Genomic DNA, 72,089 nt, shown 5'->3' with positions numbered 1-72,089 from the left:
AATATCTCCAATTGCCGTCACAAACGCCGGGTTTTGGAGAAAAGCGTTAACATCCACATCCTACAAAGTAAGAATATAAGTTAAAATATATCATACTATAAAAACAAATTATTATTACTTAACAATTAAGTCACAAACACATTAAGTCCTTAACAATTTAACAAACTAACAAACTACCAAACTATCAAACAACAAAATTTACAACAAATTAATAAGTACCTGTGTTGGTTGCGGTGTCTGTGACTGTGACTGCCACTGAGTGGGAGCACTTGTACCCGCTATGGAAGGCTTAGGCCCGATGCCTCTCACATGTCCCCTTCAAGCACCTAACACCTTCTCAAATAAGGCTATCCAATCAATGGAGTTCGGATCACCACCGGAGTCGGCTATGTGCTGAGTTTGTAAAGCAACCTCAGCAACTAAAGCATTCTGCATTTCACGAAGATTGTTAATATACTTCAAAACAAACACAAAAAAACAACATTCTACTTCATTTTTAAGTAATAATAACTTACATATTGTTCTTCAACTAACGGGTCAACGAATTCCCCTTGTTTATTGACATGTGCACGGTGAAATACTTCAAGTTTATTCAAATTCTATTTAACATTAAAAAATATGTTATACTTAAATAAACATTACAAAATATGTTATAACTGAATAAACATTAATGTAACTTACATTTTTGAAAGAAGCACTACCGTAGCTGCACGTCCCTCCACGATTCTTAACTACTTGCTTCTTCCGGCATTCTTTGTTTACACTGGATCGTTTACAATGTGTATCAGTTAAGAAGTGGTCAATAGTAGCACTCCAACGCGCTGAATCCATACCCACGGGGGGTCGAGCCCTTGCTGCCTCCGCACCCTCTAGCATATCTATAAATTTACTTTTTGCAATATTTTTGCGGCCTCTATACCGCTGACATATCCGATGGTTCAATGATGCCCATAAAATTCTAGCATCGGGATCATTTGAAATGGCTTGAAAATCAAAATATGTCTACAAAAAATAAGAAGTTAAAAATAAATCAAAATTAAAATGTTAAATATAACTTTATAAATAATAAATAATTTACCGAAAGATATGTAAACATGCCATTCCGATCGGCTTCAGGAACTTCTTTCCAGGTGTTCTTATCTGAAGCTATGTCACGCCAGATATAACTTCCAACCTCCCGAATAAAACATTCATATACATCCCCAATCGGTACAAAAGTATTTCTGTCAAATATTATTTTTAGAGGTTGTCTGCCGTTTGCTTCATATAGCCGATGCATTTTCTTGTTTACTGCCATACCTCTTCGTCTGGGAGGTATAGCTGCAAAAAAATATTAGTAAAGATAGTTTTTTATATACATACAATATGAAATACAATGAATTAGAATAAATATTAATTACCATCAATCTGGTGAACACCAAAATCTCCACCGAACGGATGTGGTGGCTCGTCACCACCATCACCTCCATGACCCATCACAACAGCCATGAAATGAACGTATGCAACCCAAAAAAATAACATCCTGAAAAATTATAACACTATATATATATATATATATATATATATATATATATATATATATATATATATATATATATATATAACATAATATGAAAAATTATAACACTAGGTGTACAATTTCATATTTTTCTAATTTTTTTTTCCAATTATACAATCATATACATTTCACATTATAACGTCAAAAAAACATAAACATTTTTACAAACATATACATACATTTTTACATACATATACAAACATATACATACATTTTTACATACATATACAAACAAATGCATACATTTTTACATACATATCCACGCATATACATACATATACATTTTTACATACATATACAAAAATATACATACATTTTTTCATACATATACATGTACATTTCACATACAAATACATACATTTCATATACATACATACATTTTATCATAGATTTTTTCATATATTCACACCCATATACATAGATTTTTCACATATACATACATTTCACATACAAATACTCTTATACACATATTTTTTCATACATACACATAAATTTCATAAACAAATGCACATATACATTTATATTTCACATGCAAATACTCTTATACACACAATTTTTCATACATAGTCATACATTTCATATACAAATACATATATACATATATATTTTACATACAAATACCAACATTTCTTATACCTACATTAAAAACAGAAAAAAAAACCTGGAAATCGTTTAGGTGGTGGTGCTGTGGTCGAGGTCGCCGGAGTAAATGTGGTATCACCGAAGAAGAGGTGGTGTCACCGGAGATGTTGCTGTGAAACCACGAAAATCCAAAATTAACACACAAATTCGTTCTAGAAAAGAAATTGTAAGAGAAATGAAGGAAGGGAACACCTACCCTTGCTGCAGATGCCGAAAAATTGGAGTTTGTCGCCGGAAAATGTATCACAGCGCCGGCCAAATGAGGGGGGAGATGAGGAGTGAAGAGGAAAGGAGAAATGATAGGGTTTGTGGTGATGGTCGCCGATCAAATCGAGAGGATCGGGGTGTTTTTGGCCGGAAAATCGCCGGAAATCGTGTAAGAGATTTTTGGAGTGAAGCTGTAACCTGTTCTGAGAGACGATGGGGAGGTAAAGTGGTCGTACCCTTTAGCGGCGACGCTATTTGTGGCGACAAGGCACTAATTGGGGCGACACGTTGGAGGGAAGATATCCCGCGTCTTTTTTGGTCACTAGTAGCGACGACAACATCGTCTCTATTACCGTCGCCGCTATTGCCCTGGTACGGAGAAATCCAGCCCGTTGGATCATATAAAAAACGAACGGCTACGATTCACTCTGGGCGAAGTCACACGGATCGCCGACGTGGACTATCAGAGGCGACCCTTTAGCGACGACGTCAAGCTTTTAGCGACGACAAACCGCGTCTTGTCACATGTCGTCCCTAATACTACCTGTCGTCTCTAATGACGTCGCCCCTAATAACTATATTTCTTGTTGTGTTTAAATAGCACTAGCTGTAGCCCTTTTTTTTATACATATGAAATAAGAGTGAAACATTCTCTATCTCTCCATCTATATAGCTTAACTATGACAGGGCATGTTCTTGAACTGATCTGAACAGGTTGTTCCAACACTTGGTATCAAAGCTACTTCTAGTTCATGCCAAAATATATCCGTTACAAAGACATGTTAGGTTCCAGCCAGCAAAACACAAAAGACGGTGGAATATCGTTCCAGTGCCCGGTGCTAACTTCAACCAATTACATCACATAGGCTATAAAGATGGAGGCGATCATGGATGCTCAGGGCGTATGGGAATCCATTGAATCTGCAGTTGGAGTGACTGTAGATAAAAAGAAGAACAAGATGGCACGTGCATACATCTTCCAGGCGATACCAGAAGATGTTCTCTTACAGGTTGTACAAAAGAAAATAGCAAAAGATGTTTGGGAGTCTCTCAAAACACGGTATCTTGGTGCTGATCGAGTCCAGAAAGCAAGGTTGCATACACTCAAGAGTGAATTCGATGCCCTTCGGATGAAAGACGGAGAGTCCATAGATGAGTTTGCGGGGAAGCTAAGTGGAATGCACTCAAAATACAGCAGCATCGGGGCCACACTTGAAGACAGAACGCTCGTAAGGAAACTACTCGATTCAGTCCCGGAGAAGTATCTTTAACTGGTGGTATCAATCGAACAGTATTCAGACCTGGATACAATGCCATTTGAAGAGGCAATTAGAAGACTCAAAACTTACGAGGATCGACTAAGATTTCGAAGTGAGAACTCAAGCGGTGATGCAAGTCTATTACTCACTCGATCTGAAGGGCAAAACAGTCAAAAGTCGTTAGGGTCAAACTCCACTGTAGCTGGAAGAGGACGGGGATCGTCTCACCATGAGAGAGGAGGTCAAAGTAGTAGTCGTGGAAGGGCAAGCACTCGAGGAAGAGGTGGTCGTGGAACCAATCAACCTTCTCGTGATAATAACAACAACAAATGGAAGAGTAGAGATAAAAAACACATAAAGTGCTTTAACCGTGAAACATTTGGGAACTATGCTTCTGAGTGACCACATCCAAAACGTAAGGAGGCTGACGTGAATCTCACTGACGCCTAGAAAGAAGAGTCGACTCTACTCTTAACTGTATATAGAGAGAAAACAGAGGAGGTGATATTGCTGAATGAAGACAAGGTATTCCCAGCTACTCAAGGGAATGAAGAAGATACTTGGTACCTAGACAATGGGGCCAGCAATCACATGACAGGGGTAAGAAGCTACTTTGCTGAATTAGATGAACGTGTAACGGGTCAAGTACGGTTTGGAGACAGATCCAAAGTTCAGATCAAAGGTAAAGGGACTATTTTGCTAATGCAAAAACAAAGAGCAGCTTGTCATTGCAGAAGTATACTACATTCCAGCCTTACGAAGCAACATTCTCAGCCTAGGGCAGATGACTGAGGAAGGATACAAGATTGAAATGCTACATGAGTTTTTACGAGTGCATGATAACATCAATAGGCTGATTATGAAGGTACAATGTTCAAAGAATCGTTTGTATAAAATTGTTTTGCACACCACACAACCTGTATGTCTAAATACTAGTCTAGATGATGTTGCTTGGCTGTGGCATGCGAGATTGGGGCATGTGAATTTTCGAGCCATTGAATCCATGGTTGGAAAAGGGATGGTTCGAGGTGTTCCACTGATACAACATCCCACACAAGTGTGCGAAGGTTGTTTAGTAGCTAAGCAAATTAGACATCCATTCCCAAAAGAAGCTCAGTGGCGGGCAAACTACTCGTTAGAACTGGTACATGTAGATCTTTGTGGTCCTATAACACCACACACCATCACATGTAATCGCTATTTCCTCCAAATAGTTGACGACTACAGCAGGTACATGTGGCTATTCATTATCAAGACAAAAGATGAGGCATTCTCAGCCTTCAAGAAATTCAAGACCCAAGTTGAAAGTGAAAGTAACTTCAAACTAAAGACCTTACGTACAGATCGGGGAGGCGAATTCACTTCTAACGAGTTCAACTATTACTGTAGTAAGGAAGGTATCAAGAGACAATTGACAACACCCTATTCCCCTTAGCAAAACGGGGTTGTAGAGCGTCGCAACCAGACTATTCTTGAAGTCACGAGATCACTATTGAAGACCATGAACGTGCTAGAGGTGTTGTGGGGTGAGGCGGTACGCCATGCAGTGTATATTCTTAACCGGGTTCCAACAAAAGGCGTGAAGAACATGACTCCATATGAAGGTTTAAAAGGAACAAAACCTACACTGGAACACGTTATGGTGTTTGGGTGTGTTGCACACGCTAAAAGACAAGTAAACCATCTTACAAAGCTAAGTGATCGAAGTGTGGCATTGGTATATCTTGGGTCAGAACTTATAAGTAAAGCCTTTCGCTTGTTTAACCCTAAACAAAAGAAGATAGTTGTGGCCCGTGATGTGATTTTTGATGAAAAAACGAAGTGGAATTGGGCTGGGCTCCAAGATGAAGAGTCCACCCACAAGACGGCTTGGATTAAGTTCCAAGATGAGCTGATCATTGAGGAAGAACCAATATAAACCGATGGAACAGAAGATTGGAACCCTACGCCCCACATCGATGAAAATATTCCTTCATCACCCCTGGTAAGTCCGATGCCAACCGGGGATGATACAGGTGACTTACCTTCTTCTACCCAATTTCAAACAGGAAGCTCATCAACGGGATCAGATGGAAACAACAATGACCATTCAACATATGATCACACTCCAGTTCGTGGTTTTTTCTCACTACAAGACATATACGATGAAACATAACCATTAGAAGAAGATCAAGATGAATTAATGTATGCAGGAGAGGAACCTACAACCTATCTTGAAGCTTCAAGTGATCATGAATGGAGAATTGCCATGAAGAAGGAACTAGAATCAATTGAGAAGAATAATACGTGGAAATTGACTTGTTTACCCAAAGGCCATAAACCCATTGGGTTAAAATGGGTGTTCAAGTTGAAAAAGGATGCAGAATGAAATGTTACAAAACACAAAGCCAAAATCGTCGTGAAGGGTTATGTGCAAAGAAAGGGAGTTGATTTTGATGAAGTGTTCGCTCCGGTGGCACGTTTGGAAACCGTTCGCATGTTGTTGGCATTTGCAGCCAAGGAGGGATGGAAAGTTCACCACCTGGATGTAAAATCTACATTCTTGAATGGGGTCTTACAGGAAGAGGTGTATGTTAGACAACCTGATGGTTTTGTGGTTGCAGGTAAAGAACACATGGTGTATCGTCTAAACAAAGCCTTGTATGGATTGCGACAGGCTCCAAGAGCCTGGAACATGAGTCTTGACAAAAATCTTAAGGGACTAGGTTTTCAGAGAAGTCCTCAAGAGTACGCAGTCTACAAACTACAAAGACCAAACAAGGATTTAATAGTCGGAGTTTATGTGGATGACCTGATCGTGACAAGCACAAGTGAGCATCAAGTTGATGTTTTTAAGAAGCAGATGCTGAAGGAATTTGATATGCGCGATTTGGGTAAGCTATCCTATTATCTTGGGATAGAAGTTCAGCAAAACAGAAACAACATAACGATAAGTCAAGACGGATATGCAAAGAAGGTCTTACAAGAAGCTGGGATGGGGGAATGCAACTCCTCAAAGTACCCGATGGAACCAAGACTAGCTTTGACTAAAGATGAAGGTGGTGTGCCTGTGAATGCTACAAATTATAGGCGACTCATTGGCAGCCTTCGCTGTTTGATCCATACTAGACCTGATCTGGGGTATTATGTTGGAGTAGTTAGAAGGTATATGGAGTCGCCTAAAGAAAGTCATCTCAAAGCTGTCAAACACATCCTGAGATACATAAAGGGTACAACCAACTATGGGTTGGTGTACTGGAAGGGAGGAGATGGAGAGCTGATTGGGTTTAGTGATAGCAGTCATGGAATGGAGCTTGATGATCGGAAAGGAACAACCGGGACTGTGTTTTATCTATCAGGTAACCCAATCACATGGTCATCTCAAAAGCAACAAACTGTTGCATTGTCTTCCTGTGAAGCGGAGTTTATGGCAGCAACATCGGCGGCGTGCCAAGCACTATGGTTAAGAAGTCTGTTAAGAGACTTAACTGGATGGAAAATCAAAGCTGTCAAGTTGTACGTGGACAACAAGTCAGCTATAGCTCTCATGCAAAACCCGATATTTCACGGAAGAAGCAAACATATTGATACAAAGTTCCACTTCATCCGTGGCTGCATCGAGAAAAAGCAAATTGAAGTGGAACATATTTGTGGTGAAGAACAAAGAGCTGATCCTTTAACTAAAGCTCTACCCCGAATCAAGTTCATTGAAATAAGGAAACTGTTGGGAGTTAAAATAATTGAAGACACAATTCAGAATTAAGGGGGAAGAGCATTGGAAGCTAATTCTGACTTGGTCAGTAGTTTGTAGGTGAATAACGTGGCTTAGTTGCCACATAGATAGGAGCACATGGTGTAGCTGATTTCTAGCTTTATTTTGTTATTTCTTTAGCTTTAAATAGCACCAGCTGTAGCCGTTTTTTTATACATATGAAATAAGAGTGAAACATTCTCTATCTCTCCATCTATATAGCTTAACTATGACATGGTATCTTCTTGAATTGATCTGAATAGGTTGTTCCAACAGACTCCACTGCTCTTGCTTACTGCACCCGCATCAAAACTATTGTAGATTTGCTTGAAAATCTTGAAAACCCGGTTCCAGAGAAGAATCTCGTGATGTACACCATCAATCGATTATCCTCCAAATATGATTCTATTGCTTCTCTTATCCGCCACACCTCTCCAACTCCATCTTTTTTCAGATGTTCGATCCATGCTTGCGGTGGAAGAGCAACGAATCAATCTCCACCGTCCGGTTCAACCCTCACATTCAGAGCACTCTTCCTTCCCGACGTTGCTCCTCTCTGAAGCGTCTCGCGGTTGCTCCGGTCAACACAGCGGTGGCTTTAGCCGCCGTGGTAATGGTCGTGGTGATGGAGGAAATCGGCAGCAGCATCGTCGCTCTTCTGATCAGCATCATCAACAATCATCGGCGCCATGGCCTCCCCTCCAGGTTTTACATGGGCTTTAGTTCCTGCTGGATCCTTTTCTCAGCAAAATGGACTTCTCCCTATGCCGATTCCAACCCAGCGCCCTCAACAAACCTACTGGCACTCGAACAATCAGCTCACACACAACCAGGAGGACCATTTCGCTGCTACCTGACCAGATCAGTATGCCCCTAAGTGGTCCGAGACAGCCTTGAGCGCAACTTTTGATCAACCCACTCAACTATCTCAATTTTTTAGTGCTATGAGTCTTAATGACACGGCGAATGGTGGTTGGTTTATGGATTCCAGTGCCACACCTCACATCCATTCCAACGAAGGTATACTTAATTCATCTTATTCTATTTGCAATACTAGTTCTGTTATGGTTGGTGATGGCTCGACTATTAATGTAACTAAGGCCAATTCTTCTACTCTTTCATCCATTAATATGTATCGTACCCTCCACCTTCATAACATTTTAATTACTCCTAAAATCATCAAAATTTTAGTGTCTGTTCGAAAATTTACTAAGGATAATTGTTCTACTGAGTTTGATGCCTTTTGTTTTTCTGTGAAGGACTTCATGACCAAGCAGATTCTTCTCCGTTGTGATAGCTCTAGCAATCTGTATCCCATTACTATTCCATCTCATCAAGCTCTTGCTGTCATTGATCCTTCTATTTGTCATCAACGTCTTGGTCATTCCGGAGATAATGACTTTCAGTAGTTAATTTCTAGTAAATTTATTAAATGTAATAAAACTAACTCCAAACTTCTTTGCCTTGCCTGTCAAGCAGGCAAACATGTTCGACTTCCTTTCAGTCTTTCTGATTCTAGTGTTTCTTTTCTGTTTGACTTAATTCATTTTGATGTTTGGACTTCACCTTTGGTGAGTCATAGTGGTTTGAAATATTATGTTATCTTCTTAAATCATTTTTTTCATTATGTTTGGGTGTATCCTCTTCAACGTAAATCTAATGTGTTTGCTAAGTTTGTTCACTTTCGTGCTTATGTTCGCAACTAATTTAATCTAGACATTAAAGCTTTTCAATGTGATAATGGGGGGGGGGGGGAGTATGATAATCATGCCTTTCATGATCTTTGTGACTCTAACGACATATTTATGCATTTTTTGTGTCCTTACACCCCTCAACAAAATGGACGGTCCGAACGCATATTAAGAACTATCAACAACACCATCCGTACCCTGTTATTTCACTCTCATCTTCCTCCCACGTTTTAGGTGGAAGTGCTCCATATGGCATATCACTTGTTAAACATTATTCCCTCCACATCCATAAAAAATGATACACCTACTTTCAAGCTATTTCAAAAACACCCAACATACTCTTACCTTAAAGTTTTTGGTTGCTTATGCTACCCTCATCATAATCTCACCCACAAGCTTGCCCCTTACACTTTTCCTTGCATCTTCTTAGGCTACCCATCTCATCACCATGGTTATTGATGCTATGATCTCGATTCCAAAAAGATATTCATTTCTCATCATGTCACATTCAACGAGACTGTCTTCTCTTATGGCTCATTTACTCCTAATGATCCGCCCTCCTATGACTTTCTTGATGACCTTGAGTCTTCTTCTTCGATGGCTCAGCAATTTCACACCTCTCCTTCTAACTCCACTACTGACGTTGCCTCTCCCTCGATCCCGGCTACCCCAGTCACCACCGAAACCATATCCAACCCCACTCCAACTTACCCCATGACTACAAGAGCCAAACATGGTATTCACAAACCTATTACTCGTCTCAATCTTCTTACCCAAAATGAATCGTCCCTTCCCCGGTCTTATTTACATGCTCTAGATGATCCTCACTAAATATCATCCATGCAAGAGGAATATGATGCTTTAATGAAAAACAACATGTGGACTCTTGTTCCACGACCACATGGGGAAAATATTGTTCGATCCATTTGGCTATTTAAGAAAAACAAAATGCAGATGGCTCTTTAAATAGGTACAAGGATTGGTTGGTTGCTAATGGCAAAAGTCAACGTCCGTGCATCGATTGTGACGAGACTTTTAGTTTGGTGGTTAAACCGGCTTCTATCCATAACGTTATTAGTTTAGCTGTTTCTTAACATTGGCCCGTTCACCAACTTGATGTGAATAATGCCTTTCTTCACGGTCATCTTCAAGAGACCGTCTACATGTCTACATGCACCAGCTCCCTAGTTTTCGTGATCAGGTTCACCTTGATTATGTTTGTCTTCTTTAGAAGTCGCTATATGGTCTCAAACAGGTGCCTCGTGCATGGTACCACCGATGGTCATTCTATGGAATTCCTACTTCTTTATGTGGATGATATCGTTCTTACGGCTTCATCTAAGGATCTTCTTCAGCGACTTATTTCTTCTCTCAGTCAAGAGTTCTCTATGAATGATCTTGGGAATCTTAATTATGTCTTGGGTATTTCGATTCAACGCAGCACCACATGCTTGTTCCTCAGCTAGAAGAAATATACTTTGGATATTCTTGATCGTGTACAGACGCAGTAATGCAACCCATGTTGTACTCCTGCTGACACTCATACTAAGTTGGACTCGTCTGGCACTCCGGTTGCTGATCCCACTATGTTTAGAAGTCTTGCTGGGGCTCTTCAGTATCTCACGCTCACTCGTCCCGACATGATCCCAGGGACACACATCTCCATGCTCTTAAACGTATCTTGCGTTACCTACGGGGCACTATTGATCATGGTATTCCGCTTCATGTTTCCCCGTCTCGCGATCTCATTGCATATTCGTATGCGGATGGGGGGGGGGGGTTGTCCTATTAAACGTAGGTCCACATCTGGTTACTGCGTCTACCTTGGTAGCAACATTATATCATGGTCATCCAAGCGCCAGGCTACCATCTCTCACTCTAGTGCCGAAGCTGAATACAGGGGTGTCGCCAATGCTGTTGTGGAAACATCGTGGCTTCGTAATTTACTCATAGAACTTCATTTTTCACATACCAAAGCCACGATTGTCTATTGAGATAATGTCAATGCAGTTTACATGTCTACTAATCCGATTCAACACCAACAGACCAAACACATAGAGATTGATATTCACTTTGTCCGTGACAAAGTTTCCATTGGAGATATTTGAGTTTTACACGTTCCTACCACATCTCAGTATGCCGACATATTTACCAAAGGCCTTCCTTCCACTCTATTTTTTGACTTCGGATCTAGTCTGAACGTCCGCTCTTCTCCTGCCTTTACGGCTGAAGGGGGGATGTTAGTTTATACTTTGTATTGTATTCTTGTATTTAGAATAACCCATTGTTGGCCCAATGCCTTTATCTACTTTCCTTATGTTGTATGTGTATTTATTTGGTATGTTAATGAGAAATCTAATTCATGGGAAATATCCATTGTGATAAAAGCTAAAGGTTAATTTGTTTAGATAGAAATAGTATGTATCATGATACATAAACAATAACATAGCCATTAGAAGCAAATTATAGTGAACTACATTATTACATGGATATATTTTAGGTTATATTAATATATATGTTTGAAACCGTACATATGTTTGCAATAGCAAAAAAAGCATAAATATAAACACAAACTTGTTCATCAACATTTATGATCTCCAATACCATTACATCTTTGCCATGTTAGTTCGACTCTCTCCCTAATTTTAGGTATACAACCTCAATTCAACAAATAATCATCTTTCTATCTATTAAGTCATTAAGTTCACATATCAGAGCATATGTCATCCTAACAATGCAACCATCTGTATAAATGAAGTCAAGATATCCGAATATGTTTTATATTTGTGGGAATTACATGAGACTAATCAATGCCTCCACTAAAACTAACATCACATCTAAACTAATCAAGTATGTTACATTAATTAAAAGTCCTCTTAAGTTGTAGTAACATGGAAAACACTAGCATTACTGTAACACCCCTGGCTAGACATTTTGTTTCAATGTATTGTCGTTTGTGATTTTTATAATACTATAATTTCACTTATTTGAGCCTAGGAGCTTAGGAATTCTAGTTTAATTGTAGGATGTTGGTAATTTTAATGTTATTAACATATTTTAGTGTAGTTATTATTAATATTGAGATAGGCTGAGTTCTATTTGCTCATTGAGATTAGTGGTGCAAGGTGCACACTCAGAGTGATAATTATGAACTCAGGAATACAAGGGTTCGGGGGCAACGCCCCGAAATCTAAATGGATTTCTATACCAGGAAGAAGTCTGATCATGCAAATTCCCACCAAAAATAGGTTATGACATCATGATGATTTCAGATTCGGTTATGTCTAAATAACTATATTTCTAACCAACATTTTCGCACCAAAACTGCATGTAACTACCATTAACTTCCTTTCCCTCCGGTATAAGAACATATTGCATGTTCCAAAATAAGGGTTACATTCTCTATATATGGAAATCACTCACCTGATTCTATTTATCTCTTCAAGAACACAAAACAACAAGGTATGTTTCTGTGTTCGGGTTTGGAAGTGGCCTGATTTCCAAATTATATATCTTAGATTATCCCAAATCAGATTTTGTGATACCCCATACATAAGGGTCGAAATCACAGATTTTGGAAGATGATTGCAATCATGATCCTAGAAATTATCCAAGTAAATATTGATATTCCAAAGACCCCAAAATCTAACATATGATTGGTATCTAAATTAATTAATTTAATTATTTAGATTTTGATTGATGTTCATTGTAACCTACAAGCTACTAAGAGGGTTTTGTAGCTATTCACACATACCTATAAAGTTATACTAATTTTACTTGTTTGTCATGGATCCCTATATGTAATTTTTTTTATCTATTATCATATACTATATGTTATTGTGGTAGTACTATACTACTTTTGTGGGTTATATTGTCTAGTTGCCAAACTAGGATGATGCTTATTGTTGTTGTTTTTGGTGTTATGTTGTCTAGTTTCCCTGACTAGTGTTATTGTTTAATGTTGATGTTTGATGCTATTGTAACGTCCTTAATTTCAAACTAAAATTTTCATTTTTTAAAATATAAATAAAACATTCTGAAACCATGTTTCATAAAAATCTCAAGTACCAAAAGGTTCGAATCATGATAAAACCAGTAAAATCCATCAGAAATTGCGGAAGTCAAATAACATGATAAATTGGAGATGCGCATGCGTCACGGTCAAACTAGAGCTTTCCCGCTGTCAACACCACAATCTGAAAAACATTAGTGAGTTCCTCAAATTATTACAAACATCACAGTAATAACTAGACATACAAGTATCATGCATCTTTAGCTGTGGTTTTTGAGGCGTTACAGATAGGAGGGGCCAAGGTTTCAAGTTGGAGAGTTTCCTTCCAGTAGGAACAGGTCTACGGCCACAATGCCGACCCGCTTAGATAACAGTAGTTCCGGACTGCGGTCCGATGCCGGGGTGGTCCCGAGAAGTAGTTCAGTATGCTTGATGTCTTTGTGATTCAGGCATGTCTATGTGTTATGTGTTCCGGACTGCGGTCCGATGTAGTATGCAGTATATGTGTTATTGTTATATGTTATGATTATGTTATGCTATGTTCAGTCAGTTCCGGACTTCGGTCCGATGTAGAGGGCGAGGCCCTAGTCAGTTCCGGACTTCGGTCCGATGCAGAGGGCAAGGCACTAGTCAGTTCCGGGCTTCGGTCCGATGCAGAGGGCAAGGCCCTAGTTAGTTCCGGACTTCGGTCCGATGCAGAGGGCGAGGCCCTAGTCAGTTCCGGGCTTCGGTCCGACGCAGTGGGCAAGGCCCAGTATGTGCTTTATATGTTATTGTATGGTATGTGGTAGTTTGGGGGAGCTCACTAAGCTTCGTGCTTACAGTTTCAGTTTTGGTTTCAGGTACTTCAGCTAGCAAGGGGAAGGGCTCGGGATGATGGCATGACACCCACCACAGTTTTAGCCTGGGAGTTAGACTCTGATATTTGACATGATTTGACATCTGATGTGATATGAGACATATTTTATAATATCTTGAGATACACGACTTATGGTTTTTCTATATGATGTTGAATATTATGGTTTTAGTAATGTTTTCAAACGAAATTTTTGGCTTGTATTTTTGGGATGTTTCAAGTTGGTATCAGAGCCTTGGTTTGAGGGATTCGGACACACTTTCGGGTGTGTCTGAACTCAAACTAAGGAAATGGTATAAGGTTTTCAAAAGAAAAACATTTTCGAAAGAAATTCTTGAAAAGGTAACTTAAAAAGAAAAGAGTTTTAAAAAGGAGAAAAGGGGTGTGGTGCATGCGATCAGCCGAGCTCAAGTAAGTACTCCCAATTTATCCATACAAGTTCATGTTATGATATGAGTATCAGCTTTATGAGAACTGCATGCTAGATTAGGACTAAGGATCTAGGAAGGATGCCTTATGTGCCTATTGTATGTGTATCAGCTTTATGAGAACTGCATGCTAGATTAGGACTAAGGATCTAGGAAGGATGCCTTATGTGCCTATTGTATGTGTATCAGCTTTATGAGAACTGCATGCTAGTTTAGGGCTAAGGATCTAGGAAGGATGCCTTATGTGCCTGTTATATGTGTACCAGCTTATTGAGAACTGCATGCTAGTACAGATTAGTTAGTATGATAGTTAGAGTAGTATATGCTTGATTATGTGTACTCAATGCCCGAATGCTGCTTGCTTTGTGCTTTTAGGAGTTCTAGTTGTCTTTCACTAACTAGTAAACGAATATGATAAGTTACATATTGCAAGGACTAAATAAATTCAGAAGGTTAGGTCTAGCTCTATTTCGTAGCTCTCGTTTGAGTCCAACCGTTGTAGGGTAGGATCTCTCATTCGAAGAATTATCTAGTCTGAGTAATATGTAATAGTATTCAAGAGCTAGTTAGGGGAATAAAGTAGGGACTTCTTATGCAGCTGATGGAGGAGTGTGGGTTGGTGATTACCCTAGGGCAAGCCTAGGATGAGATTAGCAAGAGATCAACAGTAGTAGTAGAAGGGACTTGGTGGAGTCGAGGCAGTTCTTGAGGAAAGTACGGATAGATGTGGAAGGTAGTAGGGGCCCATACTACTGAAAGCAGAGGATCCATACTCAAATCAGGGAAGGCTGAGACGAGACCAAGGAACTTGTAGTAGATGTGATCTCTCTAGTTATATCAGTGTTTCTGACATTGTTACATTGTGTTTCAGAATGGTGGTTTTACGCCCTAGACCAGCAGTCGGCAGTTCAGGTGCCGGAGAGGGATCAGGTTCAGGCTCGGGGGCCGAGCAGTTGGATGAGCAGACTAGGGAGTTCATCTCCTCAGAGATCACACGCAACATACTAGACCAGACTCCTGGGATCTTTGGTACGGTCAAGGAGGGCATTCTAGAGATTCTTGATGAGAGGCTGAGCGCCTTCCGTACTGAGATGGCGGCCTTGATGGGGGCACGTACTTTGACCTTCAGGGAGTTCAGAGCTTGTGGAGCTCCAGACTATCAGGGGGCCCGAGACCCCATTGCGAGTACCAGATGGTTGGCTGATGTGGCCAACGCTTTCCTCTCTAGCAGATGTCCCGAGGGGGACAAGGTCCGACTTGCATCCTGATTGGTGGGAGGAGGTCGGATACGGCATCGGGGATGACGCAGCCCTTGATGCGATGACCTGGGCTGATTTCACGACCAGGTTCAGAGCGGAGTTTGCACCGACCATTGAGGTGCAGCAGATTGCTAGGGAGTTCCAGGATCTCCAGCAGACGACGGAGACAGTGGCGGAGATTACCGCCAAGTTCAGCGAGAGGGCTCTTCTCGTTCCTCAGTATGCAGCAGACGAGGAAATGAAGAAGGCCCGATACCATGAGATGTTGAGGAGTGATATCAGATAGTTTGTGAGCCGGTCCAACTGTAAGACGCTGGACGACATGATTGCGAGGGCTCGTGAGAGGGAGATTGATTTAGAGATGAAGAGGAAGCGGAAGCCAGAGGTGGTATCTGGCACAGGGAGTTCGGGAAAAAAGCCCAAGGTATCGGATCACAGATCTAGGGGATAGCAGAACCATAGTCGGTGTGGCAAGTGTGGGAGGTTGCACGATGGAGTGTGCAAGGCAGGGAGTTCCGGCTGCTACAAGTGCGGTCGGACTGGGCACATGAGCAAGGATTGTACAGCTACTACTACTATGACTCCCACCTCAGTATCTGATCTGATTTGCTTTCAGTGCAATCAGAGGGGCCATAAGAGGTCCCAGTGTCCTAGCTTAGCAGCAACAGGGAAGGTGGCGACACCTGCCCCTGCAACATTGAGGATTACAGACGGCCGTCAAGGTCGAGCTGAGGCGCCAGTAGCGAAGAGTAGAGCATTTCAGATGACAGCAGAGGAGGCGCGAGCGACTCCTGACGTGGTGACAGGTATGAATTTTCCTCTTATCTCTGTTTTAGTATTGATTGTTTCTTATGGTTACGTGTTTGTGTATAGGGTCGTTCTTAGTGAACGACATTTCAGCTACAATATTTTTTGACTCGGGGGCTACCCGATTATTTGTCTCGCTTGCTCTTAGCAAGCGGTTTAGCAGAGCTCTAGGGGAGCTGGATTGCACACTTGAGGTTGAGATAGCTGATGACAGGACCGTCAGGGTCGCGAGAGTATATAGGGGGTGTTCGCTGCGGTTATTTGACGAGCAGTTCTTAGTGGATTTGGTTCCTATTCCCCTGCGAGGGAATAAAGTTATAGTGGGTATGGATTGGCTGAGCCCCAATGTGGCAGTGATTGATTGTGAGCTGCAGTTGGTAAGGGTCCGCACTCCTAGTGGGGGAGAGTTAGTGATTCAGGGCGAGAGGCCACAACGCGGACCAATTCTTTGTTCAGCAGCGAGAGCGAGGCGCTACTTCCAGCAGGGACGTGCGGGGTACGTCGCCTATGTTATTGATGCCCGGGAGAAGGGTAAGGCGACAGTTGATGATGTACCAGTAGTGCGAGAGTACCCAGATGTATTTCCAGAGGATTTTCCTGGTATACCTCCTGAGAGACAGGTTGAGTTCAGGATTGTCCTGGTTCCTGGTGTGGCTCCGATAGCCAAGGCACCGTATCGGCTGGCTCCTCCCGAGATGCAGGAGTTGTCTATGCAGCTACAGGAGCTGCTAGACAAAGGATTTATCAGGCCGAGCAGTTCACCATGGGGAGCCCCGATCCTATTCGTGAGGAAGAAGGACGGGTCGCACCGTATGTGTATAGATTACCGGGAGTTGAACAAGGTAACGGTGAAGAACCGTTACCCCCTTCCGAGGATAGATGATCTGTTTGACCAGCTTCAGGGAGCATCTTGGTTTTCCAAGATTGATTTACGCTCCGGATATCACCATATGCGGGTCAGGGTTGAGGATGTACAGAAGACCGCTTTTAGGACCCGCTATGGTCATTATGAGTTCGTGGTGATGCTGTTTGGGCTCACCAACGCTCCAGCCGCGTTCATGGACCTCATGAACCGCGTGTGCAGGCCGATGCTGGATCGGTCCGTGATAGTGTTCATTGATGATATCTTGGTGTATTCCAAGACTCAGGAGCAGCATGAAGAGCACTTGAGGGAGGTGCTTGAGACCTTGAGGAGGGAGAGACTTTTCACAAAGTTCTCCAAGTGCGAGTTCTGGTTGCGCGAGGTGCAGTTCCTAGGGAACCTTGTCAACCAGAAGGGTATATTGGTAGATCCGGCCAAGATTGAGGCCGTGATGCAGTGGGAGGTCCCGAGGTCTCCATCCGAGATTCGGAGCTTCCTGGGTTTGGCAGGGTATTACAGGAGATTTATCCAGGATTTCTCGAAGATAGCAGTTCCACTCACCCGACTGACCAAGAAGTCGGTGGTGTTTCGCTGGGGTACTGAGCAACAGGCAGCCTTTGAGACGCTCAGGCAGCGACTGTGCGAGGCGCCGATTCTTACCCTGCCAGAGGGGGTGGATGATTTTGTAGTCTACTGTGACGCTTCGATAACAGGTTTGGGAGCAGTGTTGATGCAGCGAGGGCATGTGATAGCTTATGCCTCGAGACAGTTGAAGCCTCACGATGCTAACTATCCGACACACGATTTAGAGCTGGGGGCAGTGGTGTTCGCCCTCAAGATTTGGCGGCATTACCTCTATGGGGTCCGTTGTACCATCTACACGGATCACAAGAGTTTGAGGTACCTCATGGATCAGCCAAATCTGAACATGAGGCAGCGTCGGTGGTTAGACGTGGTAAAGGATTATGACTGTGAGATCCTTTACCATCCGGGCAAGGCCAACATAGTGGCCGATGCTCTGAGCTGTAAGGTGGTAGCGGCCCCGATTAGGGATATATGCCTGAGGATGACAGTGATTACTCCATTGCTAGAGCAAATTAGAGAGGCACAGGTTGAGGGCCTGAAGGAGGAGAGGCAGAAGTGTGAGAGGATCGCGGGCCGAGTAGCTTCCTTCGATTATGACAGTCGAGGATTATTGACCCTGCATGGGAGGGTCTGGGTACATGTACTGGGGTGGAGTACGACAAGTGTTGATGGATGAGGCCCACAAGTCTCGGTTCTCCATCCACCCAGGGGCGACGAAGATGTACAGAGATCTTCGACCCTATTACTGGTGGCCCTGCATGAAGCGAGACGTAGCTTGGTACGTGGAGAGGTGCCTGACCTGCAGGAAGGTCAAGGCAGAGCACCAGAGACCCCACGGCAAGATGCAGCCGTTAGATATTCCCGTGTGGAAATGGGAAGATATCACCATGGATTTCATTACTAAGCTTCCCAGGACCGCACGAGGGGTTGATTCGATTTGGGTCATCGTGGATCGGTTGATCAAGAGTGCGCATTTTATACCGATCCAAGAGAGCATCTCGGCCGAGAAGCTGGCCGAGATTTATGTGCGAGAGGTAGTGGCACATCATGGAGTGCCTGTTTCGGTGGTGTCAGACCGAGACGTTCGGTTTACTTCCATGTTTTGGAAGCGGTTTCACGACGAGATAGGTACTCGTCTTCATTTCAGCACCGCTTTCCACCCTCAGACGGACGGACAGAGCGAAAGGACGATTCAGACTCTCGAGGACATGCTTTGGGCATGTGTCCTAGATTTCGGTGGCAGTTGGGATACGTATCTTCCATTAGCGGAATTTTCGTATAACAACAGTTACCACGCCAGTATTGACCAACCTACCTTTGAGATGCTTTATGGGAGGAAGTGTAGGCCCCCAATCTGTTGGGGTGAGGTCGATCAGAGAGTCATGGGAAGTACGGAGGTAGTGCTCAAGACCACAGAGTTGAAACAACAGGTCCGTAGCAGGCTCCAGACTACTCAGAGTTGGCAGAAGAGTTACGCCGACCGGAGGCGTTCGGGCTTGGAGTTCCAGGTGGGTGATATGGTCCTCATGAAGGTGTCACCCTAGAAGGGTGTCATCAGATTCCGGAAGCAGGGCAAGCTGGGCCCCAGATTCATAGGTCCGTTCAGGGTTTTGGCCCGGGTGGGTCGCGTTGCTTATCGTTTGGACCTTCCAGCAGAGCTCAGTCAGATCCACAACACGTTCCATGTATCTCAGTTACGGAAGTGTTTGGTGGACGAGTCAGTAGTTGTACCATTGGAGGATATTCAGGTTGATAGCCGCCTGAATTACATCGAGAGACCCATTGCGATCTTGGATCGGAAGACGAAGACTTTGAGGAACAAGGTAGTTCAGCTAGTAAAGGTGCAGTGGCAGCACCAGAAGGGTTCAGAGTGGACGTGGGAGTCCGAGGAGGAGATGAGAGAACATTATCCGAAGTTGTTTTCAGATTCAGTAGCAGCAGACTTCGAGGACGAAGTCTGATTCAAGTGGGGGTGATTTGTAACGATTGACTTTCGAGGTATTAATTATTTAATTTTCTTAAATTATAATTGGGCCAAGTATGGATAATAGGAGTGTTGGATTGGACTTATGCACTTGGACCAAAGACTTGGGCCGCCCAAAAGACTTACGCTGGGCGTAGCCTGGGCGTACGCGGGGCGTAATGGGCCGCGTTTAGAATCGGGGCGCGCACACGTACGCGTAGCGTACCAAAATGTACGCGCAGCATACGTGAACATATAAGGAAAACCCTAATTTAAGGGTTTAAGAGCTATATAAACCCCATTATAGCCTCCCCCTGGTTTCTTATCAGCCTCCTCACCCACAAGAAAACCCTAACTCGTTCTTACCCCTTTTCATTGTGTCAAGTTGCTTTTGTGAGTGTTTTTAGTGAAAGAAAGTTGTGAAGAAGGAAAGGAAAGGTTGGAGAAGAAGCTTGAGCTCAAGGATCTGGACTAAGCTCACCCTTTTGTCACAAAAGAAGGTATAAAGCACTTAACTTTCTTCCTCATATTCTAGATCTAGGGTTATGGGAGTTTTGGACCTCTTTAGGTCCAAAGGTTGGACCTTGATCTTGTGAATCCGTTTTTGAGCTTGGGGTTGCCATCCTTGAGGCTCAAAACACTTTCTTAGCAATAAAGTTTCAATCTTTGAGGCTTTCATGAAGCCATGCATGAGATCTAGCCATTTCCATGGAAATAGATTATTGTTTTTAGAGTTTGAGCTTATGTGAGTCATGTAAGCCATCAAGTAAGCAACTTTATGGTTTAAGGCATGGAATAAGACTTGGATCTAAGTTTGTAGCTTCTGACTCAGAATATTAAGCACTTAATAGAGAAAGGACTTAACAGGGTATTACGCTGAGCGTAAATGGGAGTACGCCCAGCGTACTCGCCATCGAACAGTTACGCTAAGCGTACTTCGGAGTACGCCCTGCGTAACTCAGTCAGTTTGGACCTTGGGTATTTGGGCCTCGGTGTGGGCTGTATTTGAACTTTGGGCCTTAGTGGGCCAGCAGGAGTCAGAGTATGTGCCAAAGGTATTTTTGGGCTTAAGTAGGGCCATATGAGGAGTTAGGCCCAATTTGGAAAAATTGGGCCATTAGTGGGCCTTTGGTGGGCCATTAGTGGACTTAGAAAGAAGTAAAGGGTTTGGGCCTTGTTTATGACCCACACCATAGCAGGGGTAAAATAGTCATTTCACCCATGGAAGGATCCTCGTTTTGATTAAGCATTTTATTGGTCATGATAGCCGGAGAGTAGCCGGGACAGCAGTCAGGGATCCTTCACTTGGATTTTCAGCGGTCAGTTCTTCGAGGTGAGTTTCCTTCCAGTAGGAACGGGTCTACGGCCACAATGCCGGCCCGCTTAGATAGCAGTAGTTCCGGACTACGGTTCGATGCCGGGGTGGTCCCGAGAAGTAGTTCAGTATGCTTGATGTCTTTGTGATTCAGGCATGTCTATGTGTTATGTGTTCCGGACTACGGTCCGATGCAATATGCAGTATATGTGTTATTGTTATATGTTATGATTATGTTATGCTATGTTCAGTAGGTTCGATGCAGAGGGCGAGGCCCTAGTCAGTTCCGGACTTCGGTCCGATGCAGAGGGCAAGACCCTAGTCAGTTCCGAGCTTCGGTCCGATGCAGAGGGCAAGGCCCTAGTCAGTTCCGGACTTCGGTCCGATGCTGAGGGCAAGGCCCTAGTTAGTTCCGGACTTCGGTCCGATGCAGAGGGCGAGGCCCTAGTCAGTTCCGGGCTTCGGTCCGATGCAGTGGGCAAGGCCCAGTATGTGCTTTATATGCTATTGTATGGTATGTGGTAGTTTGGGGGAGCTCACTAAGCTTCGTGCTTACAGTTTCAGTTTTGGTTTCAGGTACTTCAGCTAGCAAGGGGAAGGGCTCGGGATGATGGCATGGCACCCACCACAGTTTTAGCCTGGGAGTTAGACTCTGATATTTGACATCTGATGTGATATGAGACATATTTTATAATATCTTGAGATACACGACTTATGGTTTTTCTATATGATATTGAATATTATGGTTTTAGTAATGTTTTCAAACGAAATTTTTGGCTTGTATTTTTGGGATGTTTCAGCTGTAAACCAACAAACCCGGTATGATTGGGTTGTGGTCAAGGACCAACAAACCCTGTATGCGTGTTTGTATTGTATATGTATTTGTTTGTGTTGTGGGGTACTTTGGGAATCTTAGTAAGCTTTGACTTACAGTTTGGATCTCAATGTTTCAGGTACTTCTAATGAGCAGGGAAAAGCGAATGCGTGATTATACACATCATCCCGCAGTTTATGGCATTAATACCCTGATTCGATATTTTGACTTATTATGATTTGCAAACAATGTTTTGGTAACTTGTGGATTTATGGATTTGTGTTTTAAAATGAAAAATTTTACTCTAATTTTTAGGACGTTACATCAAGATTCTTCTACATGCTATTTCTTTCACATTTTCATGTCAATAAATGTGACAACCCGAAATTTCTATTATGTACAACCATTCACGTCAATAGAAGTCAGAACTGTTTCTGCTAACTTTTAAGCTTTCTGGAGTCAGTTTAAGTGTTTTAAAGCTTAGTACTTCAGGAGATAACTGGAGAGAGGATACCCTAGGGTTTATTGTGCATCAATAAAGTCTCAAAACTCCAAGAGTTTGGAGTTTACGGCCCAAACATGGTGTTTACGGCCGTAAACCCCAAGGAGTATAAATATGACACTTAGTCATATTTATCACTTTTTCACACTTTCAAGAACTAGAACTTGAAATCCTCTCAAGTATCATCCGATTTTCCTTCTTGATCTTCAACTTTGTAAGTGTTTCTTGCCCTAATTAGTTGATATCTTACTTAATCTAGTGATCTTACATGATTTCATCCATGAAATCATTCCATTTGTGTAGATCTTCAAGTGTTCTTCATTTCACCAAGAACACCAAGAACACACACTAGTGTTCTTGGACTTTTAACACCCTTACAAGCTTCTATATAGTAAGTACTCTTACCTTAGCTTGTTATAGGCTTGATACACTTGTTAAACAACTAGAAAACACAAAGAAACACAAGATCAAAGGTGTTTACGGTCCAGACATGTTCTTGGACCGTAAACCCTAATGAAAGGGCCATTGTGAGCCCTAGTCCCTTACCAAGCCTTGGATACTAGTCTGGATCACATCCTTGAAGTGCTTAGGACCTTAAACATCAAAAAGACCAAGAACCATTAGAGTTTACGGTCGTAAACTCATGGAGAAATGGTCCATGGGCCGTAAACTCTATAAAGGGGTGAAATGGTGCCACAATCACTTCCTAAGGCTTAGACTTGAAGTTAGGATGCTTCTTTATGACCTATAAGACCTCAAAACACGAAATGGTAGAGTTACCATGGGTTTACGGCCGTAAACTCATGGGTTTACGACCGTAAACTCCATGGGAGTTGGTCCCAAAACCGTAAACTCCAAAAAAGTCTACCCTTGGACCTTAAACTCATAATCAAGGCCCTACAACCCTTAGATGCAATCCTTAGTACTTATAGCACTTAAATCAAGTGTTTTTCATGTCCTAGGGTGTCTTAACTTGGTTAATTAGTTGTTTAATGACTAATTGGATACATATATGTGTTATTATATGTTAACTAGGATCCTTGTGTGTGCTCAAGTCTTCACTTGACACTTAGCATCCTATAACATCCGTTCATCCAAACCTCTCACTACAGGTGAGTTCATACCCCCTTAATTAACCTTTTAAATGTTTTTAAATGCTTTTATGGGGGGGGGGATACAAGTTGATCTATTATAGTTATTATATCAATCACATGTGATTAATAACTACCAAACAAGTGGATTTCTTACTTTTCAAATTGTTTTTTTGTTACAAACCCTGTTACATGTCAAATACTTTTACTAAACTCTTTTTCATGTCAAATACTTTTATTAAACTCTTTTAAACTTATATTCTGTTAATTGTGTATCTATGTAGATATAGTTATATAAGTAGGATTGAAAGGACTTAGGAATGATAGCTCACCCTACCTCCTGTTCCTCGTTTGGTTGTGGACTTAGGGTATCGGTTGTTTGTCCGAAGGTCGTTTGAATCCTAGTTATATATTATGTATATGTATATAGATATAAAAGTTCCTTCTTTCTATTCAATACCTTTGGGTAGCAAAGGTATACAAACATGTTCATATATACAAACATCATTACTAGTAAACTATAATAGGTATAGTTTAGGAAGTTACTAATACTATTACTAGTACAATGAAACATACAATGAGTCAGTTCATACATGAGTCAGAACATACTAGACAGAGAGAGAACATACAATACAGCTAGTACATACTATACATTATACAAGAGAACATACTATTATGAGAAACAGAGAGAACATACATACATACTAGACAGAGAGAGAACACACAATACAGCTAGTACATACAATACATATACAAGTACATTACACAGTTATGTGAGCCACGTAACGGGGCATGACATCACCTGTCATGGCTCGTTTTGTATCCAGAATCTTCTTAAGTGGAGAGCGTTGAGTATGTGTATAGATCTATACTGGATTGACTATCCTACACCTTGCTGCTCGCTACAGTGGGACTTGCAAGTCTACGGGTGCCAAACGTCATTCCTTCCGACGTCTTACATCGTCGTGTTTCTAGTCGGTAGTATGGTACATGCCGATCACATAATACTTTAAATAATAAATGGTTTAAGGTAGTTATTACAACAGTAGTTACTTAGTACAACACTACAGTACTATTTTATTTTCCCATTGCATTCACTTTGTGATCTTCACACAATGAACAGTAATGTAAAAACTATATTTTTGGTTAATGATAGTCAGATTTGGGAAAATACATACTCTTACAAGAGACACACACACAGATACTTGATGCCTTGGTAGAAGGCTACTATTAGTAGTAAAACATAGGGTTTTCTAGGAGAGTTCAAACACTTACAAACATCTTACAAACATTTTACAAACATTCACAAACTTTTACAAACTTACACATCACATACTTACAAACACTTTCATACAAACACAGACACTAAAATACTTATGATCTCACCAGCTTTAAAGCTGATACTCCCTTTCAAAATAACTTGTATTCTCAGGTCTCCAGTAGACAGGTACCGACACCAGGTTTTGAGAAGATGGAGCTCGTGCAAGACTCATCTTTTATTTTGATTCATATTTTTGGTGTCTATTAACTTGACAGAACACACTTGTATTAAATTATATTATTAATGCAATGGATGATGTTGTTGCTTGTTTACTACTATTCATTGTTGTGATACTGAACATGACGTCCTCCACCCCCCGAACGATTCCGCCGTTCCGGTTTTGGGTTGTGACAGATTGGTATCAGAGCATTGTTTATAGTGAATTGAGTATATCAACCCATAAAAGATATACAGACTATAAATACAATGGGATTAAAATACTCTGACCAAGAGTTTATACTTTTAAATAATAAAATATTTAACTAAGTATACATGCCTGCATTCATACAAAAATCAGTGTCACTAGGACAGAACAAAAGTATTACGATTGTTGGGCAGCAGAAGTAGACTTAGAGACATATAGTCAAAGCTCGGAAGATATAGCCTGATCAACTATATTATCCGAGGATTGACTAGCATGTGCCTAAGTGTGGTTGTGAGGTTGCAACAAGTCTAAAAACTTACCAACACTACTACAATGAAAACATTAGAACATAACATAAACCTAAAATACTATAAGAGTATTTTGTGTTACTATAAATTACTTATGTGCTTAGTTCTTATACCCATTTTCTCGCGTAGATATCATGGCTGGATTCCATATCCCCGGAGACCCGTACTATCCCAACCACGACAATGTTGGATGGCTGGGAGAAGAGCCAGAAGATGATCACCCGATCCCCTTGGATGATCACCAAGCTGAAGGTTTTTCTGATGGTTCTGACTCAGAACCTGAAGTCAACAACCTACCCCCAGCTGCTCAAGACCCAAACCCAAACCCTCGTCCAGCATTTCAAGGACCCACACCTCCGTGGGCCACAAACTTGAATAGATGGAGTCAGGAACAGGGTCAACCCATTCCCTACAATGGAGACAGAAGCTTTTACAACCTCACCGAGGGAGGTTCAACTGATCGTGTCCTGCCCATCATGGTCCGTAGGATTTCTCGGAACACCGAGCAAGGTCGAGCAACTATCGACCGAGTGTTGGAGATTGACGCCAACTCTGGCGTTAACACAGTTCGCATTCGTCAGCTAGAGTCTGCTCATGAAAGGACTCAAATCCACAATGCAGCTCTGCAGAGAGAACTTACTGAAACCCGGGCTGAAGTCAGGGAACTTCGAGCTCAGGAAGTAAGATCCGAAAGGCGCATTAGGGACATAGAACGCCTTCTGTCGGAGTCAAGGACTCACTCTAGTAGTTCTCGTCACCGATAGAGTCTCCTCGACTTCTCTTTTGGATATAACTTAGTTTATGTAAAAACTCTAGTCTAATTTCCTACCTTTATTAGAACTTGGACCTGTTAGGTCTTGATTAGGTCGTAGATCTGTCAAAATTTTCCCATCTTGGTTTGATGTAAGACCTACTTCAAGGTCATTTTCCCGAACTTATTACATTTGTAATTCCAATATTATTGACAGATATCTAATCTCATGGAAATTATTATCCAAATGCTATCATCTGTTAGTACTAGATCTACATTCAATCGTGCTATTCAATTGTGCTGTTGGACTATGGAGAGTTAGTCCATGAGGCATTCTCATCAAATTCTCCCTATTAAATTCTTATCAACATCTTCATCTTTGTAAACTGATAGTTAAAAGATGCCTCCACGTCGATCAATGAGACGCGATCCTCCGATAACTGCAACACCACCTGCTCCTCAAATCGATACGGCAGCTCTAAATGCTGCAGTAGTTGCGGCTGTGGCAACAACCATGGCTCAATATCATTCTTCTGGTTCCACTGGAGGAGGAACCCCTGTTCAATCTACTCATTGTGAAATCCCTGTACGCTTGAGAGAGTGCTCCTACAAGGACTTCACCAGCTGCAAGCCACTGTCCTTTAAAGGGACTGGCGGAGTCATTGCCCTCTCGCAATGGTTCGAAAAGACAGAGTCGATCTTCGAGATCTGCTCATGCCCGGAGGGAAGCAAAGTCAAATTTGCTGCTTGCACCTTCGAGGAAAAAGCCCTGACATGGTGGAATAGCCATGTCAAGTCACTATCTCTAATAGTGGCAAATGCTATGGGCTGGGAAGCTCTGAAAGAGCTAATGATTGAAGAGTACTGCCCGAGGGGAGAAATCCAAAAGATGGAGCAGGAACTGTGGAGCCTAACCATGAAAGGCTCCGACATAGTCTCCTACACCGCCAGGTTCTGTGAACCGGTGGCCCTCTGTCCCAACATGGTTCATACAGAGGGAAAGAAGATAGAGAGATACATATGGGGGCTGGTGCCTCCATTCCAGGGAAATGTTTTGGCTTCAAACCCCACTACATTCGATAGTACCAAGCGGTTGGCACAGCGGCTTATTGACCATGGGGTTCGTACCCCTGCCGCAACAACAACCCTGGCCATCTCAGAACCCGCCAAAACCGCTGACTCCAAGCGGAAGTTCTGGGATGACAAAAAGAAGAAGAAGGCTGCCAAAAAGCAGCAGGTCATGGCAGTTCATGCTGCGATAGCACCTGCCTCTGTTGCTCCGGTTAGGCAGTATGCTGGAAGTTTGCCTAAGTGCAACCAGTGCAACTTCCACCACATTGGAGCCTGTCGTGAAATGCAGTGCTCTAACTGCAGCAGGAAGGGGCACACTGCCCGCTTCTGCAAGGCTCCAGCAAGACCAATCACCCAAGTCCCCGACGCTGGTGTGAGCCAAACTTGCTACGGTTGTGGCGAGGTGGGCCACTTCAAGAGGAACTGCTCGAAGGCAGGGAATGCCGGCGGAGTGGGAAGGGTTCTGGCCATAGGCCACGAGGAGGCGGTTGCCGACCCCACAGTGGTCACTGGTACGTTTCTCATCGATAACTCTTATGCATGCATATTGTTTGATAGTGGATCGGAGAGGAGTTTCGTGAACCAAAAATTTTCTCATTTACTTAAGCAAAAATCACGAGCACTTAAAGAACCGTTCACTGTAGAAATGGCTAATGGAAAGACGGAGAGCACTAACAGTATATTCATAGGGTGTACCCTAACTCTAGATAGTCATTCATTTTCGATCGACCTCATGCCGGACTCAATTAAAAGTTTCGACATCATTATCGGCATGGATTGGTTGAGTCTTCATCGTGCCGACATCATGTGTTACGAAAAGGCTGTTCGCCTTAATCTGCCGTCAGGCGAAACTCTAGTAGTTTACGGCGACAAACCCGGCACTAACCTTCGTATCATCTCGAGCATTCAAGCCCAGAAATTCTTGCGAAAGGAATGTCGCGCATTCCTTGCTCATGTGGTCGATGTGAGCCAAGAAACGAAAGACCTTAAGAACATTCCAGTAGTACGCGACTTTCCCGACATCTTTCCAGAAGAACTCCCAGGATTACCTCCGCAACGTCAAGTCGAGTTCAGAATCGAATTAGTTCCAGGGGCTACCCCCGTGGCCAAATCGCCCTATCGTCTAGCACCTGCAGAGATGCAAGAACTGTCCTGTCAACTTAACGAACTGCTCAGCAAGGGCTTTATAAGACCAAGCTTCTCACCCTGTGGAGCTCCAGTCTTGTTCGTCAAGAAGAAAGACGGATCGTTTCGTATGTGCATCGACTACAGGGAACTCAACAAACTGACCGTCAAGAATCGTTACCCTCTGCCTCGTATAGACGATTTATTTGATCAACTGCAAGGGGCGAACTTCTTTTCAAAAATCGATCTAAGATCCGGATATCACCAACTACGAGTGCTAGGGGAGGATGTCCCGAAGACAGCCTTCCGAACTCGTTATGGGCACTACGAATTTGTAGTGATGTCGTTCGTATTAACAAACGCGCCCGCAGTATTCATGGATTTAATGAATAGGGTGTGTCGTCCTTACTTGGATCAGTTCGTCATCGTCTTCATCGATGACATACTTATCTATTCTCGTAGTAAGGAGGAGCATGGTCGACATCTGCGACAGGTATTAGAAATACTGCGTTCGAAGAAGCTCTATGCGAAGTTCTTGAAATGCGAATTTTGGATCCGAAGAGTCGAATTCTTAGGGCACGTGGTTAGTGAGGAGGGAATACACGTGGACCCTTCCAAAATCAAAGCCATTGAGAGCTGGTCAGCACCGAAGACGCCTACTGAAATTTGTCAATTTCTAGGCCTCGCTGGCTACTATCGCAGGTTCATTCAGAACTTCTCACGAATTGCAAAACCCCTCACGACTTTGACCCAGAAGGGCGTGGCCTTTGACTGGGAAGAGAAGCAGGAAAGAGTGTTCCAAATGCTCAAGCGAGCCTTGTGCACCGCACCAATACTATCCCTCCCCGAAGGGATAGAAGACTTCGTTGTCTATTGCGATGTGTCTAATCAAGGACTCGGATGTGTTTTGATGCAGCGAGGTAAGGTCATCGCCTACGCCTCGAGACAGCTGAAGACACATGAGGTCAACTACACCACTCACGATCTTGAGCTAGGAGCAGTTGTGTTTGCTCTGAAGATCTGGAGACACTACCTGTATGGTACAAAAAGCACTATCTTACAGACCACAAAAGCCTACAACATATATTCGACCAGAAGGAGCTCAACATGAGACAACGACGGTGGGTCGAGCTACTCAGTGACTACGAATGTGAAATTCGTTATCATCCGGGTAAAGCCAATGTAGTAGCTGACGCCCTAAGTCGGAAAGAATACTCTGGTCGTAGGGTCAAATCATTGACTATGACTATCCATTCACACTTGTCCACGCAAATTAAGGAGGCTCAGCTCGACGCTTTGAAACTTGAAAATGTGGCGGGTGAATCCCTGCGAGGGATGGATAAGAACTTGGAAGTCAAGGGTGGCGGAGCTTATTATCTCATGGATCGGATCTGGACACCGAAACACGGTGGTTTCCGAGACTTGGTCATGACCGAGGCGCACAACACTCGTTATTCCGTCCACCCAGGTTCAGATAAGATGTATCTGGATCTTAAAAAGCTATACTGGTGGCCTAACATGAAAGCAGAGATTGCTACCTTCGTAAGTAAATGCCTTACTTACGCCAAGATCAAGATCGAATACCAGAAACCATCAGGTCTACTACAGCAGCCGGAGATACCGAAATGGAAGTGGGAGCGGATCACTATGGACTTCATAACCAAGTTGCCCAAGACAACGGGTGGACTTGATACCATATGGGTCATCGTCGACAGATTGACCAAGTCCGCACATTTCCTACCTATCAAAGAAACATACAAGATGGAGAAGCTTACAAGAACCTACATTCGGGAAATTGTACGACTGCACGGTGTTCCCATATCCATTATCTCGGACAGAGATAGTAGATTCACTTCGAGGTTCTGGCAGTCGTTACAAAGTTCCCTAGGAACTAGGCTGGACATGAGTACCGCCTACCATCCACAGACCGACGGACAAAGTGAGAGGACTATCCAAACCTTGGAAGATATGTTGCGAGCCTGTGTGATCGACTTTGGGAAAGCATGGGATACTCATTTACCCCTTGTCGAATTTTCCTACAACAACAGTTATCACACGAGCATAAAGGCTGCTCCATTCGAGGCCCTCTATGGCCGAAAGTGCAGATCCCCTCTGTGCTGGGCTGAGGTGGGTGATACCCAGTTAACTAAAGGACGAGTTCCTGAAAGCACTCTCACGGGTCCGAAGATCATTCGGGAAACGACAGAGAAGATCGTTCAGATTCGTGAACGATTGAAAGCCTCTAGAGACCGACAGAAAAGCTATGCTGATAAACGAAGGAAACCGTTGGAATTCCAGGTGGGCGACCGTGTTCTATTGAAGGTCTCACCCTGGAAGGGCTTAATACGCTTTGGAAAGCTTGGAAAGCTAAATCCAAGATACATAGGGCCTTTCGAGATTCTCGCAAGAATCGGCCCTGTAGCTTACAAACTTAACTTACCCCGCGAGCTCAATAATGTACATTCTACTTTCCACGTCTCGAACTTGAAAAAGTGTCTGTCCGACGAGACTCTTGTAATCCCACTCGACGAGATCGAGATCAACGAGAGTCTCAACTTCATGGAAGAACCTGTAGAGATCATGGACCGGGAGGTCAAGCAAACAAAACAAAGCCGTATCCCGATAGTGAAGGTTCGCTGGAACGCCAAGCGAGGACCTGAATTCACTTGGGAGCGAGAGGATCAGATGAAACTGAAATATCCTCGTCTTTTTACTTAGTTATTTGTAACTACTTATTTGCTTAAACTCTAATTTCGGGATGAAATTCCTTCTAACGGGGGGCTGATGTGACAACCTGAAATTTCTATTCTGTACAACCATTCACTTCAATAGAAGTCAGAACTGTTTCTGCTAACTTTGAAGCTTTCTGGAGTCAGTTTAAGTGTTTTAAAACTTAGTACTTCAGGAGATAACTGGAGAGAGGATACCCTAGGGTTTATTGTGCATCAATAAAGTCTCAAAACTCCAAGAGTTTGGAGTTTACAGCCCAAACATGGTGTTTACGGCCGTAAACCCCAAGGAGTATAAATATGACACTTAGTCATATTTATCACTTTTTCACACTTTCAAGAACTAGAACTCGAAATCCTCTCAAGTATCATCCGATTTTCCTTCTTGATCTTCAACTTTGTAAGTGTTTCTTGCCCTAATTAGTTGATATCTTACTTAATCTAGTGATCTTACATGATTTCATCCATGAAATCATTCCATTTGTGTAGATCTTCAAGTGTTCTTCATTTCACCAAGAACACCAAGAACACACAATAGTGTTCTTGGACTTTTAACACCCTTACAAGCTTCTATATAGTAAGTACTCTTACCTTAGCTTGTTATAGGCTTGATACACTTGTTAAACAACTAGAAAACACAAAGAAACACAAGATCAAAGGTGTTTACGGTCCAGACATGTTCTTGGACCGTAAACCCTAATGAAAGGGCCATTGTGAGCCCTAGTCCCTTACCAAGCCTTGGATACCAGTCTAGATCACATCCTTGAAGTGCTTAGGACCTTAAACATCAAAAAGACCAAGAACCATTAGAGTTTACGGCCGTAAACTCATAGAGAAATGGTCCATGGGCCGTAAACTCTATAAAGGGGTGAAATGGTGCCACAATCACTTCCTAAGGCTTAGACTTGAAGTTAGGATGCTTCTTTATGACCTATAAGACCTCAAAACACGAAATGGTAGAGTTACCATGGGTTTACGGCCGTAAACTCATGGGTTTACGACCGTAAACTCCATGGGAGTTGGTCCCAAAACCGTAAACTCCAAAAGAGTCTACCCTTGGACCTTAAACTCATAAGCAATGCCCTACAACCCTTAGATGCAATCCTTAGTACTTATAGCACTTAAATCAAGTGTTTTTCATGTCCTAGGGTGTCTTAACTTGGTTAATTAGTTGTTTAATGACTAATTGGATACATATATGTGTTATTATATGTTAACTAGGATCCTTGTGTGTGCTCAAGTCTTCACTTGACACTTAGCATCCTATAACATCCATTCATCCAAACCTCTCACTACAGGTGAGTTCATACCCCCTTAATTAACCTTTTAAATGTTTTTAAATGCTTTTATGGGGGGGGGGGGATACAAGTTGATCTATTATAGTTATTATATCAATCACATGTGATTAATAACTACCAAACAAGTGGATTTCTTACTTTTCAAATTGTTTTTTTGTTACAAACCCTGTTACATGTCAAATACTTTTACTAAACTCTTTTTCATGTCAAATACTTTTATTAAACTCTTTTAAACTTATATTCTGTTAATTGTGTATCTATGTAGATATAGTTATATAAGTAGGATTGAAAGGACTTAGGACTGATAGCTCACCCTACCTCCTGTTCCTCGTTTGGTTGTGGACTTAGGGTATCGGTTGTTTGTCCGAAGGTCGTTTGAATCCTAGTTATATATTATGTATATGTATATAGATATAAAAGTTCCTTCTTTCTATTCAATACCTTTGGGTAGCAAAGGTATACAAACATGTTCATACATACAAACATCATTACTAGTAAACTATAATAGGTATAGTTTAGGAAGTTACTAATACTATTACTAGTACAATGAAACATACAATGAGTGAGTTCATACATGAGTCAGAACATACTAGACAGAGAGAGAACATACAATACAGCTAGTACATACTATACATTATACAAGAGAACATACTATTATGAGAAACAGAGAGAACATACATACATACTAGACAGAGAGAGAACACACAATACAACTAGTACATACAATACATATACAAGTACATTACACAGTTATGTGAGCCACGTAACGGGGCATGACATCACCTGTCATGGCTCGTTTTGTATCCAGAATCTTCTTAAGTGGAGAGCGTTGAGTTTGTGTATAGATCTATACTGGATTGACTATCCTACACCTTGTTGCTCGCTACAGTGGGACTTGCAAGTCTACGGGTGCCAAACGTCATTCCTTCCGACGTCTTACATCGTCGTGTTTCTAGTCGGTAGTATGGTACAGGCCGATCACATAATACTTTAAATAATAAATGGTTTAAGGTAGTTAGTACAATAGTAGTTACTTAGTACAACACTACAGTACTATTTTATTTTCCCATTGCATTCACTTTGTGATCTTCACAGAATGAACAATAATGTAAAAACTATATTTTTGGTTAATGATAGTCAGATTTGGGAAAATACATATTCTTACAAGAGACACACACACAGATACTTGATGCCTTGGTAGAAGGCTACTATTAGTAGTAAAACATAGGGTTTTCTAGGAGAGTTCAAACACTTACAAACATCTTACAAACATTTTACAAACATTCACAAACTTTTACAAACTTACACATCACATACTTACAAACACTTTCATACAAACACAGACACTAAAATACTTATGATCTCACCAGCTTTAAAGCTGATACTCCCTTTCAAAATAACTTGTATTCTCAGGTCTCCAGTAGACAGGTACCGACACCAGGTTTTGAGAAGATGGAGCTCGTGCAAGACTCATCTTTTATTTTGATTCATATTTTTGGTGTCTATTAACTTGACAGAACACACTTGTATTAAATTATATTATTAATGCAATGGATGATGTTGTTGTTTGTTTACTACTATTCATTGTTGTGATACTGAACATAACGTCCTCTACCCCCGAATGATTCCGCCGTTCCGGTTTTGGGGTGTGACAATAAACAAGAGCATAATTTTGTTACCAATCTTTCTAAATTCAATAGTAAACTTATAACAAAAAGGAAGTTGAGATTTCACACACCTTTTATGTTTTCGCAAAAGACAATTCACCAGTAGTAACACTCATATATGTATAACTAAAACATCACATTCAATTTTCACAATGCTGCTGTGAAATAAAAAAGAGATTGACAAACAGGAAGATAAATCGATTTTAACAATCATTCAATTAATAGAAATTGACAGAATTCCATTCTAGTAACAACGATTTTAAGAAATCGATTTTAACAAGCATTCAAGAAACAGAAACAACGATTTTAAGAAACCATCGATTTTGACAGAATGTAGACAACAACAACGGTTTTAACAAGCATTCAACTAACAGAAATTGACAAATAGGAAGAGAAATCAGTTTTCAGGAGACGAGGTTGAGATAACTAGGAAAATATCGATAAATAGGAAGATAAATCGATTTTAAGAAACCAACGATTTTGATAGTAAATTAAGAGCGTGAGAGATAGCGAGATTGAGATCAAGGCAAAAACAATTCACTTACCTGGCAGAAGAATCGTAGTAGAGGCTGCTTTTGATGAAACGAGGTTTTACGCCTAATTTTGACGAAGAGGTTGTATATGTGAGATAGGGTCGTATACGTGGGTATAATGATAATTGTTAACTTTCGTTGTTAGTAAGGAATTCATTCCATCATTTAGTTGAAGGAAAATATTTTCCCTCATATAAAGGAATATATTCCCATTTAGGATTTATTTTTCATCTATAAAGTTGAACCAAACACACAAATTCGAGGGGAATTAGAATCTTTTTCCCTCGAATTTCATTCCATTACTGCCAACCAAACATGCCTAAGAATATATTTTTAATTTTAGCATGAATAGATAAAAAAAAAAAAAAAAACTATTCATATCTAATCATTAAATTATAGAATGATTAAAGTATATTACATTTTAACAAATCCAATTAAATATCACTAAAATGGTAAAACTATATCATATATTTACAATTTCAATTACCCAGATGATTGAGTTTTTTTAACAAATCAAAATAGCTATTGTATATAATTAATTACACAATATCATAATAGATTTTTAGAATGTATACCAAATTAAAAAATATTATCCCTAAGTATACGGTTTACACCGTTGCGCCACCCATACCACAAACCGAGAGCCTGCACGCACACTCAAACATGGGATCACGTTATGAACCTTCCGATCGTTCACGCCGCCGACTCTTGACCTCGTTTATAAACCCCACCACTCTCCCACTTTTCCAAGCACAAATTAACACACCATGGTTGTTGCTACTTCCGTCAACGGCGAAGTGACGGCATTCTTGGTGTGTTTTCTGGTGTTTATTGGGTTAAGAATCAGTGTATGTAAAGCTCAGGCAGCTGCACCGGCGGTTTACATGTTCGGGGACTCGTTGGTGGACGTCGGAAACAATAACCACCTGCCACTTTCAATCGCCAAAGCTGATTTCCCTCACAACGGCATTGATTTTGTCGATGGAAAACCCACCGGCAGATTCTCAAACGGAATGAATGCTGCTGATTTTCTTGGTACATGGGGTTTATTTGGTCACTTCTTCATTGATTATATGCAGTAAATGTATAGTAATATTGTAACTGTATCTTGATTCTTGCAGCGAAAAAGATGGGGTTACCAACATCACCACCATATCTATCATTGATCGGAGATGCTACACTTCCGATCACCGGAGTCAGCTTTGCATCTGGAGGATGTGGAATCCTGAACAGCACCGGCGAAAAATCTGTAAGAACACGTTGACAAAAAATGAAAAAAATAGTAAATGCGGTGAACGTGGATCGAACACGTGACCTTCAGATCTTCAGTCTGACGCTCTCCCAACTGAGCTATCCCCGCTTTGTGATTGATTAATTAACGTAATCTCTTTTATAAATATTATTACAGAAACAATCGATTTCATTTGCTCAACAAGTAGAATACTTCTCATTGGTCAATGACCATCTGGTCAGACGACTCGGACCATCTGGAGCCCAGGTGCACCTATCAAAATCCTTATTCGCCATTGTTATTGGAAGCAACGATCTTTTTGCCTACTTTAAGACGAGTTCCACAGTCTCTATCAAGTACACTCCACAACAATATTTCGATCTTATGGTGTCCACCTTCAAAGGTCTACTAAAGGTACCAAATTTTGGTAAAATAAGTTGAGGCTAATTGACCCTTTTGGTTTAACTGAAAGTGTATTGAATACAGATGTTGTATGAATTGGGTGCACGAAAAGTTTTGGTGACCGGAGTTGGGGCAATAGGTTGTTCTCCAATTCAAAGAAAGCAAAACAAAACTGGTGGTTGCAATGTAGGGCTAAATTACTGGTCGGTGAAGTACAATGATGGGCTGAAAACGATGTTACAAGAGATGAAATCTGAATTGGACATGAACTATGCTTACTTTGATATATATAATGTCATGGTCAACCTGTTTCAGGAGCCCGAAACTTATGGTACTATATATATAAGTTTTGAACCCATTATTTGACCTTTATTGTCAAAGTTGTAGCCGGTCCTTAGCAAAAAAGTCCGGTCGGAATATGGGCGGGTCTATTTTGCTGAGGTCAGTATTCATGTGTCAGGATTTGACCGGAACCGAACCGGGCTTTTCTTAACCGACTTTGACCATAATAGTATATTTGAGTCATGCAAGTGTACACCTCTACCTTTTTGCTACAATATAAAAAAACAATAACTTTTCAATGCACGTATGATTTTAGGGTTTACGGAGATAAAAAAGGCTTGTTGCGGGTTGGGGAAGCTAAATGCGGATGTGCCGTGCATTCCCTTATCGAGTTATTGCTTGAACAGAAGAAGCCATGTGTTTTGGGATCTTTATCATCCTACAGAAGCAGTTTCCAGCATGTTTACAGACATTCTGTATAGTGGATCGCAACAATATATGATTCCCATGAATGTGGAGCAGCTTCTTGCTGTTTGAATTAGGCTCATGGAGGAAAACAAAATAATAGGATTCAAATAACTTTTTTTTTTCTTCTAAAATTGATGTAAGGTAGGTTAATAAAAGGGCCACTAAGAGAAACGTGAGAATTTTAACCCATTTACTTATAATTGATTGATTTGGGTTATAAACTTATAATATATCATCAACGATTTATGCGAGTGTAATTGCTCAAGACATACTTGTTTTAAATATTATCGTCTAATTTTATCATGTTGGTATTGGATAACTTAATATCGAAGTTATTTTTCATCAACAATAAATCAAAACAGTATTGTAAAAATCTAAACAAAACTACTAGTCCCCAATTAATTTCCGATTAATCCTTATGCGGTACACGACCGTCTAGGAGACACCTAGAGATTAATTTTATTAATAGACAATTACTAAAATTGTCGAAGCTGATAAATATTTAACACTTTGAAGAAGTTCTATCTTAATAGTAACTATTTGAATGATTGATGTTGTATTAGTCATATTAACTTATATTTTTTTTTTCATAATACTAGTAGTATTTACTTATTGGTTATGATATTAGTCATATTTATTTTATTAAATGTTAAATGATTTACAATTTAGTGTCTCCGATTAGTTGCCAAAGTCGCCGACTAATCCACGACTAGAACGGCTAAACTCTAGTCACTAGTAGACCGACTTAATACCATCTAATGATTTTTACAACATTGAATTAAAGAATCTAATCTTATCTCACTTAAATTTCACATCATTTTTTTCTAAGCTTAACATTAATTGGTTTTTCGATATAAGTATTCCTTTCAAGTTGTAGGTGTAGTATGAACATCTACCTATTATTATCGATAACATGATGTAGTTGTGGACTATAAACATCTTTTTTTCTTTGAAAAAAAGAATAAATGGTTCTTTTCTTATTCACGATTCATCATGGTTATACGAAAGCAATTATAATGATAATATTGATAACATGTTATAAAGAAATTAAATGTGTAATATGAGGTTAAGAATTTTCTTGTTCTTGAATATGAGATTTGGGAAGTGTAGGAGCTAGTAAGCTTCTTAAATTTTAATTATAGAGTTTAAAATTAGAGAGCACCGATGATATATATTATTTTTTTCAGAATGATGTATATTATTAAAATAGAAATGAGGCTAGCAAAACACTAGCACAACAAAAGCAATTAGATATTATATGTAGAGAAAGCGGGAACACACCACAAACACCAATCCAACAAATGAAATTTTCCCTTGTTTTTTTTATCCAGGAAAAGAGAAACAATTTAATTTCAACTAAGAAAATCAACTCCCTAGTATTTACACTCCTGCAAAGAACCTCGTTCCCGTATGTTAGGAAATCAGATGATCAAGAATCAAAATAAATCTGATGCCATTTGTCAAGATCCGATGAACCTTATTAGGAAGTAATCAAGATAACTCACGAATCTAAAAGCACGCAAAGACAAAGTATTTACGTGGTTCGGTCAAGGTGAGCTACGTCCACGGGTAGGAGGGAATATTCTTATTCACAAAGTGCTCAAACAGAGATTACAAGTACAACCAACAGAGATTCGACCTACTCACTAAGGATACAAAAAGATACATTCAAATGACTAGGCGATATCCCTATTTATAGAATAAGGATCATACCTAAAACCCTAATGGACCAAACTCATGAAATGTGTCAACCAATCATATTCCGCCGTGCAGCCGTTTCTGGAACCTTCATCCTTGAGATACTCTGCATAAGCATCATCAAAACACATGATGTCGCATCATGAACAAAGATCATTCATCATAAGTATCCATGGCGCATCCTCCACCATAGTGGCGCATCATGCCATTGGCGTAAACAAATTGAGAATCTTCAACTTTCGTGTAACATCCAAAAAATCACAACAAATTTAAACTTTTTAAAACACCGCTTTTGATAATGAAAATGTTTACAAAACCATTGTTTCCAAAAATATTATTTAAAATTAGAGTCTGCCAAGATCATCAACATAAAAACCCAGGATGTGTACGGTCACGCATTCGTCTTCCCACGATCATCAAAAGTACCTGAAACAACAACTAAAAACCGTAAGCCAAAGCTTAGTGAGTTCCCCCAATGTACCACCACATACAACATATCCAACAACAACATGTATAACCGAGCCTTCAGCCTGACTGGAATGCCTTGTAGGGCCTACAACCTATCCAGAACGCTTCCGAGCCTTCGACATGAGTGGACCGCCTCGCAGGGCCTATAGCCTATCCGGACCGCTGACTGGGTCTTCAGCCTAACTGGACCGCCTTGCAGGGCCCATAGTCTATCCGAACCGCCCTGGGTATCTTGGTCTTCAACACAAAGCAGGACCGCCTCAACCCAACCAACCACAACATGTCGACCTACACATAACATATAAACATATAACCAAACATCATACAAACATGCAGATCTACAGATCACTACCGCATGCTAACATCCCATATACCAGGATACCGATCTAACAGATCACTACAAAATAACAACATCCTATATACCGGGATACAGATCTAACAAATCATTACAACATAACAACATCCTATATACCAGGATATAGATCTAACACATCACTACAACATAGCAACATACGGTAAACCAGGATGTCAATCCAAAGGGTCGGCCTTGGTGCCTTCGACCCATAAGTACAATGAGGAAAACTCACCTCCCAATCTGAACAATAGTTGATGAGGTCCCGATCCGGATCTCAGCTCTGACAGACATCTTGTAACAGCCCAGATTTCCAATAAAATTTTTTCATTTAAATAACAAATCCCATGTTCTTTAATTATAAATTCACACACAATAGTTTCTCAAAAGTCCAAAACATCAAGTAATTATTCCAAAATCAGAGTGTCCATAATAGAATGCTAGAGAGTGCGTGCAGCGCCATCATGACGGGGCCTTGCCCTTAGATCCCGAAGTACCTGAAACAACCAACAAACTTTAAGCTAATGCTTAGTGAGTTCCCTATTGCATACCACAACAACAATCATATAATTCCATATAAACCATGCATACAATCAAACATATGAGGATGCCATGGAAACCCTCCATGGTCTTACTCCGAATGCCATGGGAACCCCCACATGGTCTTCACCATAAGTGCATAACATATAGATAGCACACCCACAAATAATCATTACAACTAAGTAACATGGGTAGGCCTTGTTGCCTTCGACCCATTGGTGTGGTGAGGAAACTCACCTCAAATGCTGGTAGCTGAAAAGGTCCTGGCTCTGAGTATTAGCTCCACTCAATCCCTAAACATCAGCAATTCCTTAGATTCAACTCAATACTTCAAACCCTAAGAGTCAACCTTGGTCAAACTCAAAGTCAAAGTCAACACTCCGAGTTGACCCAACTCGTCGAGTTATCCCTCAACTCGTCGAGTTCCCCTTAAAGACAGAATCGCGATATTGTGATCCAACTCGTCGAGTTTCCCTACAACTTGTCGAGTTCCTCCCTTTTCCAACAAAATCGTGACAATCCCAAACCAACTCGCCGAGTTTCCCAGTCTGCCAACCCACTTAATGTATTAAGCCATTTTTCTTGAATCAAAGGATTCCAAACCTCAGATCCCTTCCATAATGTTGTCTAGAAGGGTAAAGTTTCCAACTTTACCCTTCAGAACCATCCATTAAGCTTAAAACCCAAACCCTCGTTTCTTTAAAGAGGGCCTTGACCCATTTAGCCCCTAAACTCCTACTGCAACGTTCCAAAATACAGATCTGATGTCCCAAGGTGGGCAAGTCACGTAAAGTTCCTAACTTTACGTCCATGCATGCTAGCAACACCCTCTAAGGTTCATTTTTGGCTTCATAATGGACATATTGCATGAATTGGACATGGATGCCTTTAAAGTTTGGAACTTTAAGCCTCAAGAGGTCATGCATAGGTCAGATCTACTCCATCAACCCCTAGAAACCTTTTCTCTTTGGACAACTCAACCAAAGTCCCAAAACTCAAGCTAAAACTTCAAGAAAAGATATCTAATAAACTACATGCCAAGGTGACGACTTTATACCTCAAAGATGCAGCCCTTGATGAAGAGTTTCTGGATCTAGAGTCACTCCTCCAAGCTAGGTGCTTCTCTTCTTTAAGACTCCTTTCAAGAACCACCAACAAACACTCTTTAAGCTCACAAAACTCAATATGCAAGACGGAAAGCGATGCTAGGGTTTTCTCTGGGCGAGGGAGGCTGGTAAGTAGGCCATCTAAGAAGGTAAGTCCTTTATATAGGGTGCAACACCCGAAAATTAGGGTTTTCTCATCCTGCGCCAACTCGTCGAGTTGGGTTATTAAAGTATGCGGCTGGAGAAATCTATACACGACGAGTTGGAGCCTTCCAACTCGCCGAGTTCCACTAAAGACTTGAAAATAAAAAGATTTATTTCATACCTGGACCAAGCGTTACACATCTATCCATCTAAATGACCAAATTCTCAAACACAATTCGAAATACCCAAAATAACCTCAAGTCAAACTGGGTCACCCTTGGTCAAAGTTAAAGTAAAACTGGCCTAAAATCAACAAGTCAACTGAGTCAACCCAACCGATTCAACCTAGGACGCGTACGTAGGGCGTACTCTAGGAGTACGCGGGGCGTACCGCAGACTGGTGAGTTGACCTTGTATGTGGTGTGTACTCAAGTTACGTAGGGCGTACGCCCAGACTTCACAAATTTCATTAAGAACCTAATGCCTTAAGCTATTACGTCCAATTTTCAGATCCAAGGCTAAATCATCCTCAAGAGTCATAAAGTTTCCAAATTTATGACTTTTCACGTCCATTAAGTGCTTATCTCAACATCTTAATACATCAAGACCTTCTAAAGCATGCATGGAGCAAGACCAACCATTACAACCCCATTTTTATGACTCAAGACCCTTCCTGAGGTCTGAAAGGACAACTTATTGGGTCAAGAACATGCCATGCTCAAGAATCACCACTTTGGGACCAAAAAGTGTCTTAAAAGAGCAAAAGTCTAGATCCACAAGATGAAGTGATCAAGTTGCTAACTTTTTACCTTCTGAAGGTTGCTATCCAGGAAGGAATCACAGATCTAAAGTGCTTCCCAATTCCAAGCTCTTCACACCACACTCTTCTCATTCAAGAACACTTCTAACCACTCAAATGGGCCTCAAAAAGGCAGTTTTCACTTTGGGTTTGCTTGGGGTCGATCTCACAAAGGGAGGCCGAGGAAGGAAGGGGACATGAGGTTATAATGACATTTATATAGGGCCAAAACCCTAAAAATTAGGGTTTAGACATCCTGCATGTACGCCCTGCATACGAGGTGTACTCCCCGCGTACTAAGGTCCGCCCTAGTACGCTCAGTGTATGCTTCGTACGCCCAACGTACTAACCTACCGCCTAAAATTACTATAATGCCACTAAGGGCCATTAATGCAATATTTTCCAATTCTAAGGGCTAAAATATAACATTACTGAAACATAGTTTCGAGATTGAAATTACTTGACATCAGGATGATATAATTCTCCCCCACTTAAATCATAATTCGTCCTCGAATTCCGTTGCTACAACTAACCCAAGGCAGTGATCCTACTTCTCCACATCAGCTACTCAGACGGTCCACCCCGGAACCCGACCCCAACTAAACGTCGGCTCATTTAGGCGACTGCCTTCCCCTACTATCATCATCCCACTTTTTAGGGTTTTAAAATTGGAAATTTAAAAGTGAACACTATGTTTTGCAATGCTTTAAATTCCTAGAAATTTTGTAGATTATAAAACTGATTTGAAACAAAATAAAAAATGAGGTATGTTTAGAAATATAAGCATTAGTGATGTTTCATAAACATGTTTGGAGTAGATATTTGCAAATATATCATGTTGGGTTTCGAGAAAACACATTTAAGTAAAGTAAAGTGCCTAAATGAGAAAGTGGTCAAAGAGTCAAAACAAAATCGGTTTGAAAGGCCCAACAAAGCTTTTACACATAACATGAACATGATGTCATATGTCTGGGTTTTATAGAATGGAGTTTAAACACTTTTATAAAAGTAAACGTTTCTAATGTTTTGAAAATGTGACAAAATGGTAACAATGTGTAAAATGGTTTATATGCCCTTAAAAAGCACATCTAGTTATTGAAATGGATTTGAAAGGAAATTGAAATGGCAAGGTTAAAATCAACTTTGGTTAAATTAAGTTTTGAAGAAAAGTTCTAAGTTAAAGTAAGTTAGCAAGGTAAATTCGGTTGTTTTTAGCGAGAAATATGGCTTACATGATTGGGAAATGTCTAGTAAACTATGTGTAATGGTTATAAATTGTTGTACTAATGATAAATAAAAATGGTGAAATGAAATAGGTTTTTAATGAAAGATTAAGAATTAAGGAATAAATGGATTAGTGTAACTAGCCATACCTAATACTAAGGCGAGTACCGATGACTTTCCTCGAAAATAGAGGACATGAAATTTTTTGTATAACGTTTTATAGTATAGACGCAGTTCCGAACCTTTTATAGAGGTCAAAGGTTAAGTTATAGGCTTGGCGTGTGGTGTATGGCGTAAGAGGATGTAATCCTTGATAATGACAGGAATGTCAGTAATGCCAATAAGGACTCAAACAAATGTATGAAAACGATAAGGGTCGAAGGAGATTCAAAATTATAGGAAAGATTCGTACAACGAAGTCGTGCGATGTTTGATCGGTCATGAAAAATTTAAGGTTGAAGGTTGGTCATGAAACATGTTAGTAATTTCGAAAGTGTAAGATAATGGTACACTTGAGATGATCACTACTGCATCTGGGGGCCTCAAACTAAGACTTGTAAATATTTGTCATAAAGGGGATGGTTTGTGCTTGAATTTAGATATACAAAGTAATGATGGTAGGGTAAGAACTACTTAAAGAAAAGGTTTTGGGTATAAAATAGATATCATAGGTTAAATTTAAAAGTCAAGATGGAAATAACCGATAACTAAAATCGTAGTGTAGAAGAGAAGCCTCACGTATCGGTAACAATGGGTTAAACCTCCATATCTCCTTGTGAGTCATATCGAGAATACTCACCAATGGTATCTAAGTCATGTATACTCGTGGCGACTCTTTTGCCTCCTACCACGATGCTCCTATTGCTATCCTCCTTGTCGTATCGAAACGCGTTTGCTAGTTGTAACTCTAGTACGGAGACGATGAAGAGGTATTGAGGTAAAATTGGTATTGGTGTCAACATAAGATTATTACTAGTGGCTCTCTAGTTGCTAACCTTATGTCCAGAATTAGTATCTATTAAGGTATCCACTTTCTTAGTACTAGGTGGGTTGTTCCTAGGGCGACTAGTGATATAACCTAAATGGCTAGCCTAACATGTGATAGAAGTGTACTTAGTTTCTAAGTGTACCTAAATGAATGCCTATCATATGCAATGCCTATACACACACCGAAAAATCATTCTTTTCAAATTTGAAGTTGAAAATAGTTTTGAACATAATTCTACTATAAACGTTTCTAGTCTCACATTAATTTTTCTTAATTAAGCATAGTTTGCCAGGCTATACCTAATTAAAGTCCAATAGTGCATACCCGACTTAATTATACCCAGTAGTATGTTCAGTATTTTGAAATTCATTTTGAAATTTTTTGGCTATAGTTTGAGGTCTCCAAAGGAGAACAGGTAGTCTCTATAACCTTCGGCTCTGATATCATTTTCTGTCACACCCCACTAAAGCGGAAACGCGGGGCACGATAGTACAAAGTGTTTCATAGCAAAAGATAAAGACAACATCAACCATAATATTAAAAGCTTTATAATTTACAATAAGTTTTAAACAATTTTAATAAGAATTACAATACAATTGAAAAATGACACATGCATAATGCTTCTACAAGTGAGGCGTCTCTAGGTGCCATTTACTACATGATACCTGAAAGCATGTAAAATGGACGGTCAACTACCGAAATAGTTGGTGAGTTCACAGATTCAAAACATAACATAGTTTTAAATCAAGAAAGTCTGGAAATTGATAAAAGTTTCCGTAAATGAAAGTTAGTTGCTAAAATAAGTAATAAAGTTTCCAATAATAGAAGTTTGTTGCTAGAATGAGTAATAAAGTTTCCAATAATAGAAGTTCATTGCTAAAATGAGTAATACAGTTTCCAATAATAGAAGTTCATTGTTATAATGAGTAAGCATGTTCGTATGTGTATAATAAGTCAAACAATGAGTTCACAACCAAGCCTATGACAGATGCCCTATCAAGATCTATGCTTATCGTTCCATAGATAGACATGGTAAAATGCACTCAAACAATTGGGTGAGTGAAGAATTGTCAAGTTCCTAATAGCGCTATCCATAATGACAACTGGCTCGAAGAGTAAATGGTTGGACTAAAGTGTAAGGGACTAAAGACGATAAGGCCTCATATTTCAAGTTGCATACACATACATAGCAAAATATAACAATTAAGTTTGATACAAGTTAAATTGAATACAACGAACAATAAATAGTTTTTGGACATGCTTTTCCACCCCAAAACGTAAAAACCAAAAATAGGGGCTGTGAATACTCACAATGCTTTGCGATGATGCTAACAATGCCTTGAACAAAGTTCCACACGACCTACTACCAATGTCCTACAACGATGTTACACACTAGTGAGTCTCTAATCGAAATCTAATACTAGTATACTTATCTTATACAATAGAATTATGCCAATAATGTATCAAAAGTTTGGTTTTGAATAAGTTATAATATATTTCTAGAAAATTCAGAATTCCGTGAATCAATTTGTTAAATAACAATTTAAGTGGAAAATTTCTATTTTTGAAAATGTTAAAATTTGACATTTTAGAAGATGTTATAAAGACTAAATTTTTAAAAACTAAATCAAATTAGTTCTAAAATTTTCCAAACTTTTTATTTCAGTTCTAACTGAAGTCAAAGACCTCAAAATAATTTTTCTTGAATTTTTTATTTGTCTAACTATTTTTCACCATTTTAATTCCTTGAAAAATCATAAAATCTTGAAAAAATAGTAAATGATCATCAAAATTTCTTATAATTTCTGTGACATTGTTATACTGTGGCTAGAAAACAGGAAAAATGTTAAATGTTATTTTTAAATAGTAGAACTCAATTTTATAATTTATGTGCATTAATTGACATAAAAATCGAAATATATGGTAAACAGTAAGGAAAATTCACTAAACTTTTTATTCTTGGTTTCACATTAAGTTAAAATCACGTGGTAATTTTTATAGAGTTTTAGACAAGTTTAACTATTTTTATTTCATTAAATCTTTTGAAATAATCAAAAATCATGGAAAAATACTAAAAAGTTAAGAAAAACTGACAATCTTTTTGTACAACCGATATATAATGCATATAAGATGAGAAAAATATCAAAAGTGATTTTCAAGCAGGGAAGTCCGATTTTTTGATTTATGGGTATTTAATCTTAGAAAAATAGAAAAAAATAGTAAACAGTAGAGAAAAATCACTAAACTATTTTTCCCCGATTTAGTCTAGTAAATACATAAAAATCATGGAAAAATAGATATAGGTTATAAAAAATTCACAAAATATTTATCTGAGTTTGATACAAGGTCGAGAAGCTGCGAAAGTTCTAAGATATTCCTTTCATATTTGAGAACCTAGTTTTATGATTTATTTGAGTTAAACACAAAGAAAATTAAAAATCATAGCAAACAGTAACAAAAATTGGTGAAACTTCATGGAAGATGTTTATTTACTTTATGAATCATCCAAAAATTTATCCAGAATTTATAGACCTTAAGAAATATTTTAATTGATTTATTGCCATATTTCCTTGCAAAAATTACAATAATTCAAGAACAATGATTTATTTTCTAAAAATTTACAGATCATCTTATTTTGTTTTTGGGATTCAGAGAAAAATCAGTTTTGGACAGTAAAGGAGTTTTAGATATTTCTTTGTGAATAATTCTTTTATGAACATATTTAATTTCTTTTTAGCAATGAACTTTGAACATCTAGCATCTAAGCTTGAAGATTATCACATGCATGTTGGTTTGAAGTACATACATGACTTTGTTTGTTAAAAATGATGATTGTAAGAAGAAAATTCGGATGCATGTGGTTTTTGATCTTTAAGACATGTAAAAACTCAAGTTTTATGGTTCGACATAGGTTTTAGTCCTTGGATTTTACCATCAAGCAACATGCATGAGTTTTTTGGGTGAAATCCTACCACCATCATTATCAAACTCGAATTTCATGTGTAACGCCCCATTTCTGGTATGTGATTTAAATAAAGCAATTTTTACTTCTTAAGAGGAACTCGACGAGTCAGTAGCCCGACTCGTCGAGTAAGGCCGGGAGTTGCACGCGGTTTAGGTTGGCGACTCGACGAGTCCATATTCCCGGACTCGGCGAGTCTGCCAGTCTGGATGAAACCCTAATTTCAAGGGTTTGCACCCTATTTAAACATCTTATGTGCCCCAAGACCAGCCTCCCTCACCCACAAAGAGTCCCATACGAAACCCTAGCCGTTCTTAAACATTTTTGGAGCATTTTCTCACTTGTGAAGGTTTTAGTGTATCTTGAGGATTTGAGGAAGAAGAGAGAGGAGAAGTATTCAAGGGGAGCAAGTAGATCCGGATTTCTGGTTGCATTTCAGTCCCCTTTGAGGTATCAAGCTCGAATCTTTGCTTATTATCAATTAGATCTCTTGAAAAGTTTGCTCTTGTTGATTTTGAGCCCTTTCTAGACTTTAAGGTCGAATTAAGAGTTGATATGATGAATGGACTTCAGATCTGAGTTTTCCAGAACCTCTTAAGCTCAAGGTTGCCACCTTTATTGAGCCAAGTTTCCATTCCAAGCTTAGATCTCTTCCTTTAGCTTATTTTGGGTATTTGAGCTTCATATTAGCATGCATGCACGTAAAGTTAGAAACTTTACGTGAAAAACCAGCCCTAGGAGCCCAGATCTATGAATGGAATGCACTGGATTCGAGCAGAATCGACTGTATAGTAATGACATGCATGGGACTCGGCGAGTCGTTCTTCAGACTCGACGAGTCGAGTCGCGAGTCCCCGATTTACCCTATTTGAGAGTTTAGGGTGGAATCAGTGAGTAGGTAATGGACTCGGTGAGTTAAGGCTCATATCTAGTAGTGTAGGGACTCGACGAGTTGTTCATACAACTCGACGAGTCAAGGACTGATTTCATTCATAGGATGAAGGAGGACTCGACGAGTTGTTCATACAACTCGACGAGTCAGATGAAGATGGAGTTGATGTTGGTATCGAATATGGACTCGTTAAGACCTTGCTACACTCGACGAGTAGAAGCGTATAGAAGATTGGAAATAAGGACCGGGACTCGGCGAGTTGGCGGCCCGACTCGGCGAGTCAAGTCAACTGAGAGTTGACTTTGGCCAGAGGGTTGACTTTGAACAGGGGTAAAATAGTCATTTTACCCTAAGTTTAGTTATCAGTAATTAATTGAGTATTTGTGGGAAATGTAGCCGGGAAGCTACGGAGCAGCAGCAGCAGTCAGTTTCTGAGTAGCATTTCTTCAGCCAGCTTTCGAGGCGAGTTTCCTTCCGGTAGGAATGGGTCTACGGCCACAATGATGTGATTTTTAGTAATATTAAAACAAAAATTTTTGGGTCGTATTTTGGGTCGTTTCAAGTTGGTATCAGAGCCTTGGTTTGAGAGATTCAGACACACTTTCGAGTATGATTGGACTCAAACTAAGAAAATGGTAGAAGATTTTAAACGAAAAATGTTTTTGAAAGAAATTTTTTTGAAAAAGAAACTTAAAAAGAAAAGAGTTTTGAGAAAAGGGAAAAGGGTGTGGTGCATGCGATCAGCCGAGCTCAAGTAAGTACTCCCAAATTACCCATACAAGTTTATGTTATGATTATCATTTTCAGTTTCAGTAGAACAACATGCTAGAATAGGACTAAGGATCTAGGAGGATGCCTTATGTGCCTGCTTTATGTGTTTCAGCTTTATGAGAATTGCATGCTAGTATTGAGTAGACAGTAGTAGGATAGCCTGTTTAGGTTATGCCTGATAGCATGAGCTTAGCATTGTATGATAGTACAGTTTCTCGTTATGAGGATAGAATTGCTTGAGTAGTTTCCTGTGTCCGAATGCTGCTTGCTTTGTGTTTTGTGGGACTCTGAGTGATGGGAGTTATCCATTAGGTGAATACGTCACATCACATGTGACCAGGGTTGAATAATCTCAGAGTGCTGGATTTGGCCCTACTGCGCAGATCTCGTTTGAGTCTAACCGTTGTAGGAACGAGTCTTTTACTCGAAGGATTATCTGAGCCTCATCACATGTGGTGGTATTCAGGTGATGACTAATTGGCATTACAAGGAGGCCTTCAGCAGCTGAGGACTGGTTTTGGGTTGAGTCAGAGGTTTCCCTAGGGCAAGCCTAGGATGAGAGTAGCAGAGATCAGTAACAATAGTAGTGACTTGGTGGAGTCGAGGCAGTTCTTGAGGAAAATACGGATAGATGTGGAAGGTAGTATGGGCCCGTACTACTGAAAGCAGAGGATCCGTACTTGAATCGAGGAAAGCTGAGATGAGACTAGGAAACTTGTAGTAGTAGTGATCCCTCGAGATATATCAGTGTTCCTGACGTTTATTATGATGTGTTTTTAGAATGGTGGTTTTACGCCCTAGACCAGCAGTCGGCAGTTCAGGTGCCGGGGAGGGATCAGGTTCAGGCTCGGGGGCCGAGCATTTGGATGAGCAGACTAGGGAGTTTCTCTCTTCAGAGATTACTCGTATCATACTTGAGCAGACTCCTATGATCTTTGGTTCGATCGAGGAGGGTATTTTGGAGCTGCTGGATGAGAGGTTGAGCACCTTCCGTGCTGAGGTGGCGACCATGGTGGGGTCGCGCACACTCACCTTCAAGGAGTTCCGGGCTTGTGGAGCTCCAGACTACCATGGGGCGCAAGACCCCATAGCGAGTACCAGGTGGTTGGCGGATGTCACCAATGATTTCCGCACCAGCAGATGTCCCGAGGGGGATAATGTCAGACTAGCATCCTGTCTTCTGAAGGACAGGGCACGAGATTGGTGGGAGGAGATCGGGCATGTCATCGGGGATGACGCAACACTTGATGCGATGTCTTGGGCTGATTTTACTACCAGGTTCAGAGCCGAGTTTGCACCGGTTATTGAGGTGCATCAGTTAACCAGGGAGTTTCAGGATCTCACCCGGACTACAGAGATAGTGGCAGAGATTACCGCCAAGTTCAGGGAGAGGGCTCTTTTCGTTCCTCAGTAGGAAATGAAGAAGGCCCGTTATCATGAGATGTTGCGGAGTGATATTCGCCAGCTTGTGAGCCGGTCCAGCTGTAAAACGCTGGATGATATGATTGCGAGGGCTCGTGAGAGAGAGATAGATTTGGAGATGCAGAAGAAGAGGAAGCCAGAGGCGGCATCTGGCACAGGGAGTTCGGGAAAAAATCCCAAGGTACCGGATCACATATCTAGAGGACAGCAGAGCCACAGTCGGTGTGGCAAGTGTGGGAGATTGCACGATGGGGCATGCAAGGCAGGGAGTCCCGGTTGCTACAAGTGCGGCCGGACCGGGCATATGAGCAGAGATTGTACAGCTAGTCCCACCGTTACCGCAATATCTGATCTGATTTGCTTCCATTGCAATCAGAGGGGACATAAAAAGTCCCAGTGTCCGAGTTTGGCAGCAGCAGGGAAGGTGGCGGCACCGCCCCTGCAACTTTGAGGATTATAGATGGCCGTCAGGGCCGAAGTGAGGCGCCAGTGGCGAAGAGTAGAGATTTTTAGATGACAGCAGAGGAGGCGCGAACGACTCCTGATGTGGTGACGGGTATGTATCTTCCCTTCATTTCTTTATTATTAATGATTATTTCTTATGATTATATGTTTTTATATAGGGTCGTTCTTAGTGAACGACATTTCAGCTACAATATTGTTTGATTCGGGGGCTACCCGATCATTTGTTTCGCTTGCGCTTAGCAAGAGGTTTAGCAGAGCTCCGGGGGAGCTGGATTGCCCACTTGAGGTTGAGATAGCTGATGACAGGACCGTCAGGGTCGCGAGAGTACATAAGGCGTGTTCGCTGCAGTTATTTGATGAGCAGTTTTCAGTGGACTTGGTTCCCATTCCCCTGCGAGGGAATAAGGTTATAGTGGGTATGGATTGGCTGAGCCCCAATGGGGCAGTGATTGATTATGAGCTACATTTAGTGAGGGTCTGCACCCCTAGTGGGGGAGAGTTAGTGATTCAGGGCGAGAGGCCACAGCGCGGACCAACTCTTTGTTCAGCAGCGAGAGCACGACGCTACTTCCATCAGGGTTGCGCGGGGAACGTCGCCTATGTTTTAGATGCCCGGGAGAAGGGCAAGGTGACTGTTGACGATGTACGGGTGGTACGTGAGTACCCGGATGTATTTCCAGAGGATCTGCCTGAGATACCTCCGGAGAGACAGGTTGAGTTTTGGATTGACCTGGTTCCGGGTGCGGCTCCGATAGCCAAGGCACCATATCGATTGGCTCTTCCAGAGATGCAGGAGTTGTCTATACAGCTGCAGGAGCTGTTAGACAAGGGTTTTATCAGACCGAGCAGTTCACCATGGGGAGCCCCGATCCTGTTTGTGAAGAAGAAGGATGGGTTGCACCGTATGTGTATAGATTACCGGGAGTTGAACAAGGTAACGGTGAAGAACCGTTACCCACTCCCGAGGATAGATGACTTGTTTGATCAGCTTCAGGGAGCATCTTGGTTTTCCAAGATTGATCTGCGCTCCGGTTATCATCAGATGCGGGTCAGAGGCAAGGATGTTCAGAATACCGCTTTTAGGACCCGCTATGGTCATTATGAGTTTGTGGTGATGCCGTTTGGGCTCACCAACGCTCCAGCCGTGTTCATGGATCTCATGAACCGTGTATGCAGACTGATGCTGGATCGGTCTGTGATAGTGTTCATCGACGATATCTTGGTTTATTCCAAGACTCAGGAGCAGCATGAGGAGCACTTGAGGGAGGAGCTAGAGACTTTGAGGAGGGAGAGACTTTTCGCGAAGTTCTCCAAGTGCGAGTTATGGTTGCGCGAGGTGCAGTTCCTTGGACACCTCGTCAACCAGAAGGGTATACTAGTGGATCCGGCCAAGATTGAGGCCGTGATGCAGTGGGAGGTCCCGAGGTCTCTATCCGAGATTCGGAGCTTCCTAGGTTTTGCAGGGTACTACAGGAGATTCATCCAGGACTTCTCCAAGATAGCAGCTCCACTCACCCGACTGACTAGGAAGTCGGTAGTTTTTCGCTGGGGGCCTGAGCAGCAGGCAGCATTTGAGACCCTCAGACAGCGATTGTGCGAGGCACCGATTCTTACCTTGCCAGAGGGAGTGGATGACTTTGTAGTCTACTGTGATGCCTCGATCACCAGTATGGGAGCAATATTGGTGCAGCGAGGGCATGTGATAGCTTATGCCTCTAGACAGTTGAAGCCTTACGAGGCTAACTATCCGACACACGATTTAGAGCTGGGGGCAGTGGTGTTCGCCCTCAAGATTTGGAGGCATTACCTCTATGGGGTCCGTTGTACCATTTACACGGATCACAAGATTTTGAGGTACCTCATGGATCAGCCGAATCTGAACAGAGGCAGCGCCAATGGTTGGACGTGGTAAAGGATTACGATTGTGAAATCCTTTATCATCCGGGCAAGGCCAACGTTGTGGCCGACGCCCTGAGCCGCAAGGCGATGGCGGCTCCGATCAGAGATATATGTCTGAGGATGACGGTGATTACTCCATTGTTGGAGCAGATTAGAGAGGCACAGGTCGATGGCCTGAAGGAGGAGAGGCAGAAGTGTGAGAGGATCGTGGGCCGAGTAGCTTCTTTCGATTATGACAGTCGAGGATTGTTGACCCTTCATGGGAGAGTCTAGGTGCCGTATTGGGGAGGAGTATGGAAGGTGTTGATGGATGAGGCCCACAAGTCTCGGTTCTCCATCCATCCAGGGGCGACGAAGATGTATAGAGATCTGCGACCCGATTATTGGTGGCCCTGCATGAAGCGGGCTGTAGCCTGGTACGTAGAGAGGTGCCTGACCTGCAGGAAGGTCAAGGCAGAACACCAGAGACCCCACGGCAAGATGCAGCCGTTAGACATTCCTGTGTGGAAATGGGAGGATATCACTATGGATTTCATCACTAAGCTTCCCAGGACCGCACGTGGAGTTGACTCGATTTGGGTCATAGTGGATCGACTGACCAAGAGCGCGTATTTCATACCGATTTAGGAGAGCATATCGGCCGAGAAGCTAGCCGATATCTATGTGCGTGAGGTAGTGGCACGGCATGGGGTGCCTGTATCAGTAATATCAGACCGAGACGTCCGTTTTACATCCAGGTTTTGGAAGCGGTTTCATGACGAGATGGGTACTCGTCTCCATTTCAGCACCGCTTTCCACCCCCAGACGGACGGGCAGAGCGAGAGGACGATTCAGACTCTCGAGGACATGCTTCGGGCATGTGTCCTAGATTGCGGTGGCAGTTGGGATACGTATCTTCCTTTAGCGGAATTTTCGTATAACAACAGTTATCTCGCTAGCATTGACCGCCCTCCTTTCGAGATGCTTTACGGGAGAAAGTGTAGGACCCCGATTTATTGGGGCGAGGTCGGTCAGCGAGTCATCGGGAGTACCGAGGTGGTGCTCAAGACCACAGAGTTGATCCAGCAGGTCCGTAGCAGACTGCAGACTGCGCAGAGTCGGCAGAAGAGTTACGCCGACAGGAGGCGTTCGGACTTGGAGTTTCAGGTGGGCGATATGGTCCTCCTGAAGGTATCACCCTGGAAGGGTGTTATCAGGTTCCGGAAGAGGGGCAAGTTGGGCCCCAGGTTCATTGGCCCTTTTAGGGTTTTGGCCTGGGTGGGTCGGGTTGCTTATCGATTGGATCTTCCAGCAGAGCTTAGCCAGATCCACAACACTTTCCATGTTTCTCAGTTGAGGAAGTGTTTAGTGGACGAGTCAATAGTTGTACCCTTGGAGGATATTCAGGTTGATAGCAGCCTGAATTATATTGAGAGGCCCGTTGCGATCTTGGATTGGAAAACGAAGACCTTGAGGAACAAGGTAGTCCAGCTAGTGAAGGTGCAGTGGCAGCATCGGAAGGGTTCAGAATGGACGTGGGAGGCCGAGGAGGAAATGAGGGAGCATTATCTAGAGATATTTATTGATTCAGCAGTAGCAGACTTCGAGGATGAAGTCTAAGATAAGTGGGGGAGAGTTGTAACGCGCCATTTCTGGTATGTGATTTAAATAAAGCAATTTTTATTTCTTAAGAGGTAAGCGACGAGTAGGTAGCCCGACTCGTCGAGTAAGGTCGGGAGTTGCACGCGGTTTAAGTTGGCGACTCAACGAGTCCATATTCCCGGACTCGACGAGTCTGCCAGTCTGGATGAAACCCTAATTTCAAGGGTTTGCACCCTATTTAAACATCTTATGTGCCCCAAGACCAACCTCTCTCACCCACAAAGAGTCCCATACGAAACCCTAGCCGTTCTTAAACATTTTTGGAGCATTTTCTCACTTGTGAAGGTTTTAGTGTATCTTGAGGATTTGAGGAAGAAGAGAGAGGAGAAGTATTCAAGGGGAGCAAGTAGATCCGGATTTCTGGTTGCATTTCAGTCCCCTTTGAGATATCAAGCTCGAATCTTTTCTTATTATCAATTAAATCTCTTGAAAAGTTTGCTCTTGTTGATTTTGAGCCCTTTCTAGACTTTAAGGTCGAATTAAGAGTTGATATGATGAATGGACTTCAGATCTGAGTTTTCCAGAACCTCTTAAGCTCAAGGTTGCCACCTTTATTGAACCAAGTTTCCATTCCAAGCTTAGATCTCTTCCTTTAGCTTATTTTGGGTATTTGAGCTTCATATTAGCATGCATGCATGTAAAGTTAGAAACTTTACATGAAAAACCAGCCCTAGGAGCCCAGATCTATGAATGGAATGCATTGGATTCGAGCAGAATCGACTGTATAGTAATGACGTGCATGGGACTCGGCGAGTCGTTCTTCAGACTCGACGAGTCGAGTCGCGAGTCCCCGATTTACCCCATTTGAGAGTTTAGGGTGGAATTAGTGAGTAGGTAATGGACTCGATGAGTTAAGGCTCAGATCTAGTAGTGGAGGGACTCGACGAGTTGTTCATACAACTCGGCGAGTCAAGGACTGATTTCATTCATAGGATGAAGGAGGACTCGACGAGTTGTTCATACAACTCGGCGAGTCAGATGAAGATGGACTTGATGTTGGTATCGAATATGGACTCGTTGAGACCTTGATACACTCGACGAGTAGAAGCGTATAGAAGATTGGAAATAAGGACCGGGACTCGGCGAGTTAGCGTCCCGACTCGGCGAGTCAAGTCAACTGAGAGTTGACTTTGGCCAGAGGATTGACTTTGACCAGGGGTAAAATAGTCATTTTACCCTAAGTTTAGTTATTAGTAATTAATTGAGTATTTGTGGGAAATGTAGCCGGGAAGCTACGGAGCAGCAGCAGCAGTCAGTTTCTGAGTAGCATTTCTTCAGCCAGCTTTCGAGGTGAATTTCCTTCCGGTAGGAATGTATCTCTAGATACCCAATCTCTGTCGTCATCTCTTTGGGATTTCTCTCCACCAAAATCGGTCACCAAAATACATAAATGTAGGTAGACTCATGAATAATCGAATGAAAAAACCTCTCCCACTGATTTTGCATCTAAGATCGTATTTTTCTAGAGAGAATGAAGACAAAAAGTTTTAGAGAGAGAAGTGGAGAGATAAAGTGTGTAAGAGGGTAAAATTATTAGTGTTTTGGGGATGAGTGGTCTTGGGGTGGATGAGGCCGAAATTTTGAAGTTATGAGCGAGGTTCCCTCTCTCTTATTTCTTTTAAAGATAAACCCTTTAAATTTTTATAAAATTTTCCATGTTTTTAAAAAGTATGCATTTGTCTAGTTTTATTTTCATAAAATCCTTGGTTTTTAGCTTATAAATTTAGGATAAGTGTTGTTTTTCCTTGATTATATTCCCTAATTTAAATATTTTAATTGGTATAATAAAGTCGATAATAATTTTATAGAATTCTTGATGTTAAATCTTATAAATTTGAGTTTTTTAAAGCTTGTAGGGTTTTAAGGTGTTTGTAATCTTTGGATATCAAAATAAACTGAAATTTTGAGACTTCAAATTGTTTTAGGGTTTCATAACACTTTTCCAGTTAGAAATAATTCTTGAAAATTGTTTTTGTCGGTTTATTGGTATTTCTATGTAGCGATTCTGAAATTCAAGTAAAATTGAAGAATCAAGTATATACTAGTCCTAGTTTTCAATTTTGACTTATTTCCTTTGAGAATCTGACCTAATTTCTGCTACTAGGTCAAGTGCATGATGTGCCTACATGAATGTACAAAGATGCTTGATTCAAGGAATGTCTTGAAGTTGATAGTTGTTACAGTTAAAGTAGTTTTATAATTCACATATCAATGTGAAATCTAAGTACACTATCCCTTGTTTCTAATTGTTTCCAAGCTTCTAGTAGGCCATGAATTAGTTTCTAGTTTCTATGTCTAGAATGCGCCTACACGTGAAACTGAGTTTAGTCAAATCTCGAGCTGACTAGATTTTTGACGGTTGTCACATGTTTGACCTTGGCCGATCCCTTTCCATTGGGAAGACAAATATGTTCTTGATCACCAATGTTACCATTGTCAATGTCCATGGAATTCTTGGAATTAGATCCTATGAGCATTTCTTCTTTAGTTGTGTTGTTATAGTATCTGATTCAGTAACCATCAACATATGGGTCAGATCAATTAGGGTCACAACGAGATTCTTCATATGAAAGTTCTCAACGAACTTGAAAGATCTAGTATGATCAAGAGTCATATTAAAGTGATATTGCTATTTAACATACGATACTAATGGGTCACCCTAACAACAACTTGATATAATTGATTATTTATTAGAAATTGATTTTCATAAATATTCAATAAACTCTTATAATTAATTGGAAATTATTTATTTCCTAGAAAAAATAATTTTCATTATCAAGTAACATTTTATTTCATATGATATGAATTAATAAGTAATGTACAAATTTTTGGACTAGATAAATGTTTTTGTCTTTTACTTAAAAGTTAGAGTTTATATTTTATAAACTTGTTTTTATAAAATTTGAACTTGTCTTTCTTTTTTATACTCTTGTGGCCGAAAGTTTATGAGACTAGAGAGGGGATGGGTTTTGCATTAGTTTAATGAAAAGAAACCACCCTAAGAAAGCATGGTTGACACTCTTATGACATGGGGACATGCTTGTCTAAAGTGGATAAACCTAATGGTTGAAGACTTCACTTTAAGACAATATATACTTGAGACTTGCACTGGTGTGTGTTGATTCCTTCTAGCTTCTCAAAACCGTAACATGATTAGAGCATGTTACTCTCTCCCTTTTGTTTATCTTTTCTTGAAGAACACTTGCTTTTGCATTCCCTTTTTAAGCTCATATTGGTTATGAACTTAAAGCTTAAGGGTTTAAGAGTTTATGGACTAGCATCTACATCAAGTTGAGTCATTGTTGGTGTCTCAAATATTTCAAATTCTTCATCAACTTCCAAGCCTCCGAAGAGGATCCAAAGAACAACAAAGGTTGTTATTTCTTCATACTTTCTATGGTTGGTGTTTAATCTTTCTATAACTTGCAAGAAGATCCTTGGTGGGTATAAAATGTTATGTTATGTTCGAAATTTTAAGTCTTTCGTTTGCCATATTTTTCTAGTTTATGAAACTATTTTTGAACTAAAACCCAACAGAATTGACCATATGTCTTAGGAAGTGAGATAAGAACCAAATCAATGGCTTGGTCCTTCGGGAATATAATACCCATTCTTTCCAATTTGTCAGTGTACAATTTCACTTTCAAAACATGCGCACACATAGAATTTCCATCTTCATGTTTACATGCCATTAGGGCTTGAGTTGTTTCATATCTCTCAACTTGAGGAAAATGTGACATTGGGAGAGTCCCTGGAGGAGGTGAAAAAGATGAAGAAGGATGATGTCCAATTCCACCATTACCCAAGGAAGGGAAGACATTTTCACCTTGATCAAAATGTGGAAGATCATCTCTAGAAGACCGAGGAAGACCATTTCAATCTTTATAAGACATCTAAAATTTTTTAGAAGAGAGAACTCAACTTAGTTGCTTTTTTAAATCCTTAATTATTAACCCATAAATTAAATTAAGGCTAGGATCCATATTTTCATTTCGTAATATGAAGAGGGATGTCGTAGTCATATCATGAAACTATTTTAGGTACGTAGAAACATTTCACCAATTTCAATCACATACAACTCTTAGCTCTTTTGAGATTTTCATTTAAATATCAATGGTGTGTTTAATATTGGATTATGCTCTTACCAATTATGGTTGGGATGCCAATGATCACAATTAAGATGTGAATAACTATGCAAACCCACTCAAACACCCTCGATCGATTTATAATCTTCCATTGATGTGCTGGCTAACCACACACGCTCCATCAATAATTATAAAACGAAGTTGTTTCATAATTTCATCTTTATAGTCCCTCATTAATGTTCCAGTTAAGCACACACGCAACACTAATGACTCATATTGAAATGATGTGCATTTTCATGGATTAGCATACAACTTCATATTTTCCTAAAATAAGTAGAGTGAGATTTGAATTAAAGGTTCTAGTACTTTTATAGAATTATACTTTGAAGGAGATTATGTCTTATCAAATCCATTCGGCTAACGACCCTCCACCACACAAGGGAGCAGTGGGTGAAAAGAACACCCATTCAACAGTTATTTGATAGGTCGTTTCCTTATACTCCTTATAGCATGACTTCGAGAATGAGGCGTACTAACGATTTGATTGATTTTTCTTATACATATAGTATTAAACATTTAATAATATATATATATATATATATATATATATATATATATATATATATATATATATATATATATATATATATATATATATAGTATATGGTGTATTTTAAAATTTGTTAAAATACATGGTTTAAAAGTTAATTATCTAAATTATTCGATTACTAATTAATCATTTAACCATTTATAATTAATTATTTAACCAAATTAATTAATTAATTAATCATTTAAATCAATCATGAATTTATAATTATATTTTAATTATTCTTATAATTAAATATATTATAAAATCCATAAGTATAATTTTAACTAATCTTATAATTAAACATTATCTTGTTTAGAATTATCTCCTAATATTTATGGTTTTTTATTTTAATCATCTTAGGCATGCAAAATCAGATTTGGCAGAAATTAAAACAGATAATTACCAAATAACAACCACATAAATAAGATTAGGCAGAAAATCTTAAGTTTTTGGATTCGAGTTAAGTTTACGTTGTGACAGATCCTCTATCATGTCGTGATCACAGTTTAATGAAAAATATTTGTCCGACTCAAATAATGTGCTTTCAATGTTAGGAACATCAAGTATGTCTAATACCACTAATTGGTTTTATAGGTTATAACTACACGTACAATGTGGAAAAACATTTAACAATTAAGAAGGACACATGAAACCTATAAGGATCTATGTCTCACACTTTGAAGGCAACATACATGAGTAGCAAAACGTAGATGAATCGTAATATAATCGAAATCATAAAGTTAGGGTTACATACCATTGGTTTTTTGTACTAAACAAATCACTTCAATCCCTTGTAGTTGTTTGTCTTGGAAAGCTTAGCAACAAATGGATGATGCCTCTAATGTCTCACACCCAAACCCTATAACTAGAAGACAAGAGAAGAGAGAGGAGGAATGTATAATTTTCGTTCACAACCCTTTATGAAGTGAGAACCACGAATTTAAGTACCCCAAAGGTCCTATTTATAGTTTAGGTAACTTAGGGACAAATCAAGATTTGAATGATTAAATAATAAATTTAATCCCAGTTCAAACTATTTCCTTATCTATTACTAGGAGGCTTCTAGAACCCCTAAAAAAGCTCCTAAAACCGTCCACATGATGGTAGATTCCAAAATTGTCTTTCTGTAACATCATGTTGTTGAAGTAATTCCAAATTTTAACCCTAAGTATGAATATTATTGCATTTTAGCCATTGTGTATGAGAAATGTTGCAAAATGGCCCATAGTGGGATTTTTGTAAATAATAAGTGTGGGGCATGTACGTTGGGCGTACATATTATATGATAGGCGTACGTGGCAAGATCCCAAAGACTAATTTTTAGGGTTTGGACCTTATTTAAACATCTTTATGGCCTCCAAGTCTCTTCTCTCATCGATTTCCATCACTTCACTCGACCTTAGCAAACCCTAGTCCCTTGTTTGAGCATTCTTGACATTTGATGTACATTTTGGTAACCATAAAGGAGAAGGAAGGAAGTAGAATCACCTTGGAAGCTTGAAGAAGCTTTGGATCTGAAATCCTCATCTATCTAGCAACCTCTAGGAGTTATAAAGTTCTGAACTTGGCTTGCATTTCATAAATTTAGTTTGCTCTTGATTCTTGAAGCATATTGGTCCCATGTCTTGAACTTTATGAGTATGGTATACTCTAGCTTGTATAAGCAGTCCTTTTAGACGTCTTGAGATGTCTAGAGGCATAAAAATATGATCTTAGTTCTTAGTTCTTCCACATGAATGTGCTAGGATGTCCTAATGGATTAAGAAATTAGGGTTTCTTGGTATTAAGCACTTCTAGCCATGCATAGTTATAAAGTTGGAAACTTTATGACTTATAATGTTATTTTTGGCTTAAATCTGGATTTGGATGTAAGTAATTGAAGTATTAAGCTCTTAATAATTAGTTGAGGTGACCAGGTGCGTACGTTGGGCGTACCATTTGCGTAAGCGGTCAAACCCTCGATTTCTTGGTCAAGAGGAGTGTGCCCCACGTACAGATGAGTATGCCCAGTGTAAGCGGTTGGGTTAACTCGGCCGGGATGACTCGGCTAGGTTGACTCGGCTGGTTATTAACCTTGACCTTTTGACCAAGGTTGACCTAAGGGTGGTTTGGGTATTTTAGGTCTTTTAGGATTATTAACTAAGCTTAGGTCACCGGTTTCGTTTAGGTGATCGATAGAGTTGATGTTGGAGTTGTACTTGGTGTTGTGTACTTTTCAGCTACTCGTCGGATTGAGAAGTGAGTTTTCCTTACTATACTCGTGGGTCGAAGGCACCAATGTCGACCCACTAGGTTATGTATCTTGATTATAGGATGGTGTTATGCTAGTAATTGACTAATTAGTGTATCTTTATGATTATCTGTATTTGTTGGTTATATGTTTATGTTAATCTGTTACATATGTCGACATATTGTGGTTGGGTTGAGGCGGTCCTGCTTTGTGTTGTAGGCCAAGATATCCAGGGCGTTTCGGATAGGATGTAGGTCCTGTGAGGCGGTCCAGTCAGGCCGAAGGCCCGTAGAGTGGTCTAGATAGGTTGTAGGCCTTACAGGCGGTCCAGTCAGGCTGAAGGCTCATATTTGCATGCTTTTATTATTATGTTCTGTGATGGTACTTTAAGGGAACTCACTATTCTTTGGCTTACAGTTTCAGTTTATTGTTTCAGGTAATTCAGGGGATCGTGGGAAAAAAAAATTCTTGATCGTGCATATCTTCCTATCATGATATTGATTTTCAGGACACTCTGATATGATTTTACTTTCGAAACAATGGTTTTTCTTGTAAACAGTTATGGATAACGGTTGTTTTTGAAAATTTTAAATTTTTATGATTTTTCAAATGTTACAGGTTGGTATCACAACCTTGGTTTGAGAGAATTAGATGAATATCCGTGTGAATCCAGAATCAAACTAGGGAAGTACAAAAGTTTTAAATGGTTTTCAAAAGTAACCAAGGAAGGATGCGATGTGTACGATCAGCCAGAGCAAGAATGTATACCCCAAATTACCAACACTGTTATTTGATATAATGTTTATGGTAGAAAAGCATACTAGTGGTAGGCTAGGGATCTTCAGGAATTACATGATAGAATTGTCTGATAGCCTAGGAATACTTCTTGTATGAAATTGACATCATTACTATACTTAGTGTATGCATCATAGTTGTACATAACTAAGATTCTATAGCCTGAAAATGTTTGATTTAGCCATATTTCATTTCCTTTCCTAATAAAGGGATTAGGGTATGATCAAGTATTCAACTATCTATAGGAACCAGTGTTATATATGATTAGCATACATGAGTGGCTGCAGGGTTGGTGGAAGTTTCATGGGTGAGTAGGTATGAGCAGTCGGTCAGGTTAGGTGTGATTAGCCATTCTCTAGGTAGTGAGGGTAGGAAGTATGCGTATCAAAGTTTTTATATCTATTTTGGTCAGTTGTGATGATCTTTGAGGCAAATACGGGTAGGTTTTGAAGGTAGTATGGGCCTGTACTACTAAAAGCACAAGACTCGTATGCGTAGAACGTAAGTCACAACCCCAAAGGTTTTGTTTGTCTGGAGTAGCTTTATTGGTATGAACTACGACATTTTTGATATATTCTGGTTTACTTTTAGTATGGTGCTCACTTGGGGATCAGGTTCCGGAGCTAGAGCGGGTGGCCAGTATAGGCCAGGATTGACTGATGATCAGATTCGAGAGATGATTACCTGCTGAGGTGGCTACTGCTGTCCAGGGATAGATTCCGAAGTTGTTTGGGTATATTAAGACCACCATGATTGATCTTTTCAATGATCGATATGCTGCACTTTTTGAGGCTACTGTTGCTGCAGCTATAGCGGCTGTTGCTGCCGTAGGGATTTGTGGGGAGAGAGTTTTCTAGTATTGGGACTTTGACAATACGAAACCTTCGATGTTCGATGGAGTTTAGGACCCGATTGTGTAACGTCCTGAAAATAGTAATACAATTTTTTTAAAGTCTATCAAATCTTTCATTAATCGTTCAAAATTCAACACCAATTCATAATATTTAAAACATCAGAGTACAATTATTCAAAATGCGGAAATCATGAGGGGAGGATGTTGTGCTATCACGTCGGGCCCTTCCCTTTCGAACCGGTAGTACCTGAAACCATAAACACAAACTTTAAGCACAAAGCTTAGTGAGTTCCCCAAAATACCACATACCAAAACATACAAGCCCATGGTCTTTCCTTGCAATGCCGAGGGCCAAATCCCGATCTTACATACAAGTGGCATGGGCTACCCCCATGGTATTTCCTTACAATGTCAAGGGCCAAATCCCGGTCTAATATACAAGTGCTAGGGGCCAGATCTTGGTCTTTCATACTATTGCCAGAAGCCAGATCCTGGTCTTTCGTGCAAGTATCACAGAGACAACTAGCATTCCACATAACAAGTAATGGGCCGACATTGGTTCCTTCGACCCATGAATCTAATGGGGAAAACTCACCTCACAGACAGATAAGCAAACTGAATAGCACGCCGCTCTAAGATCAACTCTACCATTCACCTTAACGAATTCAATGACACAATCTCAGTATACAGGTCAAAATACCTAAAATACCCCTAGGTCAAACCCTAGTAAAAATCCAGGTTAAAGTCAACCGAGTCAACCGAGTTGACTTATTGAGTATGTTGGGCGTACACAAAATGAATGTGGGGCATACCACTTGGCTGACCAGAATCGGGGAGCTGACCACGTACGTGCAGCGTACCCCTTGGTACGCCCAACGTAAGCGACTGCTCACAACTTTATAGTTTTTCCAACTCCATAAAGTTTCGATATTAGGGTTAGTGGCTATAAAGGCTGGGATTGAGGCCAACACCTGAGACTTAAGGTTTTTACATAGGGTGCAAAACCCTAAAAGTAGGGTTTCTCAATCAACTTCCAACTCGTTGAGTTTCCTTCACCAAATCGCCGAGTTGGTCCATAAAAACGCGTAACCCAAAAGCCTCCAACACGTCGAGTTTCCCACCATTAACTCGAATAGCTGGTTCTTAGAAAAGGGGACTTATTCCACAATTTATCTTCTAGATTCCGGGTGTTACAACTCTCCCCCACTTAAATTAGATTTCTTCCTCGAAATCGCTCCTTACTAACATACATATCAAAACAAACAACCTGAGGATTATAATAAAAAATTGTGCGCATAAGACAATCTTCCCAGGAAAACCGAAACTCGATTTTCAGCAGATAAACAAGCATTGCATCACATACAACAGAAACCAATCAAGGCTCTGATACCACTTATGGGTTTGAGCCATAAGAACATTCCTATGTGCACATGCAAACCCTAATTACTTGGATCTAGGTTTCTCTATTGTACATGCAATTCATCCAAGATTTGAAACCCTAGATCTAGCATATATATTACAAAACTAATGTAACTAATGAGATCTAGATGATTACCTCTTGAATAACTCTTGATCTTTCTTCTTCCTTGAGCTTAGAGTCACAAGTGTAACTCCTCTAATGGCTTACAAACACCAACTAGCAAGAGGGTAGTATATGAGAGAGGGAGGAGGCACACAAAATCGGCTCTAGGGTTCTAGGAAAGCAAGTGGCCGATTTCTGTACCCTAGGGGTTCTATTTATACTGTGAGCAGCTAGGGTTTCAGTCAAAACCCTAATGGAGAGCTTAAACATTAAGCAGCCCATGGAACCTTTTGGAATAAGGCCATGGACGAAAATATGATGGGCTCCCATCATAATTTCGTTCCTCCCTTTATCCATTAGGTTTCCCAGCCTAAAATACAACTATCACACATTTGACAGTTTAAGTCCCCTTTATTCAATTAATCTCTTTTAGTCACCAAATTAATTCCTAATTAATCTATGACTAATATTAATCAAATAATATGATTTCTCCTTTAATATATTATTCTTATAATATATTAATAAACCTTAATATCTTCTCTCTCTCTCCATAAATTACCCTGTCAAGTTGCTATGGTGAAGGCAACCCAAAAGGACCATGCACAACCGGGTCAAGTACTTACCAAATATAGTTACGGGCTTAGACACTAATCGAACAGTCTCCCACTTGTATAGGTCTATTAACTACAAATGTAAGCACAATCTGATTAGTAATCGTAGCTCTCAAAGACACTGTCGAACTCTGATCTTATCAGTAACCTGTCCTTTAGATAAGGGATCGTATAGTCCTCCATTCTAGATATCGTGCGGACAATTACATGGAACATAGTCATACTTCTTGTCCAGCAGTTTGTTTCTCGATCTATGATTCATTTGACATAGAACTCAGTTCAACACATCAATTCAGTCCTGACCGGGCCCGACACATAAGTCAAACCAAATCATCGAGGGGCCCTGATATCGCTTTTACCCTCTTAGGATAAAAGGAACAGATAAACTTTGACTTATATGCATTCATTATTCAATAATCAAATCATGCACAACAATGCGTTTTATAACATCAAGTTACTGATGCATTTTCACATTATCAATGCATAACCAATTACCAAACAATAAACCATATATCTAGGTTTTAAGACCATATGATATTATCGTCTTGCGATCACTCGAGATAAATTCCATGAAGTGATTCCAGCAAGCGAGGGTTTATTCCAATGCTCAAATCAAACTCATAAGCACTCATGAACATTGTAGCAAACTTTTGCTATGTCTAATACCTTTTAGACAATCTACACACCAATTCATGACAGTCTTCATTATTACCTACTTGCAACATATGAACGACTGTGGACGGTTCGAATAATTCTTATTATTCAGGAAGTCAAAACATGCAAAATGAAACAATAGGTAAACAATTAACATAAGACAGTAACATTACTAATAAATAATACTCTTTTATTTAATCATCAAATGTTAATTACAGTTTATCTATTACATGTTTCTAAACTATCTAATCTAAACTAATATCGTCCTTCAGCCCGATGCTCCTAGTGTGCTGCAAGTGCTTAACCCTGCTCAGTCCCTTCGTAAGCGGATCTGCTGGGTTATCATCTGACGATACCCTCTTTACTACGAGGAGTTTTTCTTCCACCCGATGTCGAATAAAGTGGTATTTTCTGTTGATATGTCGAGATCTGCCGTGATCCCTCGATTCCTTGGTCAAGGCAACCGCTCCTTCATTATCACAGAAAATTTCCATGGGCTTCTTTATGGCTGGCACAACTCCAAGGTCTCCAATGAAGTTCTTCAACCATATTGCCTCCTTTGACGCTTCGCTCGCTGCAATGTATTATGATTCGCACGTTGAATCACCCACGGTCTCTTGCTTGGAACTTTTCCAAGTCACTGCTCCTCCATTAAGGGTAAAGACCCAGCCCGACTGCGAACGGTAGTTGTCCCTATCGGTCTGAAAACTGGCGTCACTGTACCCTCGTACCTTTAAGTCATCACTCCCACCGAGGACTAGAAACCATTCCTTGGTCCTCCGAAGGTACTTAAGAATGTTTTTGACTGCCGTCCAATGCGCTCTGCCACGATTCCCTTGATATCTGCTGACCATGCTCAAAGCGAAGGCCACATCAGGGCGAGTACAAGTCATAGCGTACATAATCGAGCCAACTGCGGAAGCGTATGGTACTCGGCTCATTTCTGCTATCTCGACTTCGGTACTCGGGCATTGAGTCTTACTCAACTTAGCATTACTTTGGATCGGCAACTCCCCCTTCTTTGAATTCTCCATACTAAAACGTTTTAGTACCTTGTCCAAGTAAGTATTCTGACTAAGTCCTATTAGTCTCTTACTTCTGTCTCTCACTATCCTTATTCCCAAAATATAGGAAGACTCTCCGAGGTCCTTCATAGCGAAGCACTTCCCGAGCCAGGACTTAACCTCCTGCAGTGTCGGGATGTCGTTTCCTATGAGTAGTATGTCATCGACATACAATACGAGGAAGCTAACTATACTCCCACTGGCTTTGACATATACATATGATTCATCCTCGCTTCGCAGAAAACCAAACTCTTTGACATTCTCGTCGAAACAAAGATTCCATCTGCGAGACGCTTGCTTAAGTCCATAAATGGACTTCTCAAGCTTGCACACTCTATTGGGATGCTTCGCATTGACAAAACCCTCTGGCTGAGCCATGTAAACATCCTCAGCCAACTTCCCATTAGGGAAAGCGGTTTTGACATCCATCTGCCATATTTCATAATCATGAAATGCAGCAATGGCCAGCATCACCCTAATAGATTTTATCTTGGCAACCAGTGAGAGGGTTTCATCATAGTTAACTCCGGGAGTTTAAGTGAAACCCTTCGCGACCAATCGTGCCTTATATGTGTGCACATTCACATCCATGTCGGTCTTCTTCTTGAAGATCCACTTGCACCCGACCGTCTTACGTCCGGGCACATGGTTAACCAAATTCCAAACTTGGTTGTCGTACATGGACTGAATCTCACTGTCCATCGCCTCTTTCCACTTCGCAGACTCCGGTCCTGCCATGGCTTCCTTATAGTTATTAGGTTCGTCCATATTTATTAGTGTACTATCACTAATATACGTGTCCCCTTCTATAGTAATATGAAAACCATATAACTGGGCTTGAACTCTAACTCTTTCGGAACGTCTAAGAGGTAAGGAGTTTTCAATCGGTTCAACCGAAGTTTCCTCCTCGGGTTGAGTGCCAACATTAGAGGTTCCTTCATCGATTGACTCTTAAATCTCTTCAAGATCGATTTGCCTCCCACTGTCCCCTTGGCTTATGAGTTCTCGCTCTCGGAAAACCCCTCTCCTCGCAACGAAGACAAGATTGTCACGCGTTCTATAGAAGAGATATCCAAAGGATTTCTGTGGGTAGCCGATGAAAATACACCGCTCACTACGAGGTTCGAGTTTGTCGTGAGTCTCTCGTCTTACGAAAGCCTCGCAACCCCAAACCTTGATATGTGCCAACGAGGGAGCCTTCCCTGTCCACATCTCGTGATGTGTTTTGACATCCTTCTTCGTAGGGACTAAGTTAAGGATATGGGCGGCAGTCTCTAAGGCATACCCCCAAAATGAGATAGGTAGTGAAGCACGACTCATCATGGAACGAACCATGTCTAACAAGGTTCGATTACGCCTCTCAGCCACACCGTTCAACTGTGGTGTCCTAGGTGGCGTCAATTGCGAAACGATTCCGCATTCCTTAAGATAGTCGTGGAATTCAAGACTTAGGTACTCTCCTCCTCGATCGGATCGAAGCATCTTGATTTTCCTGCCCAACTGATTCTCCACTTCTTGTTTAAACTCTTTGAACTTTTCAAAGGTTTCTGACTTGTGCTTGATTAAGTAGATATACCCATATCTACTATAATCATCGGTAAAAGCCACGTAGAAGCGGCTCGCATCCCTTGTGGTTGATCTAAAGGGCCCACACACATCGGTGTGTATGAGATCCAATAGACCCTCACCCCTCTCACAAGTGCCAGTGAAGGGTAACTTGGTCATCTTTCCAAGTAAACAAGACTCGTACACGTCATCGTCCCTAAGGTCGAATGACTCCAACACTCCATCCTTTTGGAGTTGGGCTCTGCGTTTCTTGTTGACATGTCCAAGACGACAATGCCACAAGCGTGCTTTATCCAAACCATTGGATGAATCAACACACAACACATCATTTCCTAAGTTATCTACAACCATCACATTTTCATATATTCCATTACAAGGCAATGCTTCAAAATAAAATACACCATTAAGATAAGCATTAATAGAACCCTTTTCATTATCAAATGAATATCTAAAACCTTGTCTATATAAACCATGAAATGAAATGATGTTTCTTGCCATATCTGGCGAATAGCAACAATTGTCTAAATCTAATCCTAATCCACTACTGAGCATTAAAGAGTAAATTTTGATCTTGGTGACAGGCGACGATCTCTGTTCCCCATGATCAAATTTATCTTCCCATGCTCCACATCCATATCTCTTCTTAGGCCCTGCAAATCAGAACAAATGTGAAAACCACATCCTGTATCAAGTACCCAAGAAATGGAATGTGATGAATCATTAGATTTAATTGTGTAAATACATGCGTAGGATGGCTTGATCTTTCCACCCTTGATGGCCTGTAGATATTCTGGGCAGCTTCTCTTCCAATGCCCTATTTTGTGGCAGTAGTGGCACTCTGCCTCTTTTGGGTTAGAGTTGGGTTTAGCATAACCAACTTTGGTTCCACTAGAAGAGGTACCATCTTGGGATTTACCCTTGTGGTTGCTCTTTGAGGGAGCCTTCCTCTTCTTACCCCTCCCTTGCCCAATTGCCAAAACAGGGGCAGCGGTTGGAGCGGGAGTTGATGCAATAGACTTATCCTTGATATTTCTCTCAGCAGTCCTTAGCAATCCTTGAAGCTTGCTCAAGGTGACATCTTCCTTATTCATATGGTAGGTCATGCGGAACTGGTTGTAGCAGGGAGGCAGGGAGTGAAGGATGATCTCAATCGCCAGCTCTTCATCAAAGTTAACATTCAACTTTAGAAGACGATCAACATATCTCTGCATTTTTTGCAGATGAGCGGTAAGGGACTCTCCACTACCCATTCGGGTAGTGATCATCGAAGTGATGATCTCATACCTCTCGTGCCTCGCACTTTGGTGGTACCGGTCCAGCAAGTCTTGATGCATCTCATAGGGATACATGTCCTCATAGGACTTTTGGAGTTCGGAAGTCATTATCGCCAGCATGATGCAATGGACTTTCGTGGCATCACGCTCGTGGGCCTCAAAGGCAGCGATCTCTTCGGGAGTAGCAGTGTTCATGTCAATCTCCTTCAGCTCCTTATCTAGGACATACTCTTTGTCCTCATAACGGGTGACCATTCTTATGTTACGGATCCAATCGTTGAAATTGTTTCCGTCGAATATCACCCTCCCACACAAGTTCATGAGTGAGAAAGAGCCGGAGGAACTCGAGCCAGAAGCGTTGTTGTTGTTCATGTTCGACATCTGAAAAGGAAAAGAACAAAGTTTGATTAGAAATGAATCGCTAATTAAACACCCAAATGAGAAATTAGGGCTAGGATCCAACAACATTATTCACATATTAGAAGAGGGATGCCATAATCTAACATGCAAATAACTTGAAGGTAAGTGAATGACGATTCACTAATTCTCCACCATGAAAAACAAAAAGAAGATTAAGTTTTAAATGTTTTGAAAAATCCTAGATTCTTTTGAGATTCATTGAACCTTTCAATGACATGTTTAAATCTCGATATGCCCCTCAAGTTTGTGACTGAGATGCTGAGGATCACAAAGCGGGTGTGAATAACCATGCAAATGTACATGGTGCCCTCATTGTTACAGTCACCTATTCGATGTGCCGGTTAACCACACACGCTCCATCGAACTATGACAAACAATGAGTCACCCTTTGCTACCTTTTCTTAGAAACCAATTAGTGTTCCGGTTAACCACACACGCTCCACTAACGTCTTAGCAAGGGCACAAAGTGTAATTTCATGGGATTGCATCAATTCACTTTGCCTAAAGTAACTAAGATTGGGAATTTTGAAAAAAAAAACGTTTAGTCACTTTAATAATTCATTATACTTATTAATGAGAAAGGGTTGCCATATCCTACCCGTTCGGCTAACGACCCTCCACCAATCAAGGAAGCGGTGGGTGAGAGTGGACACCCATTAAATGACCATTTTATAGGCCATAACCATATACCCTCCTTATAGATCGGCTTCGTGAATGAGGCCTACTAACGGTAAGACTAGCATTTTAGGTTATACATATATACATATTAATCTTATAATATCATAAAGTATAAGGTCGAATTTTAAACTTGTAAAATTCTAGGGTTTGAAATTTAAATAGTTCAAATTAAACATTTTAATCACAAAATTTAAATTTCAAAACTTGAGCACAAGTTTTGAACTTTTCAAAACACAAAGGATCAAATATAAAATAATTTTAAATTAAACAATTAATTTAATGATTATCTGAATTTGACCTAATCCAATTTATTTACAAGATAATTTACCAAATAATTTAAATAATCAACTTTTATCATATAAGGAAATTATTATTCAAATAATTAGAAATTATCTTTTGTTTTAGTAAGGATAATCACATAGAAAACAATAAAATTCGGATTTTATTATTAGAAAACAATTTTAGCAATTATTCTTCATCAAAACAACAATAAATCCCGAAATATATTCTACCTGACTCCCGGACTCGCCGAGTCACTACCTGGACTCGCCGAATTGGGCTGACTCGCCGAGTCCAGATACTGACTCGCCGAGTCGGGTCGGGCAGAGGCCAGAAACTCGATTTTCAGCAGATAAACAAGCATTGCATCACATACAACAGAAACCAATCAAGGCTCTGATACCACTTATGGGTTTGAGCCATAAGAACATTCCTATGTGCACATGCAAACCCTAATTACTTGGATCTAGGTTTCTCTATTGTACATGCAATTCATCCAAGATTTGAAACCCTAGATCTAGCATATATATTACAAAACTAATGTAACTAATGAGATCTAGATGATTACCTCTTGAATAACTCTTGATCTTTCTTCTTCCATGAGCTTAGAGTCACAAGTGTAACTCCTCTAATGGCTTACAAACACGAACTAGCAAGAGGGTAGTATATGAGAGAGGGAGGAGGCACACAAAATCGGCTCTAGGGTTCTAGGAAAGCAAGTGGCCGATTTCTGTACCCTAGGGGTTCTATTTATACTGTGAGCAGCTAGGGTTTCAGTCAAAACCCTAATGGAGAGCTTAAACATTAAGCAGCCCATGGAACCTTCTGGAATAAGGCCATGGACGAAAATATGATGGGCTCCCATAATAATTTCGTTCATCCCTTTATCCATTAGGTTTCCCAGCCCAAAATACAACTATCACACATTTGACAGTTTAAGTCCCCTTTATTCAATTAATCTCTTTTA

The 72,089-nt window shown here is 40.6% G+C and overlaps 2 protein-coding genes and 1 non-coding gene across 3 annotated transcripts; 2 read left to right on the top strand and 1 right to left on the bottom strand.

Annotated features, from left to right (window-relative positions):
• The first annotated feature begins 3,282 nt into the window (after positions 1-3,282).
• Positions 3,283-3,678, top strand: LOC145127230 (uncharacterized). The gene has a single exon (XM_079062455.1). It carries the CDS (start codon positions 3,283-3,285, stop codon positions 3,676-3,678), a length of 396 nt encoding a protein of 131 aa, XP_078918581.1.
• Positions 3,679-35,484: 31,806 nt separating this feature from the next.
• Positions 35,485-37,320, top strand: LOC145125229 (GDSL esterase/lipase At5g55050-like). Its single transcript, XM_079060720.1, has 5 exons — positions 35,485-35,783; positions 35,870-35,997; positions 36,157-36,393; positions 36,466-36,712; positions 36,980-37,320. The coding sequence occupies exons 1-5, from the start codon at positions 35,516-35,518 to the stop codon at positions 37,198-37,200; spliced, it is 1,101 nt and encodes a 366-aa protein (XP_078916846.1). The 5' UTR covers positions 35,485-35,515; the 3' UTR covers positions 37,201-37,320.
• Positions 36,036-36,108, bottom strand: TRNAF-GAA (transfer RNA phenylalanine (anticodon GAA)). The gene has a single exon. It is a non-coding gene; the product is annotated as a tRNA-Phe (tRNA).
• Positions 37,321-72,089: the final 34,769 nt, after the last annotated feature.

This window comes from Lactuca virosa, chromosome 7 (assembly GCF_052849685.1).
Source record: "Lactuca virosa cultivar CGN04683 chromosome 7, Lactuca_virosa_CGN04683_v6, whole genome shotgun sequence".
NCBI lineage: Eukaryota > Viridiplantae > Streptophyta > Magnoliopsida > Asterales > Asteraceae > Lactuca > Lactuca virosa.
The sequence above is the reverse complement of the archived record's forward strand: the minus strand, read 5'-3'. Positions and strand labels throughout refer to the sequence as shown.

Bases quoted from the DNA above. Each gene is read 5' to 3' on its own strand.
- LOC145127230 (XM_079062455.1), top strand. From the start codon at position 3,283: ATGGAGGCGATCATGGATGCTCAGGGCGTATGGGAATCCATTGAATCT.
- LOC145125229 (XM_079060720.1), top strand. From the start codon at position 35,516: ATGGTTGTTGCTACTTCCGTCAACGGCGAAGTGACGGCATTCTTGGTG. The intron at 35,784-35,869 runs GTACATGGGGTT...TGATTCTTGCAG, and splicing joins GAATGCTGCTGATTTTCTTG to CGAAAAAGATGGGGTTACCA. The intron at 36,713-36,979 runs GTACTATATATA...GTATGATTTTAG, and splicing joins TCAGGAGCCCGAAACTTATG to GGTTTACGGAGATAAAAAAG.